Source organism: Helianthus annuus, chromosome 9 (genome assembly GCF_002127325.2).
Source record: "Helianthus annuus cultivar XRQ/B chromosome 9, HanXRQr2.0-SUNRISE, whole genome shotgun sequence".
Taxonomy (NCBI): domain Eukaryota; kingdom Viridiplantae; phylum Streptophyta; class Magnoliopsida; order Asterales; family Asteraceae; genus Helianthus; species Helianthus annuus.
The window spans coordinates 145656080-145728168 of NC_035441.2; the positions used below are offsets into that span (position 1 = coordinate 145656080).

The following is a 72089-nucleotide window of genomic DNA, read 5'->3' on the forward strand; positions in this document are numbered from 1 at the left end:
AAACAGGCCCCTCGAATGTGGAATGAAAAACTTGTTCAAGTTCTTGTCAAACTTGGTTTTAATCAGTCCAAATGTGATCATTCTATGTTCATAAAATCCAATAACTCTGTGTTTATTGTGTTATTAGTCTATGTGGACGACATTGTGCTTACAGGTAACAATCCTGATGAAATTAATAATATCAAAATCCTTTTAAAAAAGGAATTTCAAATAAAAGACCTAGGACTGTTGAAATACTTTATTGGCATTGAAGTTATCAAAAACAATGATGATATTTGTCTTACCCAAAGAAAGTATTGTATGGATCTCCTAAATGAATATGGTATGAGTGGTTGCAAACCTGTTAGTTGTCCTATTGAACAGAACTATATTTTAACCAAGTTAAGTAAAAATGAAGTTCAAAAAGATGCTAATGTCACTGAGTACCAAAAGCTGGTTGGGAAACTTATTTATTTATCTCACACCCGTCCAGATATTGCATATGCCGTTCATTATCTTTCTCAATATATGCATAAACCAACCGAGGCACACTCTCATATAGCTTTTCGGTTGCTGAGATATTTAAAAGGTGCACCGGTCTTGGCATCATGTTCAAACAAAGTGATACTTTTCAGTTGACAGCTTATGCGGATTCCGATTGGGCCCAATGTGTTGACAGCAGGAGGTCTGTTACAGGGTATTGTATTTTCCTTGGAAACTCCTTGGTTTCTTGGAAAAGCAAGAAGCAAAGTGTAGTTTCTCGTTCCTCTGCTGAAGCCGAGTACAGATCCATGTGTAGTGCTGCTTGTGAAATTCTGTGGTTAACAAACATTCTAAGGGAGTTGGGGATTCAAGTTAATCTTCCAGTTACTCTCAGATATGACAATACTGCTGCCATCTCTATAGCTGCAAACCCAATATTTCATGATAAAACAAAACACTTTGAGGTTGACCTTTTCTTCCTAAGGGAAAAGATTGCTGCAGGTATCATCAAAACAGCAGGCATTCAATCTGAATTTCAACTTGCTGATCTTTTCACAAAAGGCCTCATGCCAAGAAGCCACGACGAAATGTGTAAGTCTTAGGGTTTGGAAAATCTGTTTAAACATTTAAACTGGGGGGGGGGTGTTAAAATATCCTATAAAATATTCTATTTTATTACATAATTCTCAGTTTAAATGTTTGCCTTTTTTATTTTCTAACCGTTGCCTTTTTTTCTTTTGTGATTGAGGTTTTTGGCTTTGGGCTCCTTTCCTCGTTATGGGCTGTTCTTCTTGCTTTGGGCTTGAGGGCTTCGTGTGATCCGGCTATATATGAGTCTCCTTGGGATCCTGGATGAATTTGTCTCACACTACTCCTTCTCGAACATTACTGCATCTGCTCTCACTTGGTTCCTCACACGTACATTCGTGAGGGTTTTGATCTCTTTCGTGTTAACCTTTTGATTACATTTGTACACCAGTCAATCTGTGATGACTTGGTGATTTCTTTGTACTGGTTTAGTGAAGAAGTTCTAATAAAGTGATTCTTTTCATTGTTGATTCATCCCTAATTCTCTGACAGGTATCCATGGATTGTTGCCTAATTTCAGTTATGGGTTGCAAACTAGGGTCTATCAACCATCTTATAATGTCAAAACATGTCTTAACACCATTTAAAGTTTCGGATGTGCTAAACGCATATCCCTATATTATTTTTAGTAAACAAACTTAGTTCTGCGCCTAAATCAGTCATTTCATCTCTCTACTTTTACTCGATAGGGTACACTTAAACATTCTAGCTATTGCCACATCTGGACTTGTCAGTGAGACAAACATTGAATGAATCCTGAAAATCAGAAAAAAAAAAGAACAATAACTATCGACGTCTTATAAAATTTGAAGAAATATATGTGTATCTTGCTCAATATACTTGCCACTATATCGACTCATAAGTTTGACTATTTCAACTCCAATTTTAACACTCTCTAACTCCATATGTGAAGCGTTTATTGCCTTTTAAGCTCCCTCAACAGCAGTATCAAATCCAAAAGATTTGTCTATCTCTATAATGAAAGAAAATTATGAGCAATGCACTTTTTCTATCACCTGTGAGAAAATATATTTCTACCAGCATCAGATGTATACTATTATACATAATGGATGCTTTCAAAATCAATGCTTTAACATTAAAAATGAAAATAAATAAAACTAAATTCGCTTGTGATAGTTAAATCGTAAATTAACCTTGAGTTAAGATCGTCGTAGATAGTTTGAAGAGGCTGCTTAGGGTTTGAACTGAGAAAACAAAAGTAGGTGATTAGAAAAGGGGTAAAGGTGGCCAGAAATGGAGCGAAGACCAGGAGTCACCAGAGAATGCGAAGAGCCACTGGAAGAGGGAGAGTTCAGAGACGACGGTCGCAACCAATCAACTAATGAGGAGCCTTGGCATGATGTGGTCTACAACCGGAAAAAGGGCAACAGGAAAGGTGGAAAGGCAAAAACCCAAAACTGGGATGCCTCGTCTATCACCTTCTTTGTCTCTAATCTTCAAGAAGGGGTCTCAAGAATGGAGGTCAGGAGAGTTTTTAGCGAATATGGCAAAGTGGTGGACGTGTATTTGGCAATGAAGAGGGATAGCTTGGGGAATATTTTTGCTTTTGTCAGATTCGATTTGGTAGAGGATAAGCTACATCTGGAGAATTCCATGAAGTCTATTAAAATGGGATATTCCAAGTTAATCGTAAATCTTGCAAAGTTTGAGAAAGGGGGCAGGAAGATTGAAAACCCTAGATTTGAAGTGCCTCCAATCCGCTACAAAAGAGTCCGGAACCCTACCAATGGAGCACCAACGTCAACAAATGTGTACCGTGGGACTGGTTCCACATCCTTCAGAGATATTCTTGCTGGAAGTGGAACGGATGCGGGCGCAAAACCTGTAGTAAACATTGAGGGATCCAACACATTTGCCTCTAGCCTTTGGAGTGGAGTGTCATTGGTGGGGAGAGTTTATGATATGTAATATTTATGCAACATGGATGAATTGTCGAAGCTTTTTTCTGGGATGTGTGTAAGGTACATGGGAGGTATGCATGTTCTTTTATCATTTAGTGGTCAAAACTCTGCTTTGGATTTCCTAAACCATCAAAAGGAGATTTGGAAAGGGTGGTTTACTGATTTGCACTTTTGGGATGGGGAAAAATTTGAGTTTCAAAGAATGGCCTGGCTTAGGGTATATGGAGTTCCGCCTCTGTTATGGGATAGGTGCACTTTTAACTCCATAGGCAGAAGATACGGTGAGGTTGTTCACCCTTCCTCTGCTTCATGGAACGACTTGAACCTGTCCTTTGAAAATATTGCGGTGTTAACAAAAGACGGGAGAAGGATCAGAGAGGAGATATCGCTACAATGGAAAGATTCAAATTTCCCTTGTTGGATCGCTGAAGAGGATAGTAACTGGGCACCAGATTTTCTCGCACCGGACAAAGCTAAGTTGGATAATTTTAGGGGCATTCCAACTGAAACATTTGGCACTCCGGTTGGGTCTGGCGGTAATTTGGAACGGAACACCGGAACAATGGCGGTGGATCCAAAAACGCCTATTGCGGTTGCGGTAGAAGGGAACCCCGATGGTCAGGTTGCAAGTAATGTAACATTGGGAAACCAAAAGTCGCCGGTGCTCTCTTCTACTAACGATGCCCATGCGCCTTCGGGAATTGGGGGTTTTGCAGCTACTCCCACCTGGGAACCTATTGGGCTTAATTTTGGAAATGGGCCAGTGTCTAATAAACGCCCTAGAGTAGAATCCGGTAGCCCACGTAATAACTTTGGGGTGGGCTTGCAAGGTAAAGTCCTAAATTTTGAGGAGCCCAATACTGATAACTTTGATCTTAACTCCCCCACTGTGAACCCCCTGGTGTCTTCCTTTTTCACACCAACTTCCAAACTACCCACTGCCACTAGTGGAAATAGTACTCGGAAAATAAGGAAGTGCTATCATTCGGTGATGACTAACAATGCTCACTATGTGGCTTCACAACCTGATTTTGGGTTTGCTCCTCCTTCGGACCATCCTGGTGCATCTAACTTGCAGCCGCCCCCAGAGTCACAACGGGTTGAGCAGGTTGCTCCACCTTTGGTTAGTCCGACGCAAATGGAAACCAGGAACACAATGGAGGCAGGAGAGATGGTAGGATTTGATTTGAATGGATTTGAAAATCAGGTTAGGGCAAAGGTATCTGGTGCTGCATACCCTTCAAAATGAATTACTTAAGCTTAAATATCAGGGGGATCGTTGACTCAAAGAAGGCATCATGGGTCAAACGACTAAAGTCAAAATATGGCATCAACTTTATTTCACTACAGGAAACAAAGTGCTCTACTACCTCAAAAGTTAATCTTGTGAAGTTTTGGGGGAAAGCTCCGTGACAATCGGCTTTTGTCGATTCCTTGGGGCAATCAGGTGGAATCTTGTGCATCTAGGATCCAGGTACCTTTAAACAAAATGGGGTGGTTATTAAACAGAATTTTATTCTTATTAGTGGCAATATTCAAGGTGTTTCCGATGAACTACATGTATTATGTGTTTATGCACCCCAAGAACAACAAGCTAAGTGTGCTCTATGGTCAGAAATTTTGAACTTGCGGTTCTCAAAACAGGGTATATGGGTAACAATGGGAGATTACAATGAAGTCAGGTGCCCAGAAGAGAGGTGTAATTCTGAGTTCTTTTCGGCTAATCCACGAAGGTTTAACGAATTTATTTTCAACGCAGCCTTTTTGGAATACTCAATGGGGGGATGCAAATTTACATATGTCTCAGATAACGGGCAAAAACTTAGTAAAATTGATCGGTTTCTTGTCAGTCAGGAGTTTATGGACCGGTGGCCAAACGCGAGTCTGATTGCACTCCCCAGATTCTTGTCTGATCACTCACCATTAGTCCTTGATATCAAGGCCAGGAAATTCGGCGCTAGTCCCTTCCGATTCTTTAATTCTTGGTTTTCAAAACCGGGGCTGGATGACGTTGTTTGGAATGCGAACGCTTCCTTCACATTCGTGGGGCCAGCAGACAAGTTAGTCGCTGCAAAACTTAGAATTTTTAAAGATGAGATAAAAAAAATGGTCGAAAAATATACGGATTGCAGAGGAGGCTGAATTTAATGGTCTTGAAGCTAAATTATCGATGTTGGATGAACTTATGGAAACTCGTCCCTTATCGCATGCTGAGCTGGAAGATAAACTAAATTGTAAGGGTCGGATGATACAATTGGAGGATGATAGGCTCAAAGACTTAAAGCAAAAGGCAAGAATCAAGTGGGCCATGGAAGGAGACGACAACACGACCTTCTTTCACAGCTTCATTAAGAGCAACAACTCAAGGAATAGGCTGAATGGTTTGATAATAAATGGTGTTTGGGTTATTGATGGGGAAAAAATTAAAAAACACACTTACAAGTTCTTCAAAAACAGATTCACAGAAAGGATTTTTTCAAGGCCCAAGTTTAGTTGCTGCCTTTTTAAAACTCTTAATAGTATGGAAGCTGAGAGTTTAATTGGGGTCTTCATACCATCAGAGATTAAGCGAGCGGTCTGGGAATGTGGGGGGGGGGGACAAGGCTCCGGGCCCCGATGGTTTTAATTTCGCCTTCGTGAAGCACTTTTGGGAAATCCTAGAACCGAATTTTATAAGACTGATGTCAGAATTCCATGAAGACGGTGTGATCAATCAAGGTTGTAGCTCTTCATTCCTTGCACTCATACCTAAGTGCGCTGACCCATTGTCCCTAAACAAATACCGTCCGATTAGTTTAATTGGATGTATAAATAAGGTAATTTCTAAGGTGCTTGCAAACCGGTTGAAAGGAGTTATGGGCTCGGTAGTTTCTGAAATGCAAACTGCCTTTCTAGCTGGGCGCAATATTGTGGAAGGGCCTCTTATTGTTAACGAAGTCCTTTCTTGGTTAAGAAAACAAAAGTCTAAAGCTTTTCTCCTTAAAATCGATATAGAAAAGGCTTTTGACAATCTAAATTGGGGGTTTCTTGACTCTGTCCTAATGCAAATGAATTTCCCACCTATCTGGAGGAAATGGGTCATGGGGATATTGTCTTCGGCCAGGGCTTCGGTCTTAGTCAATGGTTCGCCCACTTGGGAGTTTCAGTGCACAAAAGGTATCCGCCAAGGGGACCCTCTATCTCCTTTTCTGTTTGTACTGGCAATGGAAGCAGTCTCTGTTATGATTAATAAAGCAGTAAATGTGGGCTTAATCCAAGGTATTCAGCTTCCACATGAGGGGCCTTGCTTATCACATATGTTATACGCTGATGATGCTTTATTGATAGGCCAATGGTCACGATCCAGCCTTCTCAACATCCTTAGACTATTCCGTTGCTTCCATCTTACATCGGGTTTAAGGATCAACTTTTATAAATCGAGTTTGTATGGATGTGGAGTGGTTCGGGATGAGCTCGACTCTATGGCAGAATCATTAGGTTGCAAATCAGGTACCTTCCCTATGCAGTACCTGGGTTTGAATGTAGGAGGCAATATGAACAGAATTAACAGTTGGAAGCCTGTCATTGATACTTTTGAGGCACGTCTAGCTCTTCGGAAAGCATCTACATTATCCCTGGGAGGTAGAGTCACTCTGATTAAGGCGGTTCTTGATAGCCTTCCCACACACTATTTCTCATTGTATAAAGCACCAAAGTTAGTTATTAAAAAATTGGAGTCCATAAGAAGAAGCTTTTTCTGGGGTGGAAGTGTTGAAATCAAGAAAATCAACTGGGTCGCCTGGAAACGTGTGACTGTCCCTGTTGAGCACGGTGGGCTGGGACTTGGAGGGATTAGAAACACAAATCTGGCTTTGCTCTCTAAGTGGTGGTGGAAGACGAAAACAGAGTATAATCATCTCTGGTTTCGTGTCATATCCTCAATCCATTTTACTAAAAAATGTTGGAATTTTGTTCCTTATAGGTCGACTATATCTGGAACTTGGGCAATTGCCAAGCTTGAATTGGAGTGTAAAGAGTTGAGGGTTCCCTTCTCTTCATGGATAAAAGGCGTATTAGGTAATGGCAAAACGATTCGTTTCTGGATCGACACGTGGATCGGTCGGGCCCCTTTAAAAGATCTTTTCCCTAATTTGTTTCTGTTGGAGGCAGTTGAAGAATGTTGTGTTGCAGATTGTTATATGCTTCAGAATGATGTAGTCTCCTGGAAATGGCGATGGATTCATGACCCGGATGAGGGTTGCGAACCAAGTGAATTGACGGACTGTTTGGCTCTTCTGAGTCAAGCACATCCTTCTGGATGCAATGATAAATGGGTTTGGGTGAAGGACAAGGATGGAGAGTTCTCAGTCAAATCAGTTAAACGGGCCCTAAACACCTCTATTCAGTCTAGAGAATTTTGTTTGGATTGGAATAAATGGGTGCCTTCAAAAGTTAATATCTTTGCTTGGCGTGCTGAAATGGAACGTCTTCCTACATCCATTGCTTTATCTAAAAGGAACATTCAGCTTCCTTCTCTCGAATGCAATCTGTGTAGCGAAGGAGATGAAACCATGGAGCATCTTCTTACGACTTGCTATGTGGCCACTCGCATCTGGCAATGGGTTGCTGTATGGTGTAATATCCCTTACATTATGGCATTCTCGATCCGAGACCTAATGGAGTACCACATGTATGCAAACCTCAGCAAAGATAAAAGCAAGGTGGTGCAGGTTGTAATTCTTATAGCTTGCTGGGCAATTTGGAGGGCCAGGAATGATCTTGTTTTCTCTGCCAAACCATTGCGAGTGGAGCGATTGATGGAAGATATCAGATCATGGTCCTTTCTTTGGGTTAAGAATAGGTCAAACTTAAAGGAGTTAGACTGGGAGAAGTGGTGCAAACAAAGCTTTATGTAATTGTATTTTGTTTCTGTCACTGAACTTTGGTGTCTGTATTTGGGTCGGCTGCTAGCTACTTGCTAGTGCCGGCTGGTCCTTAATCTTATTTATAAGATTTTGATTTCGCAGTTCAAAAAAAAAAAAAGAAAAGAAAAGGGGTAAGAAAGCAGGTTGGGTTGGGTTGGGTTGTAGGAGTTGGCATTAAGTGGGTGGGTTTTTAGAATCCGCGTGTCAAGTGTTCAAATGCATAAGGAACAACCACATGAGATAACTAATATGTTAATCAAAATTCAAAATATAACTACCTACCTTCTGCGGCTTGAGTAAAGAAAATATGGTGCCACTAAGTTGTTAAGCGTTAGATTTCAAGTTTTTTCTACCAAATTAGGTGACTCGCAGAGTGAAGTACTCTTACTTCGATTTTGTATGGACATTGCCAAATTTTTCTTTGGCTTGAGGATATACTAACCTGTATACATAGAAGATGCAGTGTTGTTCTTTAACAAAGGTTTGCGTGAGACGATTGATGAATTGGTGGTTTGTAGAGGTCCTTTCTTTGGAGACTTCCAGTGGCGACTGGCTTTCTTACCTATTAGGTTTGGGGGTTTGGGGTTGTATTCGGCTGTGGAGGCTTCATCCTATGCTTTTGTGGCCTCGAGGGCCCAATCGTGGGTGCTACAGGACCACATTTCAAGAGATAGTGGCACATGTGTTATGTTATGTTTGTGCTTTGGCTTGCATTCATGATACGATTCTAAGCTTTGACTTCAGCGGTTTCACTAATAAGGACACCGCCCCCTAAAGCCCAACATGCATTGCCGAGTGCACTTTTTAGTAAAATTGTCCACGACATCGAAGTAAAGTTTGATTTGACCGTTAGACAAAAAGTCGTTTTTGAGTGTCTACGAGCACCACATGCACAAGATTTTCTTCTTACTATATCCTTAAGTATCGCCTAATGATTCCTTTATTCCCAGTTGATGAGGTATCCCCTGTTTGTCATAAGGCGTGTTCGGATTCTTTTAGGAAGCATGCAGTTCATTGTAGAGAACTCGCGGGGTTCAAGTACCGACTCGCGGGGTTCAAGTACCGACATGATTTGGTTAGTGATGTCCTTTTTGACATATTCAGGCGCGCTGGTATTTCTGCTAAGAAAGATGTACCCGTTAATTTCTTAACTGGCCCGTTTGGAAGGGAGATCTACTCTTCGACCAGCCGACATTCTGGTCTTTGGATGGGTAGGAGGAAAACATGCCTGTGTATCTAACAGGGGTTTTCCCGCTTGTGGGCTTAGGGGGTAGTGCTTTCACGGAGGGTCAGACTGCTTCAGGTAAAGTGACCAAACACGAGAAAGCGTGCCTTGACAACCAGCATGCGTTTATTCCATTTGCTTTTGATACTTTTGGTTTTCTGAAGCCAGATGCTGTGGACCTACTTAGTCGAGTTCAAAGGGTCATGCATAGTAATGTTATGACCCCGAGATCTATGGAAGTAATATTTAAAAAAACTTAGTTTTGCTATTCAAAAATGAATACCGACACAGATTTTATTTGTTTACCAATTATCTCGATGTAAATTCCTAACACGGAAAATTGAAGATTTAAAGTGTATATCATTCAAATTCAAGACCAACGTAAATGCACATTCTATTTCTACTAATTATAAACTAAAGAAGGTTTAATAGTGTCATGATACTAAAATACAATATTTGATGAGTGGGTGGTGGAATGTGAAGTGGGCCATGAGTTCAAGCCTTTCTCACCGTCATAAGTTCAAGCCTTTAAGTCTTGCACCACCCATGTATCCTTTCTGGTTGCCTATATTATTGTTTGAGTAAACTGTCATTTTGGTTATTGAGGTTTAGTCATTTTTGTCATTTTAGTTTAAAATTCAAACCTTTTGTATCTGGGTCCCTGTAGTTTCAGTTTTATTGCCATTTTGGTCCAAAAATGAAATCAAGTCATATTTGTCTTATAAAATCCTGTAATTTTGTCATTTTCCTCAGAGGCAAATCAGGTCATATTTGTCTTATAAAATATGGTATTTACTTATAAAAAAGAAATGATCATTTTGCCCCTGCGAAAAAGGATAAAATAGCACGATTTTATAAGACAAATATGACCTGATTTCATTTTTGGACTAAAATGACAATAAAACTAGAACCACAGGACCCAGATACAAAAAGTTTGAGTTTTGGACTAAAGTGACAAAAGTGACTAAACCACATGGACTAAAATAGCAGTTTACTCTTCTTTTTATTTTTACATGTTTTTTCCTTAAAAAGGAAACATAAAATTAATTATAAACATTTTGCATGGTTTCATATCATGACTTTCTAAATTACGATGTAACTTTTTCGTAGTTACATTTTGATGTTTACATCTGAGTCAATGTCACAACTAACTAAACATGTGTATATATTATTATTGGAAAATGTACAATCTTATTTTCTTGTTTTTTTTTAAAAAATTTTCTAATGTATGTATGTACTATAGCGATACTATAATATAATAAACTGAGCTGATTCTGAATAAATTCTCGGTGCTTCCCATCTCAATACACAGTTCTAATACCATTAGTTAGACTAAGCGGTATGGAGAGCCTCATCCCCAAGGGGATGGGCCGCCACACCATCGCCACGTAGGTCGGCTTAGAGGGGATGGACCTAGGGGGTGGGGGATGAACCCCTTTATATATATATATATATATATATGTATATATGTATGTATGTATGTATGTATGTATGTATGTATGTATGTATGTATGTATGTATGTATGTATACGTACGTACGTACGTACGTACGTACGTACGTATGTATGTATGTATGTATGTATGTATGTATGTATGTATGTATGTATGTATGTATGTATGTATGTATGTATGTATGTATGTGTGTGTTTGTGTTAGGAGAGAGGAGAGAGGGGCGTCGATTTTGGCTGTGGGCGGACGTTTTGGACGGAGGGAGGGACGACGACGGGGCTGAGGGGTGGTCTTTTTGGGGCGGCGACGGGAGGACGGGCCGGGGACGAGCCCCATACCGCTTAGTCTTAGGCTGGTGGGTATGGTGACGGAGGGAAGCCAGCGACAGGATGAAGACGGAGGGGGCGGCGTGGGAGGACTGGCGTCGCCGGGGGGGGGGGAGGCCCACCTGTTTGGTCCGTCGCAAACGGCACAACTCGGACGGGGAGGACGGGACGGAGGGGGGGGCGGCGTGGGAGGACGGTGGTGACGTGGCGGCGTCAGAGGGAAGCCGGAAACCATACCGAGCAGCCTTAGAAATCAAATTTATTAGGTAGTGATGAGTTGAGCTTGTCGTTTTTAACAAAGGTGAAAATGACCCAACATTAATGAATAGGGTAATGCTTATTTTTTACTTTAAAATGACGTCATCAAAAGTTTGTACAGCTTTTCAGAAAAGAGATTAACTAACAATAGTGTGTTCATATTAGATTAGTAACGATGAAGATTATTATTAATTTATGTATTTTTTTATTTAAATATAGGATTACTTATAAGTTATAAATAAACACACATATTTACCGGTTAGTTCTCTTCTTATTTCATCAATGTAATTCGTAAAGATTATGTATAAACAATTATTAAAAGAAGCTCATTATTATGCAAAAAAAAGGTGAAACAAAAACCTGGCAACTTGTTCTTCACATGTCTTCCTCTACTCACTCCATTGTCTTCTTTCTCTCTCCTTTTACAATTAATCAAACAAGTTAATTCATTTAGGAATGTTCGTTGAACCTTTGCTTATATTAGAAAATTATTTGTTGGTGTTTTGGCTGTGTATTTTTTGTTTTGTCTTGTTTGACTAGTGTCTTAGTCTTGGTATGCCATGACTAGTTGTGTGTGTCGCTTTTATGGCACACCCTGTTCTTTTATTGATTAATTTATAAAATTCACTGAGGTAACTCTTTATCATAAAAAAAATATTAGAAAATTATGCAGTTTTTGTAATAGTTACACGTCCAATTGTCATAGACCAGCTGAAAAATTAGTTGGAAACAATGACATAAATCAACGTCTCAAGTAATTATATACTAATAGAAAACAAACTGAATGAACAGTAAATTATATATATATTAATTAAATAAATAATGATTTCAATTAATTAAAACAAACTAAATCAATAGTGATCTAGGAAATATAAGAATATGGGGTATAAGGCGGGGTTGTGACGTGGGTTGAGTACAAACGCCCAAGTCACCATCCCGGGTGGGCTTGGGTTTCGGCGTGGCCCCTTGGGCAGGGGTTTCAGCCAGGGCGATGGGCGGGGCTATCAAGATGACATGGCGGAATCTCATTGGCCAAGACAAGTAGCCGTTTGTGCTAGCCGTTGGCCAACGGCTATGTGTTAAAAAAAAGATCTAGGAAATATTATAATATGGGGTATGGGGCGGGGTTGTGGCGTGGGTTGGGTACAAATGCCCAAGTCACCACCCCGGGTGGGCTTGGGTTTCGGCGTGGCCCCTTGGGCGGGGGTTTCAGCCCGGGCGTTGGGCGGGGCTATCAAGATGACATGGCGGGATCTCATTGGCCAAGACAAGTAGCCGTTTGGGCTAGCCGTTGGCCAACGACTATGTGTTAAAAAAAAGATCTAAGAAATATTAGATATGGGGTATGGGGCGGGGGTTGTGGCGTGGGTTGGGTACAAACGCCCAAATCACCACCCCGGGTGGGCTTGGGTTTCGGCGTGGCCTCTTGGGCGGGGGTTTCAGCCCGGACGTTGGGCGGGGCTATCAAAATGACATGGCGGGATCTCATTGGCCAAGACAAGTAGCTGTTTAGGCTAGCCGTTGGCCAACGGCTATGTGTAAAAAAAAAGAGTTAACTACACAAATGGGTCCTGTGGTTTATACTTAATTTCGCCTTTGGGTACTAACTTTATTTTTTAACAGGTTTAGGTTCTATGGTTTCAATTTTGTAACACCTTTGGGTACTAACACCAAAATTAGTTAATTAATGACTGAAATACCCTTGCATTTTTTTTAAGTTTATCAATGTAACACATTTGGGTACTAACACCTAATTTTATTTAAGTTTAAATCAATTTTATAAAATCTATTTTTTTTATTTTCATCTTTTTATTATATCTCTTAATTAACATACTCTATTTATTTTTTTTATTTTCATATTTTCATATTTTTATTAAATTTCTTATTTAACATAAAATCTATTTGTTACACCAATATTTTTTTTAAATAAAATCTACTAGCTATATAGTTTTATGTAAATTAAATTTCTTACTCGTTTTAAATAATGTAAACCTTACTCGTTTTCAATTTTGGATTGAAATGATTGATAATAATAAATATCTTTCATGTAAAAAAATTTAAGCCTTTTTTTAACTCGTTTTTTTTTTCATTTACATTTTACTATTTTAGAAAGATATTTAATTTACATAAAATTATATAGCTAAATATTTTAGATAAAACTATATAGCTAGGTATTTTAGATAAAACAAAAAAAAATTAAGCCTATTTTTACTGGTGCAACTAGTAGATTTTATGTAAATTAAATATCTTTTTAAAATAGTAAAATGTAAATGAACAAAAAAAAACAAGTTAAAAATGGCTTAATTTTTTTTACATGAAAGATATTTATTATTATTATTATCAATCATATATATCCAAAATTGAAAACAAGTAAGGTTTACATTATTTAAAATTAGTAAGAAATTTAATTTACGTAAAACTATATAGCTAGTAGAATTTATTTAAAAAATCTATTTAAAAAAATACTGGTGTAACAAGTAGATTTTATGTGAAATAAGAAATTTAATAAAAATATGAAAATAAAAAAATAAATAGACTTTATGTTAATTAAGAGATATAATAAAAAGATGAAAATATAAAAAATAAATATATTTTGTAAAATTGATTTAAACTTAAATAAAATTAGGTGTTAGTACCCAAATGTGTTACATTGATAAACTTAAAAAAATGCAAGGGTATTTTAGTCATTAATTAACTAATTTTGGTGTTAGTACCCAAAGGTGTTACAAAATTGAAACTATAGAACCTAAATCTGTTAAAAAATAAAGTTAGTACCCAAAGACGAAATTAGGTATAAACCACAGGACCTATTTTTGTAATTAAGTCAAAAAAAAAAGATCTAGGAAATATCAGAATATGGGGTATGGGGCGGGGGTTGTGGCGTGGGTTGGGTACAAACGCCCAAATCACCACCCCGGGTGGGCTTGGGTTTCGGCGTGGCCTCTTGGGCGGGGGTTTCAGCCCGGGCGTTGGGCGGGGCTATCAAGATGACATGGTGGGATCTCATTGGCCAAGACAAGTAGCCGTTTGGGCTAGCCGTTGGCCAACGGCTATGTGTTTAAAAAAAATATCTATTCACTATAAATACTCACACTTCTATTCATTTTTTTACCACAACTACTCCACCTCTTCTATAATGATCTCTATCTTATTTTTAAAAAAAATTCTCATCCAACCACAATACGAAAAAATGAATCCTCATAATCGAGGTTTTGACCCGAACAATCCGTGGGCATTCCAAGAAACACCGAGCCCAGCATCCAATCGTCCAATTGCTCCCTTTTTAATGCACTCCACGATGCCGGATATGACTGGTTACGCATCGTTTATCTCGAATCGTTTGAAGAATGACGTCAGTCAGTTTACTTACTGTGTGTATAAAAGGTAATCTAAACTGTGCAATTACTTGTATTGCTACGTTGTTACAGGATTTTATGAGCTCGGTACCAATCGGTACCGAAAATACCGTTACCGAAATCCCCAAAAGTATGTACCGGTACCGAATATACCTGGTACGGTACGTTCGGTACCGGTTGGTACTGGTACAACACCGGTATTTGAGGGTAAAAATCGGTGAACACCGGTGCCGAACCGGTACCGAAAATACGTTACATTTTAGTTCGAGCTACTTTTTGTTATTTAACATGTTTTGTCATTCTTATAGAACGATTTGGTTTAGCGCGCCGCAATGCGCGCGCATGGTAAACAACTAGTTTACATTGAAGAACACATAGTTTGTGTTGGCTTGAAAGATGGAAAGACCGGATTATACATTCAGTCAATGATAACATTTCTGCCCTAAAGTTTTTTTGCTAATAAAAGCATGATGCATTGATGCTTAACTTGGGTTCACGTTGAGGTATAACCGCATTACTTCGTATCATGAAGCAAAATCAAACCAATAAGGTATATTCCTACCTGCTATGACAACATTTGTTTACCTTTCGTTGGACCAACCAGAAGTTTCCATGCCAATGCTAATGGGAACAAATGAAAATGTTCCATCAAAGTAGTGAGACTATTTGTACGTTGGAACTAGATACTTAATAACCTAATCTAATGGGTGATTGATTTCATCATCATACTCAGTAAATCCCACCAATAGCAAAACTAAGGTAGGGTTTGAGGAAGGTAAGATATAGAAAATCTTACCTCTACCCGTTTGGAATAGAGAGGTTGCTTCCAGTGAGACCCCCGGCTCGATAGTGGTTTTGCATCAAGCGTTGGATATAAGGCACATAACACTCAGCAATTAAGACAAATGTCGATTAGTGCATGTACGCCACCACATGATGCATGATTAACCATCCCCTCTTTTAACATTATTTTCATGAAATTAGTAAACTAACGTTAAAATTAGTGCACTTTCACTTTTGCCTCCCGAGCGCCCACACATATATACATTATATGCGCATACTGCCAGCGGGGTGTTTAATGGGTGATTGATTTGTACATGTTAATTGCTTTTAACTTTATGTTTTTAATCGGCCTAGGATACGATGGGGGGATTTGAAGGGGGAAAAGATTACCGTGTTTAGAGATAAAGTCATATCCACGACATCAATGCGACTAAGAGGGGATACAAACCAGACTTGGGAGGGTATGGCGACTAACATTATACATGTAGCGAAGGAGATTCTAGGGGTCACATCAGGAAAGGTAGGTACACATAAGGAATCTTGGTGGTGGTGTGAGGATGTGCATACCAAAATAAGGGATAAGCAAAAATGTTTTAGGGACCTTTTGAGTTGCTCAAACGATGAAGATCGAGTGAGGTTGAGGGAGAAATACAAAACGGCCAAGAGGGAGGCGAAGAAGGCTGTAACGGAGGCAAAGAACCCAGCTTACAAAATGATGTATGAAAGCCTAGAAACAAAGGAGGGTAAGCATCATATGTTCAAGATCGCTAAAGCTAGGGAGCGTAGGAGGCAGGATCTAGGGGTAGTGAAGTTTATAAATGGAGATGATGGACGTGTTTTAGTAAATGAACTTGACATCAGGATGAGATGGTAAAACTACTTCCATAATCTTTTCAACGGTAGGATGGACTACCAACAACAAAGTGAAAACCCTACTATCCAAAGGCGACAACATAATAGCGGTTACGATCAGAGTATCACACATGGGGAAGCTAGAACAACACTTAGGAAGATGGGAAGTGCTAAGGCGATTGGTCTTGACAACATACCAATTGAGGCATGGTTGTGTTTGGGAGAGGAAGGAGTTCAATGGCTAACGTCCCTATTCAACCTTATTTTCAGTTCGGGAAAAATGGCAGATCAGTGGAGGCGTAGTGTTGTAGTGCCCTTATATAAGAATAAAGGCGACGCTCAATGCTGCGAGAACTACAGAGGGATTAAGTTGTTAAGTCATCCTATGAAATTATGAGAGAGGATAACTGAGACTAGGATTAGAAGAGAAACGCAAGTGACGGTAAACCAATTTGGCTTTTTGCCAGGGAGGTCAACTACAGAAGCGATACACATTCTAAGAAGATTGATAGAAAAGTATAGGGAGAAGAAACGAGATCTACATATGGTGTTCATTGACATAGAAAAAGCATATGACAGTGTACCACGTGGACTGATTTGGGATAGTTTGGAGAGTAGAGGGTTACCTGGGAAATATATAGACATAATTAAGGATATGTATGATGGGACCGAAACTAGTGTTCGTGCACCAGTAGGGGATACTGGTTTTTTCCCGGTGGAGATAGGACTCCACCAAGGGTCAGCGTTGAGTCCGTTTCTCTTTGCAGTTGTGCTGGATAAGTTGTCAAAGTCGATACCGGAGCCGATTCCATGGTGCATGCTTTTTGTAGATGATATTGTGTTAGTCGCGGAGACTAAACAGCGACTAAACGGGAGGTTAGAAGAGTGGCGAGTTGCTTTAGAAGGCAAAGGTTTAAGAATTAGTCGTTCAAAGACCGAGTACCTTCACTGTGATTTTAGTGGAACAGTCGACCGCGAAGATACTCAAATCACCATTGATAGTCAAGCGGTGCCACAGGTTACCAAGTTTAAATATTTAGGATCGTTTGTACAAAAGGATGGGGAGATAGATAGTGACGTTGCCCATCGTATACAAGCTGGCTGGTGTAGGTGGAGAGTAGCCGCTGGGGTATTGTGTAACAAGAGGCTCCCAACTAAATTAAAGGGAAAATTTTATAAGGTTGCAGTTAGACCTGCTATGTTATATGGAACAGATTGTTGGGCTATCAAAAAGACGCAGACACGCAAGATGGAGGTGGCAGAAATGAGGATGTTATGGTGGATGTGTGGGCACACAAGGCTAGAGCATAAGAGAAATGAGGTTTTTAGGGAAAGGCTAGGGGTGGCTAGTATATCGAGTAAGATTAAGGAGGGGAGATTGAGATGGTTTGGTCATGTGAAGAGGAGGCCATTGACGGCAACGGTTAGAGTAGCAGACACCCTTTGTGTGGAGGGTAGGAGGAGTAGAGGAAGGCCCAAACTGACTTGGGAGGAGCAGATTAGGCAAGATTTGCTAGAGTTGCACCTTTCTGAGGACATGGTCCAGGATAGGAGTTTGTGGAAACGTAGGATTAAGGGTAAAGATTTTTAGGAGAGAGTAATGAGGTGTCTGAGATTTTTGGGTTAGGGGTTAATATTTTCTACTTTTCGGGTGGACCTTACATGTGTTTATCATCTTGTGTGTATGTGTGTGTGTGTGTGTATATATATATATTGCTTTAGGGGCTATAGTTGTGTCTATTCTACTATATTAGTCGGTTACCACTTATTCTGTGATTGGTGGATTTCTATTGCTATATTTGTAGTTTGCATTGCTTGCTTGATGTTTGGTTTTGAGCCGGGGGTCTTTTTGGAAGCAGCCTCTTTATCCATATGGATAGAGGTAAGGTTTGTCTACATCCTACCCTCCCCAGACCCCACCAATAGCTTTGTTATTTGTGGGACTTGCTGGGTACTGTTGTTGTTGTTGTTTATGTTTTTAATCCCAAATTTGCATTGAATATAGTTACTTTGTCAATGTTTCTTATATGTAGACTAGAGGTGAAAGAACACACTAAATTTAAAAAAAATGGAAAGGCAATGTGGCATGTGAGTGTACAAGTAACATAGATCCGAAAGTTTGGAGCATAGAAAATTGATCCGACGTAGTCTATGCCAGGATCCGTGTAGTCTATGTCCGCACGACGAAATTGAGGGTTTTGAGTCGATTTTTTTTTATGACCATTTAAAGGGAAAAGCTAGGGTTTCGACTAAGACCACATAAAGAAAGAAGGTGAATAATTTCAAGTGACATGCAATGATTCACAAATTCAATCCACAATCGCTTCCCCAAATTTATCAACCATCATCAGTTTGAACATGCTCCGCTAATTAACTCGTGATTAACCCTTGATGTAGGGTTTGTGTTAAAAAATGTATACAGTATGGTTTTTTATAGGTTGGACATATATAGGGATGACAATGGGACGGTTTGGGTAATCCCAACTCCATACCCGATTAGACCTTCCGTAGTGGAAGGTTATATGGCGCCTGTCCTCTCCTTAGTGCCCTATGGCGCCTCCCCACACCGCGAGGGGCGTTATACCACCTGAATTAGGTTGCCTCGCGAAAATTATAACGGGGTGAACACATTTGCCACTCACACACACACACACATATATATATACATACATATATAACTCTATATCTACATAATCCCCTACTACATACACATGTTATATAACCCCCCTATAACCCCCTACCCACTACTTTAATCACTGCCACTCAACTCACAAATACACCACCAACTTCTCCAAAGCACAAAAGGAGAAGGATAACAAACATTGTACTGGAAGATGATACTTCCCCCACTCTAACATCTACACAACCACTGTCCCTTGTCACCATTCTAAACCCAGTTCCATTATCTTCAGTTCAACCCTTCAATCAAAACACTGCCATTGTCCCTGCAGGAGTACAATATCCTCTAGATCTTCCAGCAGTCAGGGAGGAAATCAAATCCTTCTACTCTAAAGATGATCCTGAAAAGAGGAAACTCCCATCTGTTCAAGGTTATCCTTTGCCAAGAAATATAGAAGAATATCTCAAAATAAAGGCCCAACAATTAGAGGATATATCTAAAAGAGACGCAGAGGGAAAGTCTGACAAAGAGATTCAAAGAAATTATCAATAGCTGCTCACCAAAGTTAGAACTTTAGAGCAGTTCTCAAAAGTCTTTTTTTCAGAAATTATCAGAAAAAGATGATGAAAGCATGAGAAATGACTATCTTGAATACATCATGGCATATAAGAAGTACAGGGCAGAAAAGTATCAATACAAAGAATGGACCATCAGTGAACTGCAAGAGGAGACAGCTATAATTCAAAAGATGATTCAAGACAAGGTAAAGCAAACTCCTCCAGTTTGGGCCAATTACAAGAAAAATGTACTAGAAGGGACCTTGAAACTGAAAATAATGAAAGAAGAGCTGATAACTGTTGATTATGGGTCAAGGAACCAGTTTACAAGGTGGACAGAAGAAAAGGTGTTAGCTACCTACAAAAGGTTGGAAGAGTTAAGGAAGAGAGATCCCACTGCTCCTAAAAAGCCTGATTATCCAGAAGCAGTGGTTCCAGTCAAACAACAAAAATTGCCAATCAGGAGACCCACTGCTCCACATGCTACCATCCTTTATCAAAGAAGGAAAGAAAAGCAGATGGATGAATTAACAAAAGAAGACAAGGCTTAAGAAGAATACATCATCAAAATGGTTCTTCAGACACTTATGGAAGAAAATCAAGACTCAGCACAATCTAAACTTTAAGTTTTTATACTCTAAACTTTAAGTATTTACCGACTGACTTATTTATTTATTTTATTTATAAGTCTATATAAATATAACTATACTCATCATTTATATTTGTTATGCATGGTTTTCTAAGAAACGACCCGTGTTTACACACGGATCTTACCGCTAGTAATCTTTAAAATGATATAGTTCACACCCCCCTCCACCCCCCCCCCCCCCAATTACCACGTGTCTCTTGTTATAACAATATCAATCAATTCAAAACCAACGTATTTCTAACAATTATAAAGCCAATTTCTAAGATAGTGATGAGTGGGAATGCATGTCATTTTAACAAAGGAGAAATTGACCACAACTTTAGTTAATAGGATAGTGCTCATTTTATACTTTATTGACGTTATGAAAAGCTTGTATAGCTTTTCAAATTAGAGACTTGACTGACCATAACCACCATAGTGTGTCTATACTCTATTATTATTAATAATTAACTTATGTATTTTAATTATTTTATTTATATCAGAACTACTAATATAAGTAAACACATACATATATACCAATGATTACAAGGAAAATCATTGGTATGCCTAAGGGTGTCCGGGGCGTACTCGGGGAGTGGTTTCGGTGATGGGTTTCCCCGATTGGGAACACCGCCGTCATCACTGCGGGGTCCCGAATCGGGGTGTGAATTGGGTGTGGGTTCACCGCATGAAGAAGGAGAGATGGTGGGGCCTTTCACATTTTCCAACCAATCACTTGTTTTTCTTTTTTTTTTTTTTGAATAAAAAAATAAGGGGAGTTAAGAGGGGAGTGCCGCCATCAATTTAGGGTGTTAGGGGAGTTTAAGAGGGGAGTTGACGTGGCACACGAGGATTGGTTTGGCGTAAGAGAGGGGACTCACCTATTAGGTGAGCACCCCCTTCACCCTAAGAGCATAGGGTGTGGGTTGTTGATTATAGTGGCGAAGCTTGACCAAAAGTTTAGAGGGGTGGAAAATCATGTGACTCAATTTATATATTGTATAAATATTTAGGAAAAATAATTGGGGAACAATCCTATATAATTTTAAAAATTTCAGACGAAAAATAGAAAAATTTTACACTTCTAACCGAAACATTCGAGTAGGGGAGGGGGAGGGGGTGCACTCTCACTTTACACTAAGCTCCGCCATTGGTTGATTGGGGCGAGGTTGCCAGGTAATGTTTGCTAAACCACACCGAGTCAACGTTGGGGATTTATGTAACTTTTTTTTTAAATTAATATAAGTTTGTGTTTTATTATATAAATGTCAAGTATAAAAAAAATCCATATGTACCCCCAATGTTGGGTGGCCACGCCACTTTTACACCCCACTTTTTTTGGAGTGGTTTAGTAAAGCTTATACTCGTCACGCGTCGAGCAATGCCCCCATACTTCTCGATCTAAAATAAGTGACACTAATAGAACAAAATTGTGGCAACTTGTTCTTCAATAACATGTTTACAAATTCTCTTATATTTTAATTTACGAATAAAATAAACAGTAAACAATTCTCCTATATATTAATTTACGAATGAAATGAACAGTAAACAAATGTAATATAATTTTTAATAGTTTTGTTATCCTAGTATTATAATAATTGTTATCCCCTTTACTTTTTAAGTCTGATAAGTTTGGTATTAACCGGTATTTGTATAAAAAATACCGGTTCGTTATCGGTAATGAAGGTACAAACCAGCACCAGCCTGGTACATAAAACGCCAAAAGTTGGTACCGGATTGAGTTTGATAATCTTTTAGTTCGAGAAATTTGGTACTGTTACCCAGTAGCATTTGCTCATCCCTGATCACGGGTACCGTACGAACACCAACGGTATCGTACAACTTTTTTTTAGTTTCAAGGGTAGGGATGAGCTCGGTGCCAACTGATACCGAAAATACCGGTTACGGTATCGGTATATGAAGGTAAAAACCGTTAGAGAACCGGTACTAGGAACGCCAAAAGTCAGTACTGAACTGGTACTTAGGATCTTTCGGCTCATGAAATTCGGTACCGGTACCTATTATTATTTGCTCATCTCTGACTACGAGCTTCTACCGAACAACATCATTACCATACAACTTTTTTATTTGATTTTCTTTCGGTTATTTTTAGTGTTTTTTAATACATTTTCTTTTTATTCTTGTCAGCGATTCCGTGTGCAACGCGCTCCTAGTGATTTCAAACACATATAAATACAGACTAAATAACAAAAAAGTTCGCCGCAACGTGCCAAACGATTGTTATAACTAGTTATATTTTAAAACGACTTGATTCTCGTCTTCACGGGTCTTCGTCAACTTCCTTTTTGAATCATCATTAAACCAATAATTATTTCATTCGAACCAGAGATCCTTCTTCACTTGCTTCAATGGAATCCACTCTATTCATCATCATCCTTCTTTCTGCTCTCTCTTTTGTTTCCTCTCAATCACAATATGTGCCAAACCGCTACTTCATTAACTGTGGATCAAACTCTGATACCGATTTCACCGGAAAAACCTTCACAGGAGATGAAAACCCCCCCACCTTTTCAGTTTTTGGTGGCCGCAAGGCCGAAAACAACAACTCCACGTCGGAAATCTACAAAACAGCAAGAGTTTTCACGCAGAAATCATGGTACGAACTCGAAGCAGATAGCGATAACACGTTCGTGATGGTAAACCTTCATTTTTCCCCTTTTAGCTATAACAAAATCGAGTTATCTACTTCCAAATTCAATGTTTCGGTTTCTGGGTTCTCTCTGTTATCCAACTTTAACGTGGGAAACTCGACTGTAATAAAAAATTTCATCATCCCAATTGGAACAAAACGAAAGTTCAGAATTGTATTCACACCCTCCAGTGGTTCATCCCCTGCTTTCGTAAACGCGATTGAAGCGTTCACAACACCACCTCAACTGTTCAAGCGTGGCGACACTTTAAATCATATATCACCCTTGGGGAGAGATGGTGAAATGAATAACATATCATCATCTTATGCTTTCATCCCAGTTTATAGAATTAACGTTGGTGGTGACCGTATAGACGTAGATCGCGACGTTTTAAGAAGAAACTGGATACCAGATGATGAATTCATCGTCAACAATGAATCAGCAAAGACAGTGAAACCATTCGACGGTGCACTTACTTATAAGGAAGATTTTGCTACCAGATATGATGCTCCTGATAGTGTATACAAGACAGCCAAACAGTTGAATGGTAATTCGTCGGCGAATAATAATGTTACATGGACTTTTGGGGTTAAGAAGAACACCATGTTTCTTGTTAGAGTTCATATCTGTGACATTATAACCACAGGCCTCAATAATTCTGATGATGAATTCAATTTGTTCATTTACCGGAATTATAGTCTGGTGATTAATCCGGGTGAAGTGGTACAAGCGGTGCAAGTTCCCTTTTATTTTGATTTTGTGGTGGATTCGGTTGAATCCGGGTTTGTGAATGTTAGTATCGGAGCGGTTTCTAGTAATAACACTCAGCCCGTGTTATTGAACGGACTCGAGATCATGGAGTTGTTGAGGAATTCGGGCGTAGTTGATCCATGGAACAATGGGAAGAGTGGTAGCAAGAAAGTGTATGTTGTGGTTGGATGTGTTGTTGGTAGTGTGGTGATTGTTTTGTTAATAGGTGTCTTTATCGGGTTTAAGTACAGGAAAGCGAAGCCCGCCTTTGGGACGAAAACGGAATCTAACACGGTACCATCGCACGGTCAGAGTTCATACATGAGCATGAATTTTGACTTTACCGTTAATGAGTCGTCCCAGATTCCTAACTTGAATCTCAACCTTCGGTTCCCGTTTGCGGATATAGTACAAGTGACGAACAATTTCGATGAGAAGTTAGTAATCGGAAAAGGTGGATTCGGGAAGGTGTATAGAGGTACACTTCGTGATGGAAAGTCGGTTGCTGTGAAACGAGCCGAGACAGGACACAGTCAGGGTCGGCCAGAGTTTGTGAAAGAAATTATGGTATTGTCGAAAATACAACATCAACATTTAGTTAGTTTTATTGGGTATTGTGATGAGAATTCTGAGATGATACTCGTGTTCGAATACATGGAAAAGGGTACTCTTCAAGAACATTTATACGACATGAAGAAAGACGACGAGAAGCTCCCGTGGAGTCAAAGACTCGAGATTTGCATTAGCGCGGCTCAAGGATTACATTACCTTCACACGGGTTTAAATGAGCCGATAATTCATCGAGATGTTAAGTCGACAAACATCTTGCTTAACGAAAACTACACAGCAAAAGTGGCTGATTTTGGGATATCACGACTGGATAATTCGGATGAAGGAGAGATGGATATCAAAGGGAGTTTCGGGTATTTTGATCCCGAATACATAACTTGCTTGAAATTGACGCACAAATCAGACGTTTACTCTTTTGGAGTCGTTTTACTAGAAGTGCTATGTGCAAGGAAGGCACTTGATACCAAGCTTCCTTCGGAGGAACAAAACTTAGCCGATTGGGGAATCAAACAGATAAAGAATGGGATGGAAGAGAAGATAATTGATCCATATCTTGTAGACAAGATAAACCCGAATTCGTTAAGGATTTATTTAGAAACGGTTGAGAAATGTTTGAAGAGCACAGGAGACGAGAGGCCGAGTATGTATGATGTGTTATGGGGCTTAGAATACGCGCTTAAGCATCAACAAAAGGTGGTGGGTAAAGAGCCATGTGAAGATAGCACAGTGACTGCATCGCTGCAGTCGATACCAATATTTGATCATTTGCCTTCTAATTATGAAGATAATGAGTATGAAGTGAACGATAGCTCGGTCTCAAGTTTTCCAAGTGAAAGCCAAGTATTTTCTCAGTTGAAGATTAATGAACCCCGATAGTAAAGGGTTGGAACATGATCATGCTTTTGTGCCCTTTGTCACCACACCACCGTCTACTCTTTTATGCGTAATCGTGTCTTATTGATTACTCTTGTCAAGTCAAGCAAAAGTTTACTACCATATACGGCGGCTAAGGTAAGTACAGTCTTTATCTAGTATGTGATTTATGTCTATGTATTGTTTGATTATACAGTTAATTTGATAATTTCAACTTGTTTATTTGCAAATAAAATTAGAAACACAAAAACAAAAATAGAGTTGAAATCGGTATGGATTAAAGTTTGATCATTCATAGTCAGTCATCAATGTGACCCGAATGTGGTCAACAATATACACATCATATCTTGAATTCTTAATCACAACTTAGTCTTAGGCGCAGTTCATGCTAGCAGCCCTGTTTCCACAACAACATAAAATTGGTACAATCAGGCAAATTATTATCGTCCTGTCTTTCAGGGCCGGCCCTGAGAATTCGTGTACCATGTTCAATCTTCAAAAAATGTGCCCTTAGGCCTAAATGAAATTGGGTATTGAGCTCAATAAAGGTCTAAACCTAATGTCAATGAGTTAATAACTAACCTAAACCGTAAAAATAGTTTTGTAAGTGAGCCTATGTTGGTGTTCGTATAGGTACACCCTATAAAAAAATAAATTTTTACGTATACATATCGGTTTTTTTTTTCTAAAAACAGTGTGCCCTTCGAAATATCGGGCCCTGGCCGGTGGTCCTCCCCGCCCAACCCAGGGCCGGCCCTGCTGTCTTTAAATAAAAAAAATAAGCATATAGAATCATTTGTAAGATTCACGCGTTAAATAATCATAAAACATTAAAACGTCATACAAATGTTAACGCAAAAGAGTATAAGTGATCACACCAGGTCTTTTTTTTGGGCTGATGTTTCTGGATCATGGCCCGGCCTTTTTGTTGTTTTTGAACCGCATATAGAACATATAAAAGCCCAATTAGCAAATATAAAAGCCCAACTAGCAAATAGCTAGACGGAAGGAACAATTACTGTAACACACACATAACCGGGTTCTTTAACCACTCTACAAAGCAAACTTAATCTTACAAGACCTATTCGAGTGCCCAAAAAAAAAACGAGTAATGAACAATGGCATTAAAGATATTAACATTGTTAATTTAACACGATTCCTCCTATCCTTCTCCAAGATGAAGTCATGTTTGAACCGCCACAAAATCAACCAAACCATCATGAGAATAGATTCGACTACTAATTGCTTTGAATTATTCAGATGGAAATTTTGAACTCGGAAGGTCCAATTTAATTTAAGCCATCTAGCAATCACATTCCAAGTCCTAGCAGCAACTTCACGCTCACCAACCGAACTAGTTTAATACCCGTCCGGTGGACGGGTTACACTAACAACGTAACAAACAAAGAGAATCCATATTGAGGGTGTTTGGGGTTGCTTTCTCCTTTTGTAAAAAGTCACAACCATCTAACTTTTTAATGACTTGCGCTTTGTGGCAAATGAAAAGATCCACCAGCGTAAAGCATTTGATAAACAGGACTTATTCTAGTGGTTAAAAATAAACCTGCAAACAAACAACATCATGAATTTAGTAGATACAGGGTAAACCCCTTACACAAATTTAAAAGATACAAAGTTATGAGAATCATATGTTTAAATCATGGTTGCAAAAGTCGCTAGGCGCTCCCTAGTCGGTCGACCGGGGAGTTGAGAGTACTCGGCATAGGCGGAGAGTACTCGGGGAGTACTCGGACATGTTAAATTATAAAGAAATTAGTTTTCAGAAATTAAATATAAGTCTAATAGCATAAATTTACTAATATTTATAACAAAATACGTAAAAATGATATTCATTATTTAATATGATAGTCGTATAAATTATGTTTTGTTACTTTTAAGTCAAACTTGGCCCAAATTGACCTACTAGATCTGATTTTGGCCGAGGTTGACCGCGTTTGATCAATTCCGAGTAATTAGGCGGAGTTAGAGAAAGTCGCCTCGGCAGCCTACCTTGTAGGGACTACTCGGGGAGTACTCGGCCTTGGAAACCTTGTTTTACAACCATGGTTTAAATTTCATACATCATCATGTAAATTTAATATTTTTTCATACAATAATTAGAAAGTAGCAGCAATAGCTATATTAGCAAATTAATGCATAGAAAAAAGAGCTAAAACTAACCTTTTTTATCAACCATTCTTCAAACTGACCTGCACAACAACAAATTCAAATAAGAACATTATTTAATTCAAAGTGATATTTGTAACTTAAAGACTAAACAATATAGCATTGGGTCATTAACGGTTGAATATTTTATAATGCGATTATTACCAATCCAAACAACAGAATTGCACCCTAACCCTATTTCTCACTACCATCTAATTCTGGTTTTTTAGAAATCAAAGTCATAAATTGTGCTTCTAGTACTAATCCTTTGACTCTTAAAAGTCAAAGTACACAGAAATTCACTTGTAAGACAAAATGTGTAGTGTATAACAACCATATTTGATGTTCCACTCCAACAATTCCAGAAGAAGCTGGTGCAGCCCCTTTGGAAAAAAAAAAAAAAAAAAAAAAACTTGAATGGTGAAAGGAAGCTTATTTTTTTCTAACATATAATGTTGGTTGTACAAAGGCCATGCGTAGTAGTAACCTCTCATAACCCCTTGCGATGTGGGGTTATACAACACGTGGCAAATGCATAAGAAAGGAGGATTATATAACATGAGTGTGCAGTGGTTAACCCCTTAACTTATATATATATATATATACACACACACATAAAATAAAAATGAAAACAAAACTGCTCTACTACCACCAACCAACAACCATCTCGAACCTTCACCATTTACAACCCATTATAAAATTATCATATACTGACCTTAAACTTTTCAGCCCCATTCAACAGTAAATTGACAAAATGATATTGAATAATTGATAGCATCATCCAAGATACCAACTGTCACATGCCTAATATATTAGTGTAAATATATTCACCTACAAAGAACCCCAAACATTATCCATTGTAGTGAAATATTTCTCTTCCAATGCACTACAATCCAACAGTTTACACAATCCGATATCTAATAATCTCAGATGCCCATATCTATCTAGTAGCAAATTATTAGGCTCGATACCTCTGTTACAATCCAACATAACAAAATAAGTACTACATGATTAAACTTCAATGAAGTACATTAATTATAGCATGCATATTCACATAATCATGTTTTGGATGGATTCAAATGGTAAACTGTTTCATCATCATAAAATTTGGCTTCATCATCAATCAAGTATCTTATCTCATAAGTAATGTCATCATGCCTCCAACATGTAGATATTCCGTTACGACATATTATACGTTATCTTGAAAAGATCAATAAAGCTTAACAATAAACTCATCGATTAGGTAAAAAACATAGATAAATGTTCGCGAGTCAGGCTAACCCAACACGCTTTGAACAGTACTAAAACGACCCTGTTTCAACCCCTCAACTGTTACGTAAACTGCTCTTGTTGCCACCTCTATTAGTTTGTTGCAAACTTACATTAAAAAAACATCATCTTTAAAAAAATATAAGAACCATTCTTAGAAAAAGAGACTCCATATGTTTTCTACCAAAACCAAAATTCTGCTAAATTAGTAAGTACATTAAAATCAAGTGAGATTCATCTATAAACACAATCATACTCACAAACTATATAGGATTTTACTTACAAATTACAATCAAGCTCTGAAGAAGATGGGATCTCATGCTCAAAATTCATGATCATTCCAAACTGATCATTTCGATTTTGTCATTAAGACATTTCATCGAATACTTGGTCTCCATGTAACATTAACTTCAAAACACTATCATTCGAATCATTATTCACCTGCGAAATAATTTAATAAGAGTTGGATATTGCTAGATAGAAAGAAAAATGAGGAAATATATAATCACATACTATAAAATAAAATAACGGACTCAAATTCAAATCAATATGAGCAAGGAATAATGCATAGATAACACTTACAACAATATAGCTACATGATTTTACAATAAAACCAAAACAATTATCTCTCCACTATCATTGCCTGTGTTTGCTTAACAGCCTTAAAAACCTCAAAAAGAACATTAGCAGTGCAGATATTGGGGGTGGGGCATTTGTAAGCAGTTTTTCCCTTTAATTTAGCATATGGTCAGAAATGAGAAAACTTTCAAAGACAAGCAACCCTAGGGTTACAAGGCTGTACATTATTGAGGCAATCAGCCAATTTCCCGTATGTCGCACCTACGTTGGTTTCTGTTGACCCGGCGAACCAAAATTAAGAAATTTAAACTCACCTTGATAAGATCTGAGGAAGAAGTAAAGATTATTGGTTCACACCCTAGATCAAACAACACCAAAATTCGATGATGCCTTTGATAAAATACAAATCCAATCGGAGAAAAACAAAAAGAAAGAGCAAAATAGTAGCTATGATACCTTATTAACAAACGGCAACCTGCGATGGTTTCCTGTGACCGGAGGCTAAATGGTGGTGATTGTATGCTTCAATCGTGAAGCGATCACTGATTTCGGTGATGAACGATTGGAAGTGAAGAAACAAATGAAGGGTTGTTGCTGTGATTAAAGAAAGAAAGGAGGGATGGTTGCCTTCTTTAATACCACGTAAACCGGAGAAAAAAGAGGAGTGGGGTAAATAGCGTGCGAACGTGGATAGGGTAAAACCACCGGAAACCTCCTAACTGCATCAGAATAGGAAAGAGAATGTGAAACCGCCGTGAACTGCCACTCTTTCGGTTACTTTTTTGAGTTAACACGGCTAGGATTTAATCCTGAAAGGATCCAACGGTCATCAATGATTTTCAAGTTGGTTAGACTTAATGGGATCCATGTATATATATAATGCCCCAACGATTCAGACTCCAACGAGACACAACACCAAAGGGACATTTATCCGGTGGGACACCAAGTTAACTCTCAAAATAAGGCGATCCAATAACACTCTGTTCCATATCGTTGACCTCGAACCATCCCGAAGAAAATATATATATCACTGAATTTCCATTTCCCAATACAACATGTCCAAATAATCATTATCTTTTAAGCAACATTTTTTTTTAGTTTCGAGATTGTATAGCCTCAGAAATCTATAACATAATCGAGTATTTCCCTTTTTTTTTTAACGGTCGGATTCTATGATTAATAGAACAGGGCCAGCATATGCTGTAAAAACCCAAAGTACAAACAAAATAAACACAATAAAATAAAATACAGACTCCCATCTAAAACGACATTATTTTACTATATCTCGAATATTAAAGTCTACCCATCTCTCCCATACCATGTCCTTAATTTTCAACCTGCTTTTCAACCAAATGAAACTGTCTGCCATTATGTTTTCTACTATGTTGTTATCCGTTCTAGTATTACCTTCGAACCCTTTTTCGTTTCGGGCCTTCCATAAACTCCACATGGTTGTTTGAAACACTGCATTAATGACAATCGAGTATTTCCCACCCAAGAAATCTATAGCATATATAATGGAGTATTACCCAACCAACAATCATGCCAAAACTCTGTGGATTCCCATTACCAATCATTTTCCACAACGCTATAAACGGAATAATATCTTTTTCATGAAGCTTCACAATTGACTTTACAATTTTTCTTTTTTTTTTTTTTTTGCCAAACCCCGTTTCCTCTAGATTTAACCCATTAACCTCATGAATCGCTTTAATTACCTTCATGAGAGGCTTTGATGGTGTGTGGGGAGGACCTCCGCACAAGGCCCATTATTTCGAGGGGCATGCGATTTTAAAAAAAAAATCCGATATGTATATGTTATTTTTTTTTAAATAGTACATACCACTTTCAATATAGGTCCATTTGCAAATCATTTTTTATGGTTTAGAATTTAGCTCACTTAGAATTAGGTTTATTAAGCCCAATACTGATTTGATCTTTTTAAAATAATAACAAAACATAACAGAAGGACACATTTTTCAATCTCGAACAGGGTACGTGAATTCTCAGAGACGCCTCTGATTACCATAACCCAAGGATAATTATCATTATTAACGATCTCCAGCGCCATTTCTGTAACACAACATATGATACCAAATTACCAACTTCGACCAAACAACAAACCAGTTTGCGAAATGCGAACTGGAACCATGTTTAAAACTGACCCGATATGGTTTGAAAGTTAGAAACCGATTTGAGACCGCTTAAATCAACCAGTTTTGAACCGGTTTGTACATTTTATGAGTTGAACCAGGTTGGAATCAGTTTGAAAAACCGATGCTACAAACCGGTTTTTTTCGAGAATGTAAAAGAAATTCGACCGTTGGGATGGCTATATAGGCGCTTGTGACCATTTTTTTTGCATTTCTTTTTTCCAATGTCCCCATATGTTTGTATGAATATGTATTGGATGTTTGATCACTAACACTCGAAAAACGGTCTTGAATAGGCACATGGTATCCGACAACCATCAATCCCAATATTTCGTTGGTGTTGGATATTTCATCAAGTGACCTGACAGTTGCGCAATTTCTAACAACGAGTAAAACACTGGTTTTTGGGCAAATTTTGATTTATGGGAATTTTCGAACGTGTCAAAAGAGCTCAATGTAAGAAATGTCGTAGATTTATGAGCATGTGTCAAACACGACTTTAAGAATCCATATGGGTGGAACTTGCAAGCCGGTGAATAATGCTCAGGCTCGAAGTTAAGTAATACTAACAAAGCAACTTATATAAATAAAACAATTCACAATTTCTATATATTTTTTTTTGCAATGTATTGGTGTTTTGTAATAAACTTTATTTTGTTTATTTTCTATATATAAATGATAGTTATTTTTTTCTGCCTTTACTTTATTTTTATTTATCTTAATTATAAAAATAAAAATGTTCTTACACATATCATAGATTCATATATTTTTTTGTTGAGTGTGTCATTAGTCATGTATTATAGAACTTGCAACCTTTGATGCGTTTGAGACCATAGGCCGAATACAAGCACAAGAATGATTAAGGCATTAGGTAAATCTTTTCTTTTTAAACCATTTATTCCATCCTCACCTAAAATCTATCCCTTATTCGCCAACTTTGAGCATAAACCTTTCATTTGACCAACCTAGTTAGCCTTTTGACAGTTAAACCTTTTTTTTATTTTTAACCCCTGCGATAAAAAATCGGTTTTAGAATTAGTTTGTCTTGTAAAATTGTGGTTTATTTCTGCATGAAAAAAATCAAAAATTTAGAAAATATTATGAAAAATAAAAGAAAATTGTGGTGAAAAAGCACAAAAACATGTGTTTGTAGTTTGTGGAATAAAAGGCAAAAATAATTTGCCTCGTAGTTTGATGTCCGTAGTTATTTTATTGTAGTTGTTTATGTAATAAAGATCGAATTTTCATCACCTTAGCCACTTTTAAAATATCTTATTCCACACCCTTAGCCTAGCCTCATTACAACCCTTATAGACTTTTTGATATGCGCTTTGTATTTGTGTTCATTGTTGGAGAATGATTGAGTTGCAAGCTTATGCGGGTATGTGTTATAATCGGTTTTAGTGTTCACTGGAGAATTGCTAATTCATCATTGTTAGCTAAAATTTAAATCGAGTGTAGAGAACATTATGAGGGATATGGCTACCGAAGATAACAAACGGTCGATTTGGACCATTCTCATATTTAGTGGTAACTTAACTATCTACATCTATGTATGTTGTGAGCTTTATGTCATCATTATTATTATAACTTTTGTTGTATACGACAACCATGGATTCTATGAGTGTTCTCATTTGTTTATAAGCTTTTATGTTCCGTTGTAGTTTTGACTTTCCTGTTATGCTAGTTTCCAACTATTCGTCGTTAGCCGTCAATAGTCTCAATTTAAAAAATAATCACTGTAGTCTCAACTATTGACATATTGGTCACCAATGGACCTTAACTAACAGAACCCTAACGCCGTTAGTCTCCGGTCTGTGGAAAACCATTTTTGGTCAGAAAAAAGGTTTCTAAAGATCCAATCTAAGGTTACAAAGAGGTTTGGGATGAAAATGTTAAGTTTTCAGGCCAAAAATTGAGTTTTTCGGCCAAAAAGAGGTTTTCCAGCAAAAAAATGAGTTTTCCGGCGACTTCAATAACTGCGCTTTTACTAGAAAAATGTCCTAAAGGTCCGTAACAAGGTTACAAAGAGGTTTGGGACAAAAATGTTGAGTTTTCCGGCCAAAAAAGAGTTATCCGGCCAAAAACTTTTTTCGGCGACTGGAGACTAGCGGTGTTAGGGTTCTGTTAGTCAGGGTCCATTGGAGGCCAATATGTTAATAGTTAGGACTGGCAATGGTTATTTTTAAAGTTGGGACTGTTGGCGGACAACAACGAATAGTTGGGATTATTAAAATCCAATATTCCTAGTTTTGGTTATTATAAGATTTAAATTGATTATGTAAATGTGATTTATTGCAAACTATATTGCATTTCTCATATTGTATGCATGGGTTAAACTATATCGTCGTTACGAATCAATCCAAGAAGCGAATCGGAATCGGAAATGTCTGTTCAAATGTTTTACGTTCTCCTTCATCCAGTCCCATCGTACGTTTTACAATCTTGGATTTGTTCTTTCAAATCAGAATCGAAAAAACAATGGTTATCGGATATGGGTGTTATGGTGGTTGGGAGGTTGAAGGTGGTGTTGGGTTTGTGGAGCAAACAAAAGAAGAAAAGAAGAGGGAAGAGGAGGTGGGGTTGGGTGGGTAGGTGGCTAAGAGGTGGGTCTCACTTAATTTTTTTATTAGTAAGGGAAATTTTATCATTTCACACCTACTTAACATCAAAAACTAACCTTCATCCGCTTCAAGGACTGTCCGAGAACGAATGTGCAAAAGTTGAGGACTATTCCTGTAATTTTAGAAGTTTAGGGACTATAGGTGAAATTTGAGCATACCACATGGACTATCGAGACATTTTTCTCAAATATTTATCAAAACTGAATTATGAGTGGTAATGTATGAGTAATCTAAGCATAAATGTACATGTTATTAAATCTCCTTGCATTTAGTTATTTTTTTTGTTAATGTAATGTGGTATAAAACTTCGAATATATATTTGCAACATGCTTATTTGATGTACGTTCCAATAAAAAATTTGTTCAAAATCATACATATCAAATATAATTGTTTTTTTTTTTTCTTTTCCGTGACGAATCAATTAAACTAACATCATCCACACAACACAACTTTGATGGCAGTACAAGTACTACTTTTTATGGTTTAAGATATACAATTTAGTCTATTTCGGCCAAACAATATTTTTTGTATCGTACACTTATACCGAGTGTCGGTATTGTACCACTGACGGCACAAATCAACTAATTCCAACCGAACAACATTAGAACCATTATTGGTACCATCGGAATGGTTACTAGAATTCGCTTTGTTTGGTTTTCGATCGATATAAAACATGTGTCAATATTTGTTTGGGCATATCACAACTAATTTTTTGGACTTTCTCTTTCGATTGCTATACTAAGTGTTGTAACGTGTATTGTACCGTATAAACTAAACTCATACCGTCTTAAGTACTGGCCACAACGTGTAAGAGAATTCTAGTAGTTATAATTTATAAGGATATTGCTTATTTCATCATGACGTAAGGAAAATTTTTTATAGTTTTTTAGAAAAAACAAACTTGACTAACCACATAGTGCGTTTATAAAATAAACGTAGGTTAATTAAATAGCCAATGAATAAGATTTAGCTTCCTGGTTTTAGCCTTCATCTGCCGGCTATTTAGCTTACGTTTTTTTTCCTCCGTCAACTACTTAACTTGAGATTTACACGTGCCATTTTTATTTGTTTTTTTTATGGAGACTTTTGTACTTCACGATTAGTTTTTATGTAAGCTAAACCTAGCCCTCTTATAGCCTACGGATCTTGTTTGCCGTCATCCGATTGACATTTCTGTGTTTGTCTATTTTGACAAAGTTAAATGTGCATGTCTGTTCCGTTAATTTTGAAGATAAGCTTTTCTAATCTAGTAATTTTCCCATGTTTATATTAGTAATGATGAAGATTATCTTAACTCATGCATTTTAGTATTATTTAATTAGCGGGTTAAACCCATGTGTAGGGATGTTAAAATCTGAAAGGCTCGGGTTTGACTTAAAAAAAGTTTATCTACAATGGTTTTATTACACAAAAGTTATATGATGTAACTCAAAAAAAGTTGTGTTTTACATCGATAGAAAACTATAAAAACGAATACCTGATACCGGTTTCGCTTATACCGATACCGTTACCGATGTTGTTCAGTCAGTACCAGCTCAGTTCGTCACAATACTGCTATTTCGAATACATACAAACTCAGTTTTCAAACTAATAAATAAACAAATACATGTATACCAAAGAGTCAAAGAGTATGAGAAAAATCCTGAAAATCATGGTAGCCTAAAAAGGTAAAACTAATAAAAACAAAATTTTAGCAACTAAGCTTTTTGTTATTTTTAAACACTCCGTTTAGAGCCTCTGGATACTCGTCTTCGTCAACTTCCTTTTGAAATGCTGTCTTCTTCCTCCTTGTACAAGGAATCAAATCAATATCTATTTCAGTCGAATAGAACCGGATATTCTTCACATGCTTCAATGGAGTCCACTCTTCTCATCATCCTTCTCTCTGCTCTTTCACTTGTTTCCTCACAATCACAATATGTGCCAGACCACTACTTCGTTAACTGTGGATCTAACTCTGATACCGATTTCACCCGAAAAACATTCACCGGAGATGAAAACCCCACCACCTTCTCACTTTCCGGTGGCCACAAGGCCGTAAACAACAATCCGACGTCAGAAATCTACCGAACAGCAAGAGTTTTCACTAAGAAGTCATGGTATGAACTCGAAGCGGATGGAAACAACACTTTTGTGATGGTAAACCTTCATTTTTCACCCTTTGTTTATAATGGAATTGAATTATCTACTTCCAAATTCGATGTTTCAGTTTCTGGGTACACTTTGTTATCTGATTTTAATGTCGGAAACTCGACTGTGATCAAAGAGTTCATAATCCCAATTGGATTAGAACGAAAGTTTAGAATTCAATTCACACCCTCCAGTGGTTCATCCCCTGCTTTTGTTAATGCGATTGAAGCTTTCACAACACCACCTCAATTGTTCAAGCATGGCGTCCCTACACCTCATATATCACCCTTGGGGAAAACTGGTGATATGGATAACATATCTTCATCTTATGCTTTCATCCCAGTTTATAGGATTAACGTTGGTGGTCAGAGCATTGATGTAAACCATGATACTTTAAGAAGAAACTGGATATCAGATGATCCCTTCATCAATAATATTGACGCAGTGGAGAACACACCACCCTCAGGCACAATCAATTATGGCCAAGGTTGGGCTACCAGATATGATGCTCCTGATGCTGTTTACAACACAGCCCAACAATTGAAACCGAATTCGTCGGTCAATATAACATGGAATTTTAGAGTTAATAAGAACGCCATGTACCTTGTTCGGGCCCATTTCTGTGACATTGTAAGCCAAGCCTTCATGAGTTCTGATGATGCCTTCAATTTCTTCATTTACAGAAATTATAAGGAGGTGATTAATCCGGGTGATAAGGTACGCGCGCCGCAAGAACATTTATACAACACAAATAAAGGCTTGTGGTGGATTCCGTTGAGTCTGGATTTGTGAATGTTAGTATCGGAGCAATTCCCGGTAACAGTCAACCCGTGTTATTGAATGGGCTCGAGATCATGGAGTTGTTGAAGAATTCGGGTGTAGTTGATCCTTTGAACGATGGGAATAGCAGCAAGAAAGCGTACATCGCGGTTGGATGTGCTGTTGGAGGTGTGATGTTTGTTTTGTTGCTAGGTTTTTTTATCGGGTTTAAGTACTGGAAAGCTAAGCTGGTGGTAGGGACAAATAGGGAATCTAACACGGTACCATCGCACGGTCAGAGTTCATACACAAGCATAAATTTCGACTTTACCATTAACGACCCGTCACAACATCCTAACTTGAATCTCAACCTTCAGTTCCAGTTTGCCGACATATTGCAAGCGACAAACAATTTCGATGAGAAGTTGGTGATTGGAAAAGGAGGATTCGGGAAGGTGTATAAAGGAACTCTTCCAAGTGGAAAGACAGTTGCGGTGAAGCGAGCCGAGAAAGGACACGGGCAGGGTCGGCCATAGTTCATGACAGAAATTATGGTCTTGTCAAAAATACGACACCAACATCTAGTTAGTTTAATTGGGTATTGTGATGAGAAATCCGAGATGATACTGGTGTATGAATACATGGAAAAGGGCACTCTTCAAGAACATTTATACAACACAAATAAAGACGGCGAGAAGCTCTCGTGGAGTAAGAGACTTGAGATCTGCATTAGTGCGAGTCAAGGATTACATTACCTCCACACGGGTTCTGATGCGGTGATAATTCATCGTGATGTTAAGTCAACAAACATCTTGCTTAACGAAAACAATATAGCGAAAGTGGCTGATTTCGGGATATCTCAATTCGATAACTTGGAGGAAAGCGAGATGAATATTAAAGGGAGCATCGGGTATTTGGATCCTGAATACATAAGTTGCTTGAAACTTACTCAAAAATCAGATGTTTACTCTTTTGGAGTTGTTTTACTTGAAGTGCTATGCGCGAGGCCTGCACTTGATAACAAGCTTCCTCAAAAGGAAGTAAATTTGGCTGAGTGGGCGATCAAACAGATAGAGAATGGGATGGTGGAGAAGATAATTGATCCGTATCTTGTAGACAAGGTAAACCCGATTTCACTAAAAAAATATTTGGAAACGGTTGAGAAATGTTTGAAGAACACAGGAGATGAGAGGCCAAGTATGCTTGATGTGTTATGGGACTTAATATATGCGTTGAAGCTTCAACAAATGGTGGAGAATAAAGAGCCAAATGAAGATAGCATAATGAATACATCGTTGGAGTGGTCGACGCTAATAACTAATCATTTGCCTTCTAAAAGTGACGATGATGTTTATGATGTGAACGATAACTCGGTCTCAACTTATCCAAGTGAAAGCCAAGTATTTTCCAAGTTGAAGATTGATGAAGCCCGATAGTATAAATAAGAACAATCAAGGTGCGTTCCATAAAACCTTTAATGTTTTCAGCTTTTCAAGTTAGGGTACATAACCATGTTGCCATGCCATTTATCACCGGATCACAAGACCATGTTCTCTTTGTATGTAATTGTGTCTTATTGATTTATGTTGTCAAGTCATGCACCTAGAGTAAATAGGGTATTATATCCATGAGTAGCATGTGATTTGTGTCAATTATTTTTAATTTACCCAATGACCTTTGGCATAGCGGTATCAAGGTATTGAGTAAAACTTTTTTCTTTTCAAGCGGTGGACAAAAAGATGTAGTTTAATAGTAGATTTAAATAGTGTGTGAATTTCTATTAAAAAAACTTTTTGATTAAATAGGTAAATATCAATTAAAGATTGAGTTAAACTAAAGTAAGAACCTATGCAGTTAATGCGGTAAAATATCAGATATCGGCCAAAGACCGGTATTTGAAATATAGGTTATCTCGGTGAGATATCGGCGGGATATCGGTAATTTTAATATAGTGCAGAATTTATATATATAACAATTTAACACTAATAATTCAGAGATATATCGGTCAATATCGCCGATAATAACGGTATCGATATTCTAATAATATTTTACTAGGGGATCGATATTAACTGCATAGATAAGAACTAAGTTGCAATGAAACTAAGAAGCAAGAAATACACCAAAGCAAAAGAGTGTGGACATTGGTTATATATGAATATAAGAAACAATTTGTTAGAGCATATCCAACGGCTTCAAGTGGACGGGATGCATGGCACAACCTATTTAAAACCAACTAGTGTTAGTTTGTTATTGTATTAATCTTTCTTATAAGTATAATCTTACATAATTATTGTTTTTACAAGAGTAAACTGTCATTTTGGTCCTTGTGGTTTGGCCAGTTTTGCCACTTTAGTCCAAATCTCAAACTTATTACATCTAGGTCCCTGTGGTTTGCATTTTGTTGCCATTTTAGTCCAAAATTCAAAAACCCATTTTTTTACTGTTACAACATCCTATTTTGTCCTTTAGTGCAGGGGCATTTTGGTCCATCTTAATTTATTATAACATTTCAATAATTAATAAATTCATCTTCAAGAACATCATCAAACTTCATCATCAAAACCCAGAAAATCCAGAAAATCAAGAACATCATCTTCAAGAAAATCAAGAACCCAGAACAAAACCAGAAACCATCACAAAAATCAAAATACAGACAACAACAAATCAAAACAAAAACCGATTTGTAAAAAGAAACGAGGCTCAGATCTGTATCTTCAAGAACATCATCATCAAAACCCAGAAAATCCAGAAAATCAAGAACATCATCTTCAAGAAAATCAAAAACCGATTTGTAAAAAGAAACGAGGCTCAGATCTATATCTTCAAGAACATCATCAAACATCATCATCAAAACCCAGAAAATCAAGAACATCATCTTCAATTTTGACTCGGATTAGGTGAAATCATCACAGCCTCGTGGTGAATAAAAGGAACTAACAAAATCAGAGATCATCATCCATCACAAAAACTAACAAAATCACAGATCATCTCGATGTGAATAAAAGGAACTAACATATCATCATCCATCATCTCGATCCCTTAAAACTAACAAAATCACAGATCATCATCCATCACAAAATCACAGATCATCATCCGTCTCCCCTCCACCACCGTACACCCTCCACCACCGTCTCCCCTCCACCACCGTCTCACCTCCACCACCGTCATCGTAAACCCTCCACCACCACCGTCTCTGACCACATTGTAAAAGCAAATTATTTACCTGGTTTTCAACAATACTTTTGCTACACCATCGTAGATCGAACATAGAATGTTCCAGATCTGCTAAACTTCCGGCGGTTTAGGGTTTCAGTATCGGCTTTGATGGTGACAGCGGTGGTGGCGCTTTAGGGTTTCAGTAGTGGCGGTGGTGGAGTTCACGGTGGTGGTGGTGGGAAGGGGGTGGAGGTGGCGGTGGTGGTGGTGCTATAGAGAGAGAGAAGAAAGAGAGAGGGAGGAGGTGGCGGTTGTGGTGCTATAGAGAGAGAGAGAGAAGAGAGAGAGAACTGATTATGATCATCATCATCCCCAACATCATCATCCTCAATATATATTAAAAAAAAAAACTAAAACAAATGAAATTTAAAAAATGATCAAAATGCCCCTGCACTGAAGGACAAAATAGGAGGTTGTAACAGTCAAAAAAATGAGGTTTTTGAATTTTGGACTAAAATGGCAACAAAATGCAAACCACAGGGACCCAGATGTAATAAGTTTGAGATTTGGACTAAAGTGGCAAAACTGGCCAAACCACAGGGACCAAAATGGCAGTTTACTCTTTTTACAATAATAAACATCTATGTAACTAGAAGGCAGTCAAGCATGTTAAAGAAACTGATATTCCGGTTGGGCAAAAGACATTTTCACAATCATAAATTTGTTACATTAATATGTAAATAATTAGAAGAAAAACCATTTGCATACCTTAAAACGTAAATTTAATAAAAATAAAATTCTGGCAACTTGACTTTTCTTGTTCAACAATCCGTTTTGACCCACTAGATATTGCACAAGTCTTCGTCAACTCCCTTTTTAAATGATGTGTTATATCGGCACCTTTTATTGTTACCATGTATCAGCTTTAATTGTATCTATTAAATATTAATAACATGGGTATACAGCGGTGACGGACTAATGAATTTTTTTAAGAGGTGCTAGAAAAATTTTTATGATGTTAGGCCCCTATTATATAAAAAAATTTCGATTCATAGCGGGTGGGGTCGTGTAAAACAAAACAAATTCAAACTAAAATTCATATAATCATCAAAAGCAAGACAAACGTCGTTACAAACAAATTTAAATGGGTGCCCTACATGTTATCATTTTTTTTGAAATCTATCCAAAACGTCATCTAGAGAGACCTTCCTAAACAATCAAACCCTAGTTTTACTTGATTCTGATAACATAAATAAACAAAGATTCAAATAAAACAACATAATCAATAATAAAAAAAAACATCAACAAACATACAAAGATCAACCCTTATCTACTTCCATATATCTCTATTTCTCCTAAACATTCAATAAGACAATAAAACAATTAAAAAACCATTATAAAACATACCTTACTCGTTTAACAGGAGAATTCCGTTGAAAAACAGATCGGTGATGGCCGGAATTCGGGATTTCTAACGAAAAAAAGATGTTGTCAATCTGGACAGTAGGTCGTGCGTTGCTCGGTGGGTTTTTTTTTTTTTTTTTTTTTTTTTTGGGGGGGGGGGGAAATTGGGTGTAATGGGTTATTTTACTAGTTTTTAAATTTTTTTTGGGCTGGGTCGAGCTTGGGTTAATAAAATTGGGTTATATATTGGGCTTAAACTTATAAGATTAGACGTAGTTTAATTGAGTTTAGTGGATACATAATAATTATATAAAGTATATTATATATTAATAATAATCAATGTTTATATATATATATATATATAGAGAGAGAGAGAGAGGAAGTGTAGGGTACAAATCCTCTAATCGATTACGTACACGATCCCCACAGCCATACACGTGTCCTGATTCAATTTAATTAGATAAGGGTATATCAGACATTCTGTTCAATCATATGAGGGCTAATTAGGGAATTCCGTCAACAAGGAAGCAGATTACGAGTTCGTTTCAAAACCGTCTATCTAATTATTGTTCGTTTCAATTCGATTTGTAGGTTTTTTGATTGATTCCTATACTGAAAATGCTGGATTCATCATTTATGATGTTTATTTTGGGTTTTTCATCGTAGGTTTACGGTTGATGTATGAGTTTTATTTGATTTGAAGGTGTTTTCATGTTATTAGATTGTAACGAGGTTGAAGATAAGATGTTCTGGGTTTATTTGGTGAGTTTAACATATCGCATGTGTTGTTTTTTAAACATCGCATGTGTTATTTTTAACATATCCAGATTGGATCATATGAATAATTTCGCATGTATAAGTTGGACATTTAGCACACAATAAAGTTTTAATATGTAATTTCGCATGTTTAAGTTGGTCATTTCGTAGACTAAAAAGTATTTAACATATTGAGCTCAATATTTCGCAAGCTTTAAAAGTAAGTATATATAATTTCGCACAGTGTGTTTTATAATTCAGTTCAATAATTCAAATCAAATAATTCAGTTCAATTATTGATATCAATAATTCATATCAATAATTTTACAGAGTGTTTTTCTTTTACTATAAAGTTTATCTTTTTATCACCATTTCAAACCACTTATATCTTATCTAATTAAAAAATGGCAGACCTCCCAACATCCTCTTCTGAATCAAGTATCAAACAATCTTTGAGAAAAAAAAGGATTCAGGAACAAATTCAAGAGGATCGATCATGTCAAGAGATGCTGGAAACCAACATTTCTCGTGTAACAGAAAACATGAAGAGAAGACAAGAAATTGTGAACTTGCTATCTCAGATGCAAGTGAGTAGTCTTCAAGAAATTGTTGTTATGTTCATTGTTAATCTGGGTGAGAGGGATGAGAAGCAGTTGAAAGAGTTGGCGGATGCAATAACTATCTTAAGATGCTCGATGGAGATGAAAATGAAGTTTCTTTCATCTTTTGAATGAACTTGTTTATTTTAGTGCTTTATTTAATAAAACATGCAAGTGTTTTATGTTCCATATAATTCGCATGTTGTGTTATGTCATGGGAGTTGATTTGGCATATTTATATTCCCCATTTTGCATATTTTAAGCAATTCAATGTCAAACATGCGATTTTATACATAAAACATGCAAAATTAAAAACATTAATGTAATCTAACAAGTCTAAATATGCAACAGAAATTCAACATCAAACAAGTCTATTAGTCCTTTCCAATAAATGCTCTCAACCTATCTGGGATTATTTTTTCCAAATCTTTGATATACTTTTCTTTGTCCGACCTTTTATCGAAAGCATTTGTCTGTTTAATTATTTTTTGACGCTCCACATTGTGTTCAGATAGAATGATTTTACTTAGATATCTGTGCCTCAGGAGATGAAGTTGTGAATTCTGTCTGTTGTTTACTTCATTTTTGTCACGGCCCCCGGCCCGGTTTGACCCGTTCCCGGAGCCGCGGGACAGAAATCCCGTGGTGTTTAATTTAGGCGATAGCGGAAGTCTTTTTAAAAGAGGATCTTTTAATATTTAAAACTGCACGTTACATAATTTAGGGATAAAACCCAGTAATTTACAATATTGTGATTTCAATGGAAATCTTTATTTTTCAAAACATGTTTCTTTATTTATTTACATTGAGCCACTTCTCTAAGCTGGTAGTGCTTCATGACACTTTTCTTAGCTCACAACAGTTCACCTGAAACATGTTTGAAAAAGGTTTTGTCAGCGGGAAATACTGAGTGAGTTCATTCAGGTTTTATGAAATGACCCTTAGTTATAAATTACAGCATAAGAGCGATTATGATGGTTCATATCTTATTTTTATCTGGCACTGCCACAATGGTGACAAGTCACAATGGTGACGATGGTCATACCACTATTAGATCAATGAACCTAAATAGTGATGATTATCCTTGTAGGTCAATGAACCTAACAGTGATTATCCCAAGTAGGCCAATGAACCTAACTGGGAGAAAATTAGTAATGTGCACAATACCCCACTAACCAATAATTCAAGATATCCACGACTTAGTCCCTGTAATTATAACTCTTGAAAATACTTTGGAGAATTGTAAAAATAGTTGATAAAAAGAGAATGACTCACATTGCAGATTTAACGAGCAGTGTATAAGCCTACTGATTAGCCTTGATTAACCTAATTTAACTAATAATGCACACACAACGGGTTAGTAACTTAATACAGCAATTACATCAATTCACGAGATCAAACCCTCACAATGATTAACAAGTGCAATACTTGATAATTCAATCGGATTCACAACGAATAACAGAGCATAGTCCGAATTCGAACAGCACTCAAATATTCAAGTCGAAATCACGACGAATAATCAAAGCATAAGCTCAATTTGAGCAGCACTCAGACAATCGTTGGATAGTTATAATCGATCGGACGTTGAATCGTAATAGCGATCGAGTTATCACCCTGATTGCGGCAGCACTTCGTGACCCGTGTGTGTTTTAAGAGTATACAGAGTATAACTCAGTGTGTAATTCGACTTTGAACGTCGTTTGAGCAGCATAAATCGGCTGCCAATGTCTGTTATTTATACTAATTTTTGGGACAGGCTTACGAACCGTAAGCCATATCCCTTACGGTCCGTAAGGGACACCTATTTATCATAGGTCGGCCAAGGTTGGGACTAGCTGTGCTGAATCAACAAAATCGACCAATCAGGACTAAACAACGTTTTATTTAGATAATCGTCCAACTAGGGTTTACTCCCCTTGAGTTTTAGGGGCCCTGATCCTGATTCCGATTGTTCTGAAAATTTTAGGGTTTGTGCAGAATCACTTGGGTGTCTCAATTAGGGCTTTCTTATGGGATAATTATTATCCTAATTATTAATTTTTGTGAGAGTTGTTACATCCTCCCCACCTTAAGAAAAATCTCGTCCTCGAGAATTACTGGAACAAATAAGGATACTTTTGCTTCTTTTCTGATTCCAGTTCCCGAGTGTATTAGGGTTACTAATAATGGTTTGTGTTTTGAGAAATTTGCTCTTCCTTGTCTTCTATTTGCAGTGATTTTTCTATAATTTCAGCTTTTTATTTACCTCTACATCTTGAAGAGGTACTACCAGGGATTCGTCTTATAAACATTTCTTGAGATGGGATACATGAAATACAGCATGTATTCCAGCTAACGCTTCTGGTAGTTGTAAACGATAAGCAACTGGTCCTATACGTTTGATCATTGAAAATAGTCCTACGTACCTTGGACTTTAGCTTTCCTTTCTTATCATATCTAATAACTCCTTTCCAAGGAGATACTTTCCATAGCATTTTGTCTCCAACTTAAACTCCATCGGCTTTCGTCTATTATCTGTATAATTCTTCTGACGATCTTTAGCCGTTTTCAACCTTTCTTTAGTGATACTGAATATCACAGTCGTAGTCACTTAGGATTTTTATTCATCTTCTTTGTCTCATGTTTAATTCTTTTTGCTCAAATATATAACTTAAATTCTTATGACCCGTATAGATAGTAAACTTACTTCTATACAGATAATGTCTTTGATTGTTAAGGGCGCAACTTATGGCTCCTAATTCTAAATCATGAGTGGTATAGTTGTCTTTGTGCTTTTTCAATTGCCTTGATGCATACACAATTACCTTTTGGTGTTGTATTAACATACATCCAAATCCTAGCTTTGAAGTATCACCATATACTTTAAATCTTCTGTTCTTTCTAGTACAGCTAGGATTGAGACCTTTAATTTATGCTTTTAAGATTCTAAAGGCTTCTCCTTCTTGTTTAGGTCCTTATTCAAACTTAAATGTTTTTACAGGTTAGCTTAGTTAATTGATATAGCTATCTGGGAAAATCCTTAATAAACCGTCTATAGTATCTTTACACAACTCCTAATTTCCATCGAGGATTGCGGAATCTACCATTTGGTAATTGCTGCGATCTTATCAGGATCTATGTGAATACCTTTATGGTTTGTCATGTGTCCTAAGAATTGCACTTCTTGCAACCAAAATTCATACTTCGAGAATTTGGCATGTAACTTTTTTTTTTCTTAACAAAGTTAAGAGTGCATGTAGGTGCTTGCAATGTTTCTCCTGACTTTTGGAGCAAATAAGTATATCGTTGATAAGAACGATTACCGATTTATCCAAGTCTGGTTTTCAGATCCTATTTATTTTACGAATGTTGCAAGTGCATTCGTTAATCCGTAGAGCCTAACTAAAAACTTGTAATGACCATACCTAGTTCTGGAAGCAGTCTTAGGTATGTCCTTTTCTTGTACTTGAACGTAAGTACATCTTAGAAAAATATTTGGCTCCTTGAGGTTGCTCGAAAAGATCATCAATCCTAGGTAATGGTATCGATTCTTAATTCCATTTTCTATAATTAATATACATTCTTATTGAATCATCCTTTTTCTTTAACAAGCAATACTGGTACTCCCTAAGGGAAGGAACTATGTTGTATGAAACCTTTTCTTAGTAATTCATCTAATTGATTTTTCAGTTCTAATATTCTTGTGAGAGTTAACCGATAAGGTGCCTTGGCTATCGGTATAGGTTCTGGAATTAAATGAATCCTAAATTCTATCTCCTTATCTAGTGGTAATCCCGGTAACTTTTCTAGGAATATATCTGGGTATTCTGAACTACAGGAATTTCCTTAAGTTCTTTATTCTTAGTACTAATGATTACTGAAATCATATATACGATTTCTTGCTTTTGTTCATAACTAGCAACCTTCATTATTGATATGAACTTCGTGACCTTATGTGGTTTCTTTCCTGTAATCATACTTGCTTCTCCGACGAGTGTCTGTATTTCTATGAAATTCTTATCACAGAGAATTCGAACATGGTTGGCTACTAACTAATCCATTCCTAACATAATATCAAATTTAGCTAATATCATAGGTAATAGGTTTTGCAAAGAATTTATAACCTAGGAGTTCTATATTTTCTTTTTGCAAAACTTTACCTATGCCAACAAAATTTCCGGTTGCCATTTTGACTATAAAGATTTGCCTAATTTTGGTTAATGGTAAGTTAAGAGCTTGACGGAATGAAGTATTTACAAAACTTTGGTTAATACCAGAGTCAAATAATAATTTTGTGTAAACGTTGTAGACTAAGAACGTACCGGCTATCACATCTGGAATGAGTTCGGCTTCCTGAGCCGTCAGTTGGAAGGCTCTTACATTCCTTTTTGCTTCTTCTGCAGGTTTAGCTTTATTGTTATATAGTTTGTTCAGTTTTGGACAATCTGGCCTAAGATGTCCTGGTTCTCCACAGTTGTAGCAAACTGAAAATTTCTTCCTCCTGCAGTCTTCTTCTTGATGCCCTGAAATTTTGCAAAAATTGCAATATCCTTTGCATCTTCCAAAATGCTTTCTTTTGCAAAAATCGCAAAATGGGCTAGTGGAAGATTGCCCGTTCCCTCCTTTCTTAAAGTTGTTATGGTTACCCGGACGAAATCCTTGGGTAATCTTTTGGGCTACTTCCTTCCTTCTATTTTCTTCTCTTGTCCGTACTAGTTCGTTAGTCAGAGTATTGGCTAAATCCACCGCATCATCAATCGTGCGAGGTTTCGCAGCTTTGACGATATTACGGATTTCGGAAATCAACCCCCAAATATAACGGGAAATAAGTACTGGCTCTGGCGAAGCCAGGGTTGGTACTACTCGAGCATACTCGAAGAATGTTGAAGTATACTTTCGACAATCTACATCCATCATTCGGTGGGTTAAAAACTTATTTGTCATTTGTTCCTTTTCATATTCAGGACATAATTTTCTTTCTACCAAGCTCTTAAATTCTTCCCAGTTCATAGCATACGCCATCCTTCTTCCTTTTGCTTGTAACACCGTATTCCACCATTCTAGCGCCCCTTCTTTGAAAAGGTTTAATGCGTACATGACCTGATCATCCTGAGCACATTTACTTATGGCAATTACTGCCTCGGTTTTCTCTAACCAACGCAGTGCCGCAGTCGCTCCTTCATTGCCTGCAAACTCAGTGGGTTTACAAGCAAGAAATTCTTTGTAAGTGCAACCAGGCGTCGCAACTTTCATTTTCTTAGGGAGCGGAGCTTGTCGCGGTTCATCATCATGATTAACATGATCATTGCCTCCGTTTACGCTATTACTGAAGTTATCTTCAGAAATACGTTTGCTAGGAACGATTTGTTATAGTTCTATTGGATTTTTAACAGCAGCAACGATTGCTGGAATAGCGTTGGCTATCCCTTGAGCAATTATTGTTGGAATAGTATTGGCTATCCCTTGAGCAACGATATTTTCTATATCTTGCCTAGTCATATATTGATCCCCTGATTGTTGCTCAGGTTGATTAACCTCGTTAACTGGTTCATTATTAGCGTTTTTCATCGGATAACTAATTTATAGATGAATAATTAGTATACAAGAAATAATCCAATGTTATACTTAATTGCACATAATCACGTAAACAAACCCAAATTTGTAAATTTTCTAAAATTTTATTATATCATGCTTCTATATACAACCGTTTTATTATTTATTTTACACATACTGGTTTTTATTATTACTATTACACAATCATAGTTTCATAAATCCCCTATCCTTTTGTCAACGATATTCTAGTAACGGTGTTCCCTCTTATCGTATTTCCAGGAGATCTGTTTCCCAATCTCTTGGATCCTATTCCCAACATTCATTAGTTCTTCACCAAGCGAAGGTCAGTCGTATTCTCGTTATTTACTGGTGGATTTGGTAAAGGTTCTAGATTGAACTGAGGAAAAAAAAAACTTATAGGGATTGTTTTGTAACTGTATTTCATTAGTCAACCAGTCGTCTATTTCGAAAGGTCGCGAGTGGATTGAAGGGTTTGGAATAGCTGGTTCTAAGTTAATTGGTAGTTGTGTTTCAGAGAGTGAGTAAAATCATTTTCATTAACAGGCTTAATAGTACTATAGCTTGTCAATATAAAATCTAACTCCTCCTGAGATGGTAATCTTTCAATTTGCCTAGAACTTTCCTCAATTTCCATTTTCTTAGGCTTGGGTTTCTCGAGAGGTAAAGCGTTGAATTCTATAGGTTCCTCTATGTCTGGTATATATCTATTGAAATCTCTAGAAACCTCTATTCTTACTGGATAGAGATTTAAATTCTGAAGGGCGTCAGACAAGTCACTCATGCTGTTTAGCAAAATACACACAATTACTAAGTTAGAATTTATAACAAATTTGATAGAAAACTTTGAAATACTATTTCATACTGTTTAATTACCAAAACAACTGAAATTTAAAACATCCTAGCTTTTATTTATAAATCTATATATTTACTGAATAAGGTTTCTCGACTGTAGATAATAAAGATACTATGTCCAATTATCTAAAAATTTGCATTAATTGCTACATTGGCTAGCATATAAAGATCTGTCCAAGCTGGACACAATTAGTCGGATACTAAAACACATAATCACAAAATAGTAATTAATAAAATTAAGTATTTTATAAATACTTAATTGGTTTAAATCAGTGGCTTGATCAGTGGCTCTGATACCACCTTTTTCTGTCACGGCCCCCGGCCCGGTTTGACCCGTTCCCGGAGCCGCGGGACAGAAATCCCGTGGTGTTTAATTTAGGCGATAGCGGAAATCTTTTTAAAACAGGATCTTTTAATATTTAAAACTGCACGTTACATAATTTAGGGATAAAACCCAGTAATTTACAATATTGTGATTTCAATGGAAATCTTTATTTTTCAAAACATGTTTCTTTATTTATTTAAATTGAGCCACTTCTCTAAGCTGGTAGTGCTTCATGACACTTTTCTTAGCTCACAACAGTTCACCTGAAACATGTTTGAAAAAGGTTTTGTCAGCAGGAAATACTGAGTGAGTTCATTCAGGTTATATGAAATGACCCTTAGTTATAAATTACAGCATAAGAGCGATTACGATGGTTCATATCTTATTTTTATCTGGCACTGCCACAATGGTGACAAGTCACAATGGTGACGATGGTCATACCACTATTAGATCAATGAACCTAAATACTGATGATTATCCTTGTAGGTCAATGAACCTAACAGTGATTATCCCAAGTAGGCCAATGAACCTAACTGGGAGAAAATTAGTAATGTGCACAATACCCCACTAACCAATAATTCAAGATATCCACGACTTAGTCCCTGTAATTATAACTCTTGAAAATACTTTGGAGAATTGTAAAAATAGTTGATAAAAAGAGAATGACTCACATTGCAGATTTAACGAGCAGTGTATAAGCCTACTGATTAGCCTTGATTAACCTAATTTAACTAATAATGCACACACAACGGGTTAGTAACTTAATACAGCAATTACATCAATTCACGAGATCAAACCCTCACAATGATTAACAAGTGCAATACTTGATAATTCAATCGGATTCACAACGAATAACAGAGCATAGTCCGAATTCGAACAGCACTCAAATATTCAAGTCGAAATCACGACGAATAATCAAAGCATAAGCTCAATTTGAGCAGCACTCAGACAATCGTTGGATAGTTATAATCGATCGGACGTTGAATCGTAATAGCGATCGAGTTATTACCCTGATTGCGGCAGCACTTCGTGACCCGTGTGTGTTTTAAGAGTATACAGAGTATAACTCAGTGTGTAATTCGACTTTGAACGTCGTTTGAGCAACATAAACCGGCTGCCAATGTCTGTTATTTATACTTATTTTTGGGACAGGCTTACGGGCCGTAAGCCATATCCCTTACGGTCCGTAAGGGACACCTATTTATCATAGGTCGGCCACGGTTGGGACTAGCTGTGCTGAATCAACGAAATCGACCAATCAGGACTAAACAACGTTTTATTTAGATAATCGTCCAACTAGGGTTTACTCTCCTTGAGTTTTAGGGGCCCTGATCCTGATTCCGATTGTTCTGAAAATTTTAGGGTTTGTGCAGAATCACTTGGGTGTCTCAATTAGGGCTTTCTTATGGGATAATTATTATCCTAATTATTATTTTTTGTGAGAGTTGTTACAATTTTCTTTCACAAACCCTGTCACCCTTGGTGTTTTCTCTCCTTTATATGTTTCCATATGACGCATCGCAAACACTCCACAGTCTACACCGTTATTCTCCGTCCTCCATTCCATCACTTTTCTTTGTATCACTGATGTTTCAAGTGCTTTTATAGCTGGTGTTGGTTTTAAGGCCTTTTGTAGGTATAAAACCAATACCCTTCTATGTAACATATCAACATTGTGTCAGTAGCTTTTACATAAATATAACATGTATATGAAGAAGTTTTTGTATTACCAGTGTGTCTGGAAGCCCCTTGTATCTATCCGAAAACTCTTGTTCAGCTGCTGAATTGTCAATCAGCTCAATTTTTCCGGTTTTCAAGTGGAAGCACAAGACATAGAAGTGGTCACCTTGAAGTACCGGAATAAACACCAAGTTAACCGAATCAAGTTTTTTTTACCTCATATTTTAGGATTATGTCTTCTAAATTTGAGGCAAATACGTTTAGACGTTGGTTGTCTGTGTAAGTATCCTCCTTGTACATGATATCCGGCTGTATGTTATGTAATTAGAATCAATGTTAAGTAATGTATTACAAGGTTTCTATACATGCGAAATTAGTACATGCAAAATAATGTGTGAAAATTTTCACATGCGAATTTTATGTATACTGTATGCGAAATATAAATAGTATGCGAAATGTTGTGTTGGATCTGAGTTTCCTTTTGATTGTATTTTTGTTTGTAAAATAAGATGGAGATGAACGAGTGTGCAGCGGAAATTAAGATGAACACAAACTTTGTATACAATCAAATGAGAGTAATACTTTTAATCAAACATCTTTACACAAAGAACCGAATGATTGAATTTATTTCAATTACGATTACAATGATGATGAATGAATGCAAACTCCCCCTCAGCCAGAGCTCAGCAGTTTGTTCATGCAAAGAAGATGAATGATGTGAAGAGCTAATAGAACAGTACAAAGTACTGTACTATTTATAAGCACTTGCAAACTACTGAGCATCTTTAGCTGACATCACCATGAAAGTGACATCTAACCTCCTAACAAACTCTAACCTCTGATCTATACAGACACTGCTTTTCTTGAACTACTGCTAATACATTCTATTACAAACAGACTTTAGAACTACTGCTGCAACCTTCTACTGCTGTGAACCCAACAGCACTTATCCGGATCAGCAGTGCTTGACTCAAGGCAGTAGATTGAATCAGCAGGACTTGAGTCTTCATCAGATCTTTAATTGAGCAGCAGTTATTTGTCAGCAGTTAGTAAGATCAGCAGATAGGAGGTCATCAGTTGTTGTAATCACTTTCAAGGGGAGAGATATGTATATCAGCATCTGCTTATTCTGAATTCACTGAGCTGATCCAGTTTTGGCTTTACATTATCTGTTCCTCTGATAGGGTTCAATCCCAACATGTTGTTTTTGTTTTAACAGGAAAACTATCTACTATTCTACATGCGATTTAACTGTAATTAGTATGCAAAATCATTGATATGCATTTTCAGTTTTAATTTCAAATGCCAATATGTTTAGAAAAACATACCATCATTGTGCTAAACAAGAAGAGTCTGTATGGTGATGATTTTATATCCCTCTTCTTCTATTCAAGGTTGAGAACATCCACAAATGCATCTATTCCGTTTGATGCTACGTACTGACCCCTGTAGAAGCTTTCAAAGATACCTTTGACCGTGTAAACCCCTGTTTTTGATCGGTAAAATACATCCCTGTCAGGCAAAAATTAAACAATTAAATATTTTGAGTGTATATATTTAGATGTTTGTTAGTTGATATAATTGTTTTACTTACTCTATATTTGCAAATGTAGTAAATGTGTATCGGATCACACTCAATTCTTGATTCAAGAGTGCTTCGTGCATGTTTACCACTCTGTTGTAGAAAGGGGAACAAAATGCTTCTCCAAGTTCTGCACATCTTTTCTCATTTCGAATTTTGGCGGCTTCTATTGTCTTATAAAGGAGTTCATTTAACCCCTTTGGTAGAACTTGTTTTGGTTTTGAGTTTTTTATCCCCTTAGCTGTTTTCCCCTTATTTTCTTCTAGGCTGGGTCCCAGGCTCAAAAGCGACTCAACTGATTGCAATTCCTCAGCCGTCACCTGAGGGCATTGAACTTCTGGTTCCTTCTCAACTTCAATACCTGAATTGGTTTGTTGAGGGTCCTTTTGTGTAGTTTCTCCTAAAGAAACTGCTTCCACTTCTGTCTCTTTTTCTTGAACTTTTTCTTGAATATTTTGTGTAGATTCGGCTAAGTTTATTGTTTCTTCCATACCAGTTTGGTTTTCACCACTTTCTACAGGCCAGAGTAAGTTAAAAGATATAATATTTTGTTCTTTTTATTTTTTTTCTAATATAAAGTGTTTTTTATCTTGGACAGGTGGTTTGTAAGCGTATACACCCGTTTCGACAGTTTGAATGTTTGCAATAAGGGTGTCTGTCACTCCTTCATCATCTTTATTTGTCAATCCTTTATCATCTGGCTGCAGTACCCCTATAGATACAAATTATTGAATTTAAATACATCAGAATCAAAATCGCATATTATAACATGAAATCGCATGCGAAATCAAATGTCAAGTATATACATGAAATCGCATGTGTATTTTTAAGGTTTCGCACGTTTATAAGAGATGGTAATTTTTAAATAATATCGCATGTGTTAATTTGAAATCGCATGTTTACCTTCTGATGCCATTTGTTCCAAAACATTGGATATTACTTGTTGAGCTTCTTCATTCTGTCTACTTTCTTTATTTGTAGTATCTTCATGATAAACTTCAGAAGCTGCATTTTCAGGTTGTTAGTGAACATCAGAAGGTGAAGGTGCAGTTTCAGGCTCTTGAACCGAATCAGGCGACACACAAATAGGATTATTCCTAAGTGTCTCTTCCCACTGCTTACAGGCCGCCATAATCTCCGGATCCCAAAAACACTTGGTTTTTGCTTCTGAAACTAAGTAATTCATCCCTTGAACATCTTGAACCATTTTAATGTATTTTTTGACATTGGCTTTCATTCTTTTCAACAGGTTCTGTAATATTTTTCGAGTTAAAATACTATTAATCCAGATGTTAAAAATAAATGGATTAAGTGAAATTAATATTTTTTGGGCTTACCTTTTTGTTGAATTTTGAAGCCTCTCGATCTCGTTGATGGGCTGAATCGTAGATTACTAATGGTGAAAGTGGAACAGGAGTGTTGCAATAGTCCATCATTTTCTGTGTCTGTGTTCCAACTCCCATCACAAGGTTCAACTGAGACATTTCATGGAGTTCAAAACTGAAATCCATCATATCATCAATGTTCTCGTTATTGTTAGGGTCTTCCTCGGTTTCTACATTCTGAACTGCACGTGTAGTCCTTCTTCTATAGCATATTGTGGTGTCAACGGGTAGTAGTGTATACTCCTCCGTTGAACGACCATCTTCTTTTTCATTTTCACTCTCATTTGCTGTCCACACAGGTCCGTTATCCGAAATATGCTCCTCGACTTTATCAATCTCCGTGTATGTGATATAACGAATAACCGGTATCTCCACGACTTTCTCAAACAGTTTAAGCCTCTTGTTGTACTCATGCGTGTATAGAAGTTGTATAAATATAAAAAGGAGTTGATATTTACTTAAAATGTGTATTTATTTTATATTCAAAGTCATCATCATACTCTATTTCTACAAAATCGCATGCTATTAGACAAAAACTATATCAAATCGCATGTATTCTTTAACCATTTACCAAAACCACTAATCTGATAAAATCGCATGAATTAGTTATCATTTCGCATGTATTAGTTAACCATTTACCAAAACCACTATCTAGTCTTATAAATTGCATGCTTAAACAAAATTATTTTTAAAATCGCATGTATCATTTAATTATATAATAAAACAAACTAGTCTTGTAAATTTGTTATCAAATGCATGGTTGCAAAAGTCGCTAGGCGCTCCCTAGTCGTTTGATCGGGGAGTTGAGAGTACTCGGCCTAGACGGAGAGTACTAGGGGAGTACTCGGACGTGTTAAATTATAAAGAAATTAGTTTTTGGAAATTAAATATGTGTCGAATAACATAAATTTACTACAAAATACATGAAAATGATATTCATTCTTTAATATGGAAAGTACTAGGGGAGTACTCGGATGTGTTAAATTATAAATTTACCAAATGCCAAATGAGAGTTCTTATAAGCCAAATTTAAAATCTATTAATCGTTTCATAAAGTGTTGTATAATTGGTACATAAATTAATTCGAAATAAACTCATATTTGTATTTTTGGTTACAGGTGCAACCGGAGTTGGAATGAGAGATAAGGCAGAGATTATTGTGTGACGGAAAAGTCGAAGAAAATGTTTAAATAGACGAGAGAAATTATTGTAACAAAATTGCCACATCATTTTCCATCGAGTTTAGATATGACTTATGTTGGGAAACGTATAATTCGAATATTTATTGTATTGTTTTTTATTGGATAATTCGATCTTTATTGTATCACATTTAATTTGAAAATAATGTATGTAATCAACAAATAGAAAATAATAAAAACAATGGAAAATTGTGAAAAATACTTAAAATTCGTAGCTAATTCCATAGAAAAAATTTGACATATTTCATAGCCAAATAACAGCTAGCAAAAATTGTAGCAAAACTTTAGTAAACATCCGTAGTCAAATGTGTAACAAAAACTTCGGAGCCAAACATATAGCAAAATCTTTGTAGCTACAAATTCATAGCAAACTTTGTATCTGTAACAAATTCTGGTAGCAAGCAATTCGTAGCAAACTTTGTAGCTAAATGTCCGTAGCAAACGTTTTCGTAGCAAACATTCCATAGCTAAAAGTCCATAGTAAACGTTTTCGTAGCTAAAAGTCCGTAGCAAATGTTTTCGTAATGTTTTCGTAGCGAAAAGCCCGTAGCAAATGTTTTCGCAGCGAAAAGCCCGTATCAAAGATTTTCGTAGCTAATCCGTAGCTAAAATAGCGACGCCCATTTTTGTAGCAAAACCCGTAACAAATATGATCTCCGTAGCAAAAGTTCGTAGCAAATAAATTTGCGACGGGACTTGTAGCTACGGATCAAATTCGTAGCAAATCCAAGCAAAACGGGTGTTTGCTACAGATTAGCTACAAATTTGAGCATAGCATATACCTGCTATTGTAGTAGTGGTTCTTGATGAATATATGCATGGTATGAAGGGATCGATACCAGTGTAAATGCTATTTTGGACTCCATGATCATAATAGCATCCACACAGGCTTTGGTCTTCAACAACATGTCGCCAAACAACAATAGATCACACCAGAATACAGGATGCCACTAATCAGGTTCATCTAAAGGACGGGCGTTATGTAGGAAAATCGGCATCTAGCTAAGGTATTCAAAGGTTCAAGGCACAAAAACTTCAGGAAGAAGAGGCTGACGACAGTGAAGATTTGGATGAGAAATTGGATTAACATTTTTATTTTATTTTTTTCATTTTCTATTTTTTTTTATTTTTGGGGATCATTTTCTGTTATTTGTTATCTAATTCTCCACTGATAAAATACATTATATCTGTAAAAAAATGTTTATAAAACGCCAAAAACTACAAACACCAAACGCCTAATAGTATGAAAACTGTACTGGCCAAGCACGTTGTTGCTATTAAAACGCCAAAAATGCCAAAACTTAAAACGAAATTACTTTAACCAATTATTATTAAAGACTCCAAAAATTAAGTAAATGCCATTAAAACAATGTATAAAACAATGTGCCATCTTTATCTAAACGCGATTAAAAACAAAACGCCAAACCCTGGAAAGATGGGAAGTGTTATAACCTTAACAGATGAAGCTGAACAAAACAGTAACTACAAACAGTAACTGAAATGACGGAAAACTTTATTACTAACATTTATTATATTAAAAGCCACGCCATTGTAATTGAATTTATTTATCTTTTCAAAACGCCATAATTTCCTGTCACACTATAGGCTTGCGTCTTACATGGCATGACAATTGATACACTAAATACACATAAAAAAATTACTGTTGTTTTTTACCGCCAAAAACATATATCTACCTGGTGCAAAAAAAAGCTCATTATATAAGTACAACAGCTAAACAAAGCTTGACACTTCACAAATTCACTAAACATGCCACACATTGTCTAAACGCCATACAACTTTAAAAAAATAGCTCAGGTTATTGCATGGAGGTTTGAGAGGTCAAAGAGACGTTTCGTCCTAAAGTTCTCTCATTGGAGAAGGGTGAAAGTCAAGACAATCAAGACCATACTTAGTATGGATGAAACCGTTCAGAGGGATATTCTAACCCTTGCGATTCCAGTGGCCAACGATTGTGAAAGGACTCGAACGATAATAAGAAGATTAGAGAGAAAATTTCTAGTAGATGATGATGATGTTGACGATACTGATCTACCAAAAGTTACTAGTTGGAGTTTGGATGAACAATCAAGAACGGTGAACATGAGCTATCAACACGGGGTGGATTATTCATTGACAATGGACGAAGTGCTGAACACAGATAGACTACATCTTCTTGAACAACTCTGTGATTTAGCACATTTGAACATGCAAGATCCAACGTTGTGATGATATTTAAGTATAGGGTGCAACAAAGACGAGAAGAGATTATGGTGTTATACGCCAATGCACAAGATGATGATGATGAGTCTGATGAAAGTGATGAACAAAGCGATGGTTACATCTCTGATGTAATACCATCCACAGAAGACTATTAGTTTTTGTTTGATTTCGTCTTAGTTGTACTCTTTTAAATTACTAATGAATTTAAAAACGCCATGAACGCCAAGGAATTTACCTTTATAACATATATGAACTGTTGAAATCTACAAAAACGCCTAATGAATTTGGGAACGCCATGGACAAAAAGAAGTTATAATTACTAATTAATTTTAATGAATTTGGGGACGTCATAAACGCCAAAATATTTACCATGCACATAATCAAAAAAACAATAAAACACCAGGTAGTTATTGAATCTAACTAAACGCCAAAAAAAATCTTACACGCCAAAAAATGAAGCGGTGTTGTGAGACGCATTGAAAAAAAGAATATAAATGGACAAAAAAGCCCCTCCGCCTTTTATTATATCACGTGTCACGTGTTGGGCAAGGATCCGTTCTCACACTTTAGGGCATTTTCTCCTGATCCCGTACCTATATATAAACAAAGATCCTTAAAATAACGCAACATAAACATGACATGTTTAACCCAATTAATTGAATAAGTCAAAACAATTTGACGCATTATAAGCGGGTGAACATGTAACTTGTTTTATGGGTGTATAATGTTTAACTAGCAAAATTCCTCCGTGCGTTGCGTAGGAAATCAGTCGGTATCAATTCGTTTCATTACGGCACCGAATAGCAGTTGAGATATAAAACCCATAAGATAAAATCATAATATGCCCAAAATAAGGTCAACACGTGTAACAAATATTAGTATGGTTCCGATAGTACGATACCGGTATCAATGCAATTTGGTCAGAACTGACATGGTACCGATTTTGTTCAGACGGTATTACTTATATTCGTCCATGTACCGACACTAATTATGGCTTACGGTACAAAAAAAAAAAAAAAAAAAAAAAAAAAAAAAAAAAAAACCTCTATACTACTACAGAAATTGTTCGGTCACTCTTTAAGCTAGCCCCTTCCTCTCGTACATCGGATTCCAAGCCTTTTAGTGATCGATGATATTAGCACATAAACATAAAAACAAATTATTTAAACAATTATTTTTAATTTTAATTAAAAAAAAGAAAAGCATCAGTTTTTTACAACTATACACACACGTAACATTTTTTATTTTATATAACTCTAAACTAACTATACGTTTGTGGGATATTTACAATTACCACCATATTTTTTACTTCATGTGAACCTTTTTTTTGTTCATATATAGAAACCAATGCTACCAATTTTAGACCTAGGCTATTTTCTTTCAAAATACTATTGTTAAAACTATGTGCTATAAGGCTATAGGGTGTGGGGATCATGGTTGGGACATGATTTGCCACCTAGGAACATGAATGAAAGACTACACCACCCCCTTGATTGATCCACCATGGTTTGCATGTATTAAACCATGGCAACCATGGTCCTCCTTTCCATTTTTCAACAAATCATTTCCTTTTTGTTTAGACAAAGATAATAAATAAGGGGCTAATTGTTTGGGTCATGACCACACCCTTAGGTAGCGTTTGGTACGAAGGAATGAAAGGTGGAATGGAATGGATCATTCTGATGGAATGAAAAGAAACATGTTTGGTTATCATGTGGTAATGGAATGGAGCATTCCAAAGGAATGTAACTCCTTCCAAATATAATAATTTCCATTCCTTGGTATGTAGGTGTTTTTTTTTTCCATTCCTTCAAGGAATGGAAAGAAATATGTTCTTCTTCTTGTTATTGTTATTATTACTATTATTGAGGCAATTATATTTTTGTCGTTTTTAATACAGTTGTGTTTCGTTACTTCATCTTTTTTGTTTATCAAATTGTACAAAGTAAGGATTCATTCTATTCACATATGAATAACCAAACATCACAATGGAATGGAATGATCCATTTCATTCCGTTGTCCATTCCATTACCTCGTCCATTCCATTCTCTCATCTATTCCATTACCCCATACCAAACAGACCCTTAGGGTAGTGGTTTTGAATGGTGGATTAAAGATAAGTTACATGACACTAACATGGAGGGTCATGGTGCTCATGAAGGTCATGACCACACCCTATAGCCTAAACCAGCATATCTTTGGTGGATTTGTAATGTGAATACCATTACCACAAGAACCACACCACAACCACATTGTTTAATCTTTCTTTCTCTATACACCCCTAACAGCTGATTGAATCCACAACCAGACAATGTTTAATATCCATATGAAAAAAGAACCATTAATTTCATATTGATAAATTGCTTACACCAGTGCAATGTTTTTGGCCTTTTGCTCTCTATGATATAACTTGTTTGGTGGCCATAGTCTTCTCAATCACAGAGCGTTAATAATGTCAGTCTCGTGAATTCCGTTTCCCCGTCCATAAGTCTGATCGCCGGAGGTTGAAATCCGTAACGAAACACTATACCGCCGCTCATGGGGCTTTGTGCCACAGTCGATGTCGGATCTATGAAGAAAATGCCATAGCCGCTACCTTCTGAACACTAACTACTCTGACGCCGGTGCCATAGTTTGTCGCCGGTTCTTTACTGAAAACTCAGTAGTTGGTTGTCATCGTTGCACACACTCTCTCTCTCCCTTAAAAAAAAGCTATCATGTGGAAAGTTCGGTGACCACTCTATAGACAACATCGTCGGTTGTCACCGATCTTCATCTCTTTCGCTCCGTTCAGACTCTCCGTCTCTTACTTTCTCTCTCTCTCTTTTGTCTTTCTCTCTCTAGAGATGATTTCCCCCTCTGTCTCTTTCGTGTCTCTTTCTCAATCTACTTTTTAGATATCAACTAACGGCCGTTAACGTTAAGTTACTATTCCTCGGTTATGTTTCAAATCTATATATGATAAAAAGGAAACTGAATGAACAGTGATTTATTATTAAATTAGAATTAGAATTAGAATTATTTAAAATTAGAATGGAATGAATAGTAACATCATTAAGAGATTAGCAAATGGTATCGGGTATAGGTACCGGTCTCAAGTTTACTAAACCGGTGTATTTTCGGTACCGGTTCTGCACAGTTATTCACCAGCTTTTACCCTCAAATACCGGTGCCGTACCAGTACCGACCGGTACCTAACCGTACCATACTAGGTATATTCGGTACCGGTACCCACTTTTGGGGATTTCGGTAACGGTATTTTCGATACCGGTTGGTACCGAGCTCATCAAATCATGTAGCAATGCAGCAATGCAAGTAATTGCACCGTTTAGATTACTTTTCATACACACAGTAAGTAAAGTGTATTTCATTCGAATGAGGTTTTATATACACAACAACTTATTTTGCTTTCTTTTTTATGTTTTTCTGTAATGAATGAATTGTAGCATGTAAAATTAACTTGGATATTTAGAATGTTGGTGAGCAAATCGTATTAAATCCTGTAAACTAACCGATATCGTACCGGTACCAAATTTACTATACCAAATCATTTTCGGTACCCACCGTTTGGCGTTTTTAGAATCGTTACTTTCGGTTCGACACCGGTCTAGCACCATACCTGTATTTATTGATTTTTACCTTCAAATACCATACCATATTGTACCGAGCATTTTCGGTGCCGGTACCTAATTTCGATGATTTTCCGGATCGGTACTTTCGCTGCCGTTACCGGTACCGAGCTCATCCATATTTTAACATGTTAGCACCGTAATAACTGAACTGAAAACAACCGAATTTCCAACGTGTGGGTCCTATTATTATATATTAGGTTATTTAAAATTGTTTTTTATGACGAGGTGACTATCCTTACCACGTCATTTTATTTATGTTTTGATATTCGGTATATGTTTGCCGTTGCTGACACGCCTTTTGTAATCATTGGGTCCCGCCATAATGCGCGGGCGAAAAATAACTAGTTAATATAGTCATGGTTGTAAAAGTCCCGCCTAGGCTCCGAGTACTCCCCGAGTACTCGCTACAAGGTAGGCTGCCGAGGCACGAGTACTCTTCTCCCAGGCCAATTACACCCCGAGTAATCTCCGCCTAAGCCGAGTACTTCCGAATCCGACTAGGGAGCGCCTAGCGACTTTTGCAACCATGAATATAGTAATCAATGGGTGAGTCACACATCCTTTTTAAAACTAAGTAGCGTTACTAATTGGTTATTGAATTGGTCATTTTTACAAGTATAATCTTATAGGGTTGGGTTCAATGGAAAACACTAAAAAGTGGGGAATTGAGAATAGTGCATTTAACATGTAAATCATAAAAATTCAGTTTAACATGCTAAAATTTTGTTTTTTCGAAAAAAAAAACGTAGCTTTTGCATATAAACACATGTAGAAGTCTTTTTAATAAATAAATTTAAAAATTAAAAAAATGCTTAAAAACAATTAAAAAGGTCAAATACAAAAAAATACAATTTTTTTTATTGAAATAGGCTCTACACATCTTTATATGCAAAAGTTTTAAAAAGAATTTTGAAAAAAAAAAAAAACTTTTAGCATTTTCAATTGAATTTTATGATAAATTTAACATATTAAATGCATTTTTTCTCCATTACTCACTTTTTTTAGTGTTCTCTCTTAGACCTAACACTATAAGTGGTCTTCTCACTATTTTAAACATCTATTTAAGTACAAGGCAGTAAAGCATGTTAAAAGAAATAAATAATATTCTCCAATGGGACAAAAGGTAATTTTTGCAAAAAGCAGAAGAAAAATCATCTATTTAAGTACAAGGCATTAAAGCATGTTAAAAGAAATAATATTCTCCAATGGGACAAAAGGTAATATTTCCATAATATAAATTTGCAACAAATTGTTGCATTATGTTGTTGTACATCAAGCATAGGGAGTTTTTCAAAAAAAAATTGTAATTTTTCACTTTTAACCCAAAAGTTTTCATCATTTGTATTTTAACACTTTTCATTTGTTTACTTTTTACCCAAAACTTTTCATCTTTTATAATTTAAGCCAAAACTTTTTTATTTACAACTTTAGTCCCCCATACTTTTTATCTTTCGCAAATTTTTCGTTTTACATTTCGTTCTAAATTTTGCGAGTTAATACGCCGCAACGTGTGTGTGTGTGGTTCAACGTTTTTCGTCTGTTTTTTCACATTTGATAGGTATGTCGCAACGTGTCTATTTTCCCTCTTTGGCAAGTTCGCCGCAACGGGCGGATCCTACATTGACTTAGTTATTCTTTTCTACGTTATTTTGCGAGTTAACACAGTGCAACGTGCGTCTGTGGTTCAACGTTTTTACGTCTATTTTTTCCATTTAACAAGTTCGTCGCAACGCGTGTGTCCTAAATCGACATAGTTATTTTTTTCATGATATATGTTTTGCTCTTATTTCTTCGCGTTAACACGCTGCAACTTGAGTGTTGGTGGTCGCTACCAGCGGTGTGACATTAATGTTATTTGGCATAGTTTTAGGCCCCCGCCGCAACGCGGGGGTCCTTAATTCTAGTTTGCAAAAAGCAGAAGAAAAATCGTTTGTATTATTGTATACCTTAAAAAGTAAAACTAATAAAAACAAAATCTAGCAACTTGACATATCTTGTTCTTCAACAGACCGTTTACAGCCACTGGTCTTCGCAAGTCTTCGTCAACTCCCTTTATAATTTATAAATGCTGTCTTCTTCCTACTCCTTGTACAATAAATCATCATCAAACCACTAAATATTTCATTCCAACCAGAAACACTTCACATGTTTCAATGGATTTTAATCTTCTCATCATCCTTCTCTCTGCTCTCTCACTTGTTTCCTCACAGTCACAATATGTGTCACCAGACCACTACTTCATTAACTGTGGATCAAACTCTGATACCGATTTCACCGGAAAAACATTCATAGGAGATGAAAACCGCCCTAACTTTTCATTCTCCGGTGGCCGCAAAGCCGTAAATAACAACGCAGCATGGGAAATCTATCAAACAGCAAGAGTTTTCACTAAGAAATCATCATACGAACTCGAAGCGGATGGTAACAACACTTTTGTGATGGTAAACCTTCATTTTTCTCCGTTTGTTTATAATGGAATTGAATTATCTACTTCCAAATTCGATGTTTCGGTTTCTGGGTACACTTTGTTATCTGATTTTAATGTTGGAAACTCGACTGTGATCAAAGAGTTCATAATCCCAATTGGATTAGAACGGAAGTTCAGAATTCAATTCAAACCCACCAGTGGTTCATCCCCTGCTTTTGTTAACGCAATTGAAGCTTTCACAACGCCATCTGAACTGTTCCAGCATGGTGTCCTTTCATCTCATATATCATCAGTAGGAAAGATTGGTGATATGGATATCATCTCATCATCATCTTATGCTTTCAACCCGGTTTATAGAATTAACGTTGGTGGTGACAATATAGACGTAGATCGCGACATTTTAAGAAGAAACTGGACACCAGATGATCCGTTCATTGTCGAACCACACGAAGCGGAAAACAAAACATTCGCAGGCACGCCTAACTATCAGGAGCCTTTCGCTGCCAGATATGATGCTCCTGATGATGTATACAAAACAGCCAAATGGTTGAACCCGAATTCGTCGGTGCATAATGTCACATGGAATTTTGAGGTTAAGAAGAATGTTATGTACTTTGTTAGAGCCCATTTCTGTGACATTGTAAGCCCAGGCCTCTATAGTTCTGATGATGCATTCAATTTCTTCATTTACAACAATTATAAGGAGGTGATTAAACCGGGTGATAAGGTAAGCGCGCTGCAAGTTCCATTTTATTATGATTTTGTGGTGGATTCGGTTGGGTCGGGGTTTGTGAATGTTAGTATTGGAGCGATTTCTGGTAACAGTCAACCCGTGTTATTGAACGGGCTCGAGATCATGGAGTTGTTGAAGAATTCAGGTGTGGTTGATACTTGGAACGATGAGAAGAGTAGCAAGAAATTGTACATTGTGGCTGGATGTGCAGTTGGAGGTGTGGTGTTTGTATTGTTAATAGGTTTCTTAATCGGGTTTAAATGCCGGAAAAAGAAGGCGGTGGGAGGGACGAAAACGGATTCCAACGTGGTACCATCGTACGGTCTGAGTTCATACACGAGTATGAATGTCGACTTCTCCATCAACAACCCGTCACCAATTCCTAATTTGAATCTCAACCTTCGGTTCCATTTTACGGATATATTGCAAGCAACGAATAATTTCGATGAGAAATTGGTGATTGGAAAAGGTGGATTCGGGAAGGTCTATAGGGGAACTCTTCCTGATGGAAAGACAGTTGCAGTGAAACGAGGCGAGAAAGGACACGGGCAGGGTCGGCCAGAGTTCGTGACAGAAATTATGGTCTTGTCGAAAATACGACACCAACATCTAGTTACTCTAATCGGGTATTGTGACGAGAGATCCGAGATGATACTCGTGTACGAGTATATGGAAAAGGGTACTCTTCAAGACCATTTATATGACACGAATAAAGATGACGAGAAGCTCTCGTGGAGGCAGAGACTCGAGATCTGCATTAGTGCAGCTCGAGGATTACATTATCTTCACACAGGGTCGGATGCAGGGATAATTCATCGTGATGTTAAGTCAACAAACATCTTGCTTAACGAAAACTATGTAGCAAAAGTGGCTGATTTTGGTATATCACGGTTGGATAACTTGGAGGAAAGTGAGATGGCTATCAAAGGGAGTTTTGGGTACTTGGACCCCGAATACATAAGTTGCATGAAGCTGACTCAAAAATCTGATGTTTACTCTTTTGGAGTCGTTTTACTGGAAGTGTTGTGCGCAAGGCCGGCACTTGATAACATGCTTCCTCCAAAGGAAGCAAATTTGGCAGATTGGGCAATCAAACAAATCAAGGATGGGATGGTGGAGAACATAGTTGACCCGTATCTGAAAGGCGAGATAAACCCAAATTCGTTAAGGAAATATTTGGACACAGTTGAGAGATGTTTGAAGAATACAGGAGAAGAGAGGCCTAATATGATTGATGTGTTATGGGACTTGGAATACGCGTTGAAGCTTCAACAGATGGTGGTGGATAGAGAGCCGTATGATGATAGCACCATGAACACATCGTTGCAGTTGTCGATGTCGATGATTGATCGCTTGCCTTCTAAATGTAACGATGATGATTCTCAAGTGAACGATTCAGGTTACCCGAGTGATAGCCAAGTGTTTTCCCAGTTGAAGATTGAGGACGCTCGATAGTAAGTAAATACAGTTGTTAATACTTTTTAATTTGCACTTGTTATTTCTGTAATAAGCATTTATTTATTTATCCTAATTAGTGCATGATGTCATAGGCTTTAATCTTGTATACCATCTAATCCGCTGGGTGTAGATCCAAGTAGTCCACTTGTATTCTTCTGAAACGTTATTTAAGAAGTTCCTTTGAAGTACTTTTACCATTATTGCAACCCGAGCCTATGGAAATACCTTATAAATTATAAGGTGTCTTTGTGAACCACCATTGAAATAGTAGAAGAAACAACCATGTAGACAAACTGTAGTGAAGAGACTTCAAGTTTAGTGAAGGAAATTGTTCTTGATACGATGCTCCTACAAGGAAATTTCGACTCTCATCCCACATTAGATACCGCTTAGCTATTCTTTTTGGAGAGTAGATTGTATTAGTTGAGTTCTTGAATGGTGTTATATCGGCTTTTTATTTCAAACGATACTAAATTTTTCCTTCTTAAATTATATTAGAGATTATCATTTTGCACTAATTATTTTTTGACAAACTTAAGAAATGAACCTTTATGCATACTTAAAATTTCATGTTTCAACCTGGAGGTTTAAAAAACACGCAGACCAACCTTTCAATTCTGAGAAGGTATTGATACCTTTGTGAGTCAGGTACGTATGCTAGTGGTCCCACTGTCGCTATCAGAGTTAGTTACTCGATGGAGGCTACACAGCCGGAGCATGCACACTTCTGATGTACCAATATAATTTTTTTTTTTTTGAACGGCCAACAAAATTTTATTTACACGCATTACAGAAGTGCAAAACATGCCTAACCAATACACCAAGATCAAAGTAAAGGAAAAACATTGAAACCTCGCCATTGCTCTCACGTTAATGATGCTTCTTTAGATCGATACTTGACCCAAAGAAAACCCAAAGCCTTAATCTCTTCCATCACATTTTGCACATTAGGGGATTTCCCTTTGAAAACTATATCATTCCTTTGTTTCCAAAGGCTCCAAAGTGTTACCAGTATAACCGCGTGCAGTGCCTTCTTTTTCTTCCTTGATCCATGAATGTGGGTGTGTAGGTCGAGTAGATCTCTCAGCGAAAATGCAAATATTGGCAGTAACTTGTACCACGTAGCCAGGATTTGCCAAATTGTTTGCGTGAACGCACACGACATAAACAAATGCTCACATGTTTCAGGGAGTTCACCACAAAAAACATGAGTCTGAATTGATTGGAATGTTTCTTAGCACCAATTGATCCTTCATGGGTAGCCTATTTTTTGACGCCCTCCATGTTGTAATAGAAACTTTTGTAGGTACCCATTCATTCCATTCGAACTTGTAAAGTGGTATCGAGTAGCTTTGTGAAGCCAGGAGTAGTTTTATACTTTTAAGAGAAAACCCATCCGACCCGTGTATGTCCCAGACCCAACTGTCTGGCCCAGTTGACAATGTAACCTGCTGAATATTAGACTGAAGCAGGCCCAACTCAGCAGACTCCACCTGGCCAGAGGTGGTCTTCTCCAAGCCCAGTTTGCCTGTGATACCAAGGTCTGATTGGCACAATCTTTCTACAACAGTGCACCCTTTTCTAACTCGAGCCCAAACAGACGTGGATATTTTGAAGCGAGAGATTCTGACTCATTCCACACATCTAGCCAGAACAGTATGTCACTGCCACACCCCACCCCATATAGTTTTTGATAGATCCAAGCCCCTTCTAACTAACTCACTCGATACATTCTTTATTTGTTTCCAAGGACTCGGTATAGATATTTTTGTCGGGATGAAGCTCCAAGCTCTTGCATTTGGTGTATAGCCCACATTACTTTCCTCCCTAAACCTTGGCATTCTACCTTGAATCTCCACCACCACTTAGCGAGCATGGCCAAATTTGTGTCTCTAAGTGAACCGAACCCCAACCCTCCATATTCTATTGGTGTTGTCACGTTTTCCCAAGCTATCCAACTAGTCTTTGACATATCCTCAGACCCACCCCAAAAGAAATACCTTCTAAGCTTCTCCAAGGTAGCTATTACTTGAGTCGGGGCCTTGTAATGTGAAAAGAAATAGGTGGGTAATAAATTCAAGACCGATTTTAACAATGTCACTCGTCCACCATATGATAAGTATTTTGCTTTCCAAATGGACAATCGCGACCGGAATAGATCTACCACCGGTTTCCAATTCTTTACGAGGTTCATATTGGCCCCAACAAAGAGCCCAAGATGTTTAAAAGGAAATTCGCAACTCTACAATGAAGTAAATTCGCCATACCTTGTAGCTCACTTCCACCCACGCTAACCCCAAAAATATTGCATTTCTCAAGATTTATCTACAAACCCGATATTAGATAAAAGCACCGAAGAAGTCTACACAAAGTTTGGGCGTTTGCTTGCGACCACTCACCCAAAAAAACGACATCATCGGCGTATAGGAGGTGTGAGAGTACCTGCCCCCCTTCGGTGCATTTGATTTCATGAAAGAGCCCTAGTGTACATGCCCTCATCATAAATCCGGATAATGCCTCCATGGCTATCAAGAAAAAAACAGTGATAGAGGGTCGCCTTGTCTAAGTCCCCTTCGGCACTCAAACTCTTGAGTAGGCGATCCATTTACTAAAATCGATGCTCGTGCGGATGTAACTATAGCCATTACCCATCTCCTCCACCGATTTGGAAAACCCATTTGTGACATGATAGTATCCAAAACACCCAGTTTATTGAATCATAGGCTTTATGGATATCTATCTTAAAAAGCATACCTCTCCTTTTCATTTCCCTCATCCAAGCGATTACTTCATTGAGAATTAACGGACCAATATAAGTTAGTAGCTAAAAGCATTCAAGGAGTTTTTTTTTCCTAAACTAGTGTTGGTGGAAAAAATATTTACCAAACTAGTGTTCCTTGAAAACTATTTATCAAAATGGTGTTTCTTCTTTATTTTGTATTTACCTTTTCTTTTTTAACCAACATATTAAACTTTTTAAATATTTGTGTTAACTTAATCAATTAGTATCTGTTTTTTACTCTTTAATAACTTATATTTTTTTTCAACCAATAGAATATGTATTTTTTTATTTCTCCTATCAACTTATAAGTAAACAGCAAGACTATCAAACATCGTATGCAATTTGGATGTGAATCAATTGTTAAACAATACCCAAGGCATTAGAAGTTCTCATCATTCAATGTATAAAAATAGTTTCCTCCGACTCTTAGCTGAAGTAGAGACCGCATAAGCAAAAATGTGTATATAGCAAATGTTTCTAATACATTTCTTGTCTTCATTTAAAAAGATTAACCCTAACATTTCTAGCACAAGATACTAACACAATAAAAAAAAAAAAAAAAAAACCTCTGAAACAAAGCGGTCAATAAACCCATATGACCGAGCTCCCTCCGTGTAAATGATACCAACCGAATACCCACCGTATTGCGCAAGAAATTCTACTAGTTGTCAATTAAAGCATAAACCTATTCCTATTTGTTTGTTTCATGTTCGTTTGTTTAGATGAACCAACATAAAAAATCTAAATGAACAAAAATAAGCGAACATCCACGAACGTAAATAAACAAATAAAAAATGTGATCACGAATGTAGACGAACTTCACGCTACAAACGGTTTATTGATCGTTCGGTTCATATAAAGTGGTAGTGTTGATGGGGAAAAAGAGTTAATGCTAAGAAAAGTATAAAGGGTTTATTGGCGAAATCAAATAAATAAATAAAATATTTGATTGATTGAAAAAATATAAATTGTTAAAGAATAAAAAATATGATTAATTTAATAGAAATGTTAAAAAAGTTTAATATGTTGGTTAAAAAAAGAAAAGGAAAATATAAAATAAACAAGGAATATCATTTTGGTAAATAAATTTCAAGGAATACCGTTTTAGTAAATATTTTTTTTCCACCAACATTAGTTTAGGAAAAAAAACTCAGCATACTCTTTTTATGTCTGGACCACGGATATCCTCGTTAAGATAACTTGGTTGGTCGAAGGGTCAGTGGATCCCCTCTGCCTCATGTAGTTCTGACCCACTAGTGTAAAATTCTCATACTTTTCAATAAAAGAAACACTAATAAACTTGGATAAAATGTGCAATTCAATGGTTACGTAAAAGGACGCAAGAACGGGTAATATGGTAAATTGTAACAACCCTGTAATGGAAAGAACCCCCTCCACCCACCTCTATCTGCCACCCTCACCATTTCACTGAATCAGGTTCACCGATTCAACCATCAAATCTCACACGATTTTTAAAGCATAACACACGGACTCGAGCATACCAGTGGGGGTGTATTACTCGTTTTCCTTAAGGTTCAAGCTCGGGTTGTCTATAATGAAGATATTAAAGGTTTGAGCATGGATGGTCTTTTACCAATAGATGTATCAGGGTGGCCGAGCTTTGTTTTACGTTCAAAAAAAGTTTGATGATATAAAAGAAATATTACAATTTACAATACAACTTATTAACAGGAAAATAGAAATGTCTTTATTTCTAAAAACAAAATTCCGTGACCTATTTTTTTTTTTGAATGCCGAAGGATTTTTATTAAAACCTGCCCTGCAAGGAGCTATAAAACCTGCACCAAAAACATACATACTTATATCTCTTACATTAAAGTAACTCTATCTCTCTCGATAAAGATCTTTAAATTTTGAATGACTTTTAACACATATTGTAACACCCCGAAAATATAAAACTTTGTATTAGAATTATAAAGTATAAAATAAGCAAGAACAAACTAACTTGGAATAAATAACCCAGTTAGTCATGAGTCTTGTAATAACTTGCTAGAGGGTTAAAACACCTTAAATTAGAACTTAATGATAATGGAGGGACTAAAGGTGTTAAAACTGAAACTAAGATTATTAAAAAAACAAGTTTTAAACACCAAACACACACTAATGTGTGTGTCTGGTCGATCAACAGAGGGGGGCGACCAAAAGCTTTTCTTCAAAACCCTAAATCACATAAAACTCGCAAATTGAAGGCACAGATTGATTCCAAAATGAAATTCGAACTTAGATTGGTGATCTCTACTGTAAGGGGGTCAAAAGGTATGTGAATTTTATAGGAAATCTCTACTTGAATTTCTGGATGAATTTAGAGAATTCGAAATTCGTGGTTGCATAAAAGTTATATGGATGGAATAGGAATAGTATTGTGTCTAGGAGTGAACCCTAGACACTTATATGTGAAATCATGCTTAATTTCTGTGAATTCCATGAACACCAATGCAGGTGATTAGTGGGTTTTGTGGGAACTTGATAAACACTAGGATTTTGGTTGTTATTCTAGTGTAATCTGATTCATAGGAAGTAATTTCTGAATTATTTATGTTGAAATTTATATGTAATTGTCCGATTGATGTTAATTTTGGCTATATAACAAGTCATGAACTTGATAATGAATGGCGTAAAATTCTGCCCTTAAAGTGTTTGTAAAAATGCCTAAGAGAAGGTTAAATGATGAAATATGAACAAAAACGCATACTTGTATTAGTTGGTAAACTATGCGTTATATGTAAATCAAAGAGTTCTAAAAGTGTCGTGATTGAACTCTATAGGATAGGAAACCGGAGCGTCGAGCGGACAAGCCGGTGGTGACGCACGTTTGAAGGGTGTGCTTTGAAGGTATGTAACTTGTTTCGTTACATTGAGTAAATTAATATTGAAATCGTTCATAATTGTGTTCTAGAGTAAGGAATTGTGTTAGTCGGAGTGATAATGATCATCACCAAATTGAATGAACTAAATAAGTATAGAGAAACGTTTGGTAGTCGTTAGAAATAGAGGATTCCATAAATGAGCCAAACGGGTCGAATAAATTGTTTAATTTGTGGTAAAAGTATGTCTTGAATTGCATCTGGCGAGGACGAATCTCAAGAGCGCGAAACCATAGATTGGTAATGAAACGCCGGTGATTGTAAGCCCCGGATGTTGGGATGAATACGCCTTGCGGCCATAAAAATTGTTAGAGAGTAAATTAGTGCAGAATTATTATGGGTCAAATAAATACCTGATGCATTTATAGACTTCTAGTTCGTACATCTTATTTTTGACACAATGATTATGATAGACGCGTCGGTAATTTTATTACGGACGCATAGGAAAAAGAATCGGCTAAAACGGACGCTTAAATCGAAAGTTATGATAGTTTAAAGATTGATATATGAAAAGAATAATGCTGGGCAGATATGCAGCTCCATTTAACGAGCTTGCTGCCAAAATGAAGCCCTCACGCTGCGCCACGCCTAACCACTTTCATCGTCACGTCACGCGACGGTCGTCGCGGGCCGCGAAGGCTTGGATCTGATCTGTCACGCGACGCGACAGACCTAAATTGCTGAAATTGTTGTTTCTTTTCGTTGAACTTATGTATACTCGATTATATGTTGTCAAAACTAACAAATTGATGTGGTTTTGACCTTAGGTGATGTGGTCATGCTCTGGATGACGTTCAAGCAGCAATTCAAGAACCGAACACTATCTTTTGAAGCTTCCGTGCTTATCAAATCTTGTTGAAAACAATGTTTATGTAGTAAATATTTAACATGTCGTTTGGAATGTTTGAAACCAGTTGTTAGTAACTCGAATACTTTGTCATGTAAACTTCCGTTTTGTTTAACTAATTAAGGATGCAAAGTATTTCCTTATTAAATGTGTATTTTA

At 36.9% G+C, this 72089-nt stretch overlaps 5 protein-coding genes and 1 long non-coding RNA gene across 7 annotated transcripts; 5 read left to right on the forward strand and 1 right to left on the reverse strand.

Annotated features, from left to right (window-relative positions):
- Positions 1-16177: 16177 nt before the first annotated feature.
- LOC110924083 lies at positions 16178-16522 on the forward strand. The gene has a single exon (XM_022168122.1). The coding sequence runs from the start codon at positions 16178-16180 to the stop codon at positions 16520-16522; it is 345 nt and encodes a 114-aa protein (XP_022023814.1).
- Positions 16523-22210: 5688 nt separating this feature from the next.
- Positions 22211-24935, forward strand: LOC110921875 (probable receptor-like protein kinase At2g23200). Its single transcript, XM_022166199.2, has one exon. It carries the CDS (start codon positions 22300-22302, stop codon positions 24775-24777), a length of 2478 nt encoding a protein of 825 aa, XP_022021891.1. The 5' UTR covers positions 22211-22299; the 3' UTR covers positions 24778-24935.
- Positions 24936-25727: 792 nt separating this feature from the next.
- Positions 25728-29775, reverse strand: LOC110922302. Of its 2 annotated transcripts, none has more exons than XR_002583044.2 (5): positions 29245-29775; positions 29103-29146; positions 28493-28650; positions 26956-26984; positions 25728-26338 (listed from the first exon to the last, which is right to left on the reverse strand). It is a non-coding gene; the product is annotated as an uncharacterized LOC110922302 (long non-coding RNA). The 2 variants fall into 2 exon arrangements; XR_002583045.2 differs by having other exon boundaries at positions 28792-29146.
- A 5634-nt stretch (positions 29776-35409) lies between these two features.
- On the forward strand, positions 35410-36511 carry LOC110923595 (probable receptor-like protein kinase At5g59700). Its single transcript, XM_022167665.2, has one exon. It carries the CDS (start codon positions 35420-35422, stop codon positions 36485-36487), a length of 1068 nt encoding a protein of 355 aa, XP_022023357.1. The 5' UTR covers positions 35410-35419; the 3' UTR covers positions 36488-36511.
- A 20-nt stretch (positions 36512-36531) lies between these two features.
- Positions 36532-38087, forward strand: LOC110923596 (probable receptor-like protein kinase At2g23200). The gene is given in 1 exon segment (XM_022167666.2): positions 36532-38087. A coding segment is annotated over 1 exon segment (1341 nt). The 5' UTR covers positions 36532-36549; the 3' UTR covers positions 37891-38087.
- A 24791-nt stretch (positions 38088-62878) lies between these two features.
- Positions 62879-65622, forward strand: LOC110926255 (probable receptor-like protein kinase At2g23200). The gene has a single exon (XM_022170010.2). The coding sequence runs from the start codon at positions 62951-62953 to the stop codon at positions 65411-65413; it is 2463 nt and encodes an 820-aa protein (XP_022025702.1). The 5' UTR covers positions 62879-62950; the 3' UTR covers positions 65414-65622.
- The last annotated feature ends 6467 nt before the right edge of the window (positions 65623-72089 follow it).

What these genes read in the sequence shown, in the direction of transcription:
- LOC110924083 (XM_022168122.1), top strand. Translation starts at nt 16,178, where the DNA reads ATGGACTACCAACAACAAAGTGAAAACCCTACTATCCAAAGGCGACAA.
- LOC110923595 (XM_022167665.2), top strand. Translation starts at nt 35,420, where the DNA reads ATGGAGTCCACTCTTCTCATCATCCTTCTCTCTGCTCTTTCACTTGTT.
- LOC110921875 (XM_022166199.2), top strand. Translation starts at nt 22,300, where the DNA reads ATGGAATCCACTCTATTCATCATCATCCTTCTTTCTGCTCTCTCTTTT.
- LOC110926255 (XM_022170010.2), top strand. Translation starts at nt 62,951, where the DNA reads ATGGATTTTAATCTTCTCATCATCCTTCTCTCTGCTCTCTCACTTGTT.